This window comes from Lepidochelys kempii, chromosome 2, assembly GCF_965140285.1.
Source record: "Lepidochelys kempii isolate rLepKem1 chromosome 2, rLepKem1.hap1, whole genome shotgun sequence".
Classification (NCBI taxonomy): Eukaryota; Metazoa; Chordata; order Testudines; family Cheloniidae; genus Lepidochelys; species Lepidochelys kempii.
Genome location: NC_136381.1, coordinates 132723482 through 132795570, shown reverse-complemented (window position 1 = coordinate 132795570; position 72089 = coordinate 132723482).

Below are 72089 nucleotides of genomic sequence, written 5' to 3'. Positions count from 1 at the left end.
CCTATTTGCACTGCCTTAACCGGTCTCTGTTATCTTTTTAGGAAGTGTGATGTTTTACTTAAACAGGTCTAAAATGCACAGTATTAATATCATGTCTTTAGTGCTAATAGAGTGATTGGGTATTTTCGTTGTGCTTTTAGACATATTTTCCTCAGGAACCCTCAAATTCTAATTCTGAAAACGGATATGGATCTCTGAAAAGAATTCTTTCCTTAGCTAGACTTTAAATTTTGTTTTCATTCTCTGCTTAAAAAAACAATAGTTATACCTTGAGAGAATGGCATTATAAAGCAGCTAATCATGTCTGTGGCAAAAGGAATGCAAATCCTTTATAATTATCTGAAGACTGTCATCTAATTGAACATAAAGATTAAAAAGATTGAGCTACATAAAATATGCCATATACTTTTTATTACTACAGTCATTAGTGTTCCAAGCTTAATGTATGCTCTGTTACCTAGAAATTCATTTCATTTGCATGGTAACTGGGTTTTGGGCAGCAGATCCTCTCCCTTCTCTTCCTACGATACTGTGTGGAGGCACAATAGCAAAATGCCAAATGAAGAGACTTAACTCAAAGTCACCCACTTAAAGAAGAGTTAAAATTCATCACTTCCTGCTACATAAAAATATATATGCAGACAAATCAAGATCACCAAATGGCATGATCCTGACACAATTAATTGCTTTATCTACTCTAAAGTGAGTCCTAATAGGTGACAGGCAATTTTGTTCAGTTATTGTATTGACTTAAATTTGGTCTCCAAAGGTATCCACCAAAGAAAAGCAACATCTCATTTTCACTTGTATTCTAGTGCAGAGAGGATACAGTGATCATAAGTAGTCCACATTTTTTTTCAATAAAAAAACTCTTAAGGAAGTCATCAAATGCGCTCATTAATACATGCTTTGTAAAATACGGACATAAATTAATCTTATATTTTCCCAGAGTCAGCATGCACTTTGTTTCTGCTACAGGGGAAATCAGCTGAAAAAAATGAAAATTTCAAAAGCCTTTTATCTCCTGTACTCTGACTCATTACACAATCTCTTCTGTAGCTTTTAAATCCAATCAATACTTATTCCTATATAAAAAGAAAAGGAGTACTTGTGGCACCTTAAAAACTAACAAATTTATCTGAGCATAAGCTTTTGTGAGCTACAGCTCACTTCATCTCCTATATAGTGTCTCAATTTATGATAGGCACTCCTGATAACATTATTAATGTGAGATACACAAGTAATCTGTGAATTAGCATTTCATAGCTCTGAATATAAATCAATATGAAATCAATCATATAAATGTTATGAAAGGCAGCTTGCCCTGTATATAATTATTTCTATCTTTAATGAATTTGAAGAGAATGTACACTATTAAATAAAACAACACATTTGCTTATGAAAAGGAGTTTATATAACCCTAAAATTATCTCCTCAATTCCAAACAGGCAACTTGTCTAATATTACAAACCAGTCTTCATGATTGCATTGCTTTGCAATAGTACATATAATTGCACTGGTTAGATAGTTTATCAGTATTGGAATTTCCATACTAACCGTTTAAATGTAATGTTTGCTTTCTTATGTCTAAATCTTTTTTCATGATAGAGAGGCATTAAGGACTGCATTTTAGGTCAATTATTGAACTTCTTCGTTGGTTGAAATTACTGGGACTTCAACTCTGTGCCATATATAGTCATCCAAGATACTGCCCTATAGTTCTCTGCCTGTTACATCTTATTACTTAATATTTACCAAAACAGCTACTCATCCAACAGCATGCAACATGAAGAAATGTACAAAGCATGGTTTCACTTTTTTCTCCTTCCGCCCACATTGAACAAACACCAAAACAGTGTACTTATTTTTTCAAGTTTCCTTTTATCAAAGTTTTGATGGCTTTTTTCACTTTTCTTTTGTACTTTGTTGTCTTTCTGCACATTAACACACTAACTGGAAAGGTATCAAATGAAAATGTGTGTTTGGAGGAATAACTTGAAAGTGTCAGATATATCAGTCTCTCCCCTCCTCACAACAGTGGTATCATGCTGTGTGTTAATTCTGGCTGTAATTTTCCTTCTAGTTAATCTAGGTTACAGTAACACGTTTATTTTTTTTTATACATAACAGCAAATGGAAACAAGATTTTGTCTGTTCCCCCAGCCACACTGAAGATCATTTCATATATATTAATCATAAACACATTTTCAAAGCTTAAGATTTTAAAAAAATCCTGAATTTCAGGGGATGAGAATAGGAGGGGGATCATGTCTGACTTTTTTATTTTCTTATATATTTTGTAGACTGCTTTGTTCTATATGAAACCAGATCTTAAAAACAGTTTCTTTCTACCACAAGATAAAGACAGTTAAAACTACATCTTTTGCAAACACAACACACACACATCATGACTGGTTTGCCAGTTCACTGAGCATAGTTGTTACCATCTCCATAATTGGCTTGGGAGGGTGTCATACATAGCCTGTATTCTCTTATTTTAAGGGGAAAGAAAAGCTGAGCATGGACAGTCCCACTTTAAAACGGTACATGTGTAGTTCTGATGCCTCTGAAAAGTACTGAGAGGAAGGATAGTGTAGGGGTTAGGGAACTAATTGAGCTCTTGGAAGAACCACATTCAATTCCCCACTCTACCACAGATTTCCTGTGTGAACTTGGGCAAGTCACTTAATCTCTCTAGGACTCAGTGCCTCATCTGTAAAGTGTGGATAATAGAGTGAGGGGTGTTATGAGGCTAAATACATAAAAGACTGTGAGGCACTCAGATTTTATAAGGATCATCTGAAGAGGGAGTAACATCTTTCTCATCCCTGTCTTATTATTTGAAGTGAGGTGCCACCTAGAGTCTTCAGCCCCATCATGCTTATGTATAACCCAATGGATAATCCATTGCTCAAACTACTTACAGTCTCAGCAGAAGACAAGGTTGATTCCAGAGAGCGGCAGGAGACAGGAACAGCAAGATGATTCCAGTGAGAGTGACAACTCAACCAGCAGTCAGAGCATAGCAGATGCCCAACTACTGTTGAGTGTTTTCTAGATGCGTTTTAAGGATAGATTTAAAGAAAGATAATGTGGTGGCATTGTAGTCTTTATAGAGATCCCTTTCCACCCATAAAGATGGGAGAAAGCATGAAGGAGCTGGCTGGAAAATTTTAAATCTTTAGTGAAGGTTGGTGTCATTAGTGTAGAAGAGATAGGGTTGGATGTCTTGATACTATACAAGAATTTATATGAAACAGGGAGACAGTGCTGGGATGAAAAGAGAGTGTGACACAGTCCAAGCAATGAACCATACTGAACTGCAGCCAGGACAGATACAATATTTGAAGTAAGTTACTCGTCAAAAGTTTTAATTATTTTAAATAATTCTTATTACAAAAAATCAAATCAAGTTAATCCAAAAACAACAAGAAAACAAATGAAAAACACCTCAAACAATATCTTGACTAAATTAGACTCTTGACATTCTTACAACTGTGTGTTTTTTACTTTTTCTCCCCCTTCAGCAGATGGGGTTAAAGAACCTAGCCCGAGTTGTGATATAAAATGCCATTGGTCATTTCAGTTTTCAAACTCCTGGCTAGCTTCTACATCGATTTTTTAATCGGAAAAACAATTTAATTTTCGCAGCCCTGATGGGAAATTCCATCGATGAATTGCCCAGTTCCTAAGTGGTTTGAGTCAGTGTAGTGCCAGTGACATCAAAAGTTGAGACTGGGCTGGATCTTGAGCTGCCAATATTTGTCATCCTAAAACGAAAGACATGATGCACTGTAGTCAGGCTGTAGCCAGCGTCTTCACAGGTGATCTTCCCCTTCCTTGCTCTACCCCCATTCAAGAACTGAACACAGTTCAAGAGGCTTTCACATTCAGCATTACTTTATGTCTGCATAGACCGAGAACTCAAATGGCAATATGAACTATTAACTGTAGTAGACACATGTATAGTGTTTCACTATCTTAATTAACATTACAGTAGTAACTTGTTCAGGGTCAAATCTACTTTACGAGAAATTGATTGGAACTGGGTACAAAACAAAAATCTCTTCACATTCTTTGATACTCTTTAAACTTCTTTTAACAGTCCACAACACAGTAACACAAAGTCACTTAAACTACTGTTCTCCAGGAGGCCAGTAGCTGTATAAATCTTACATTCCTAGTCTCCTTATTTTAACAGTAGCGGCAAGGCCTCTGTACGTATGGATGAGCTGTGTTTGTGTTTTCTTGATCAAACCGTTGTTTATTTGACTGCTATCAAGTGTTCTCATAAGACTCTATTGGGTTTCAACTCCTTTTATTTACTGCCATTTCCAGTATAGGTGTATTTCATTGAATTGTAGTAATATAAGCATGGTTGATTGCAAATATCATCCTTCCTTTATAACTTTACCATTAATGTAAAATAAATCAATATGAATGCAACCCTTTTCACCCCTAACAGGATTGCCCTTAAAGTAAGCCCTGTCCTTAAAGTTTACAATATCCTGTCCAAAGCTGTATCAACTTTTTTCATCTTCCCTTTTAAACATAACTATTTCATCAAAATAGTTTCAGTCTAGTTCCCTATTTTTACCCCTAACTACTATATCTGGCAACATCATACAGTATCTTAATATTAGGTATCTATATTTCAATTAATTGTTTCAAAGTAGGGTAGAGAAAATGGAAAAGGGAAGTTTCCTTTCCGCTACGGCACCTAGGTGGTTAACAGGTTTCCTGACTTGCCTGTTCTGCGTTACATTACATACTCTTCTGAAAGGGAAAAGAAACTGAGTTTCTTCAGTGTTTGGAAAAGAATGAAGAAACTGGGCTGTTGGATTTTGAGACTCTACCCTTGCAGGTCTTTCTCTTTTCTGAAAAGTCTTGATACCTGGGCAATTCTTAATAATAATTCATAATTCAGGGCCTTTAGTCACTAGAACTGACAGCCACATGAAACTGAGGTGATCAGGCTGTACTTTCATTGCTATAGTTGGCAGCAGTGTGCATGATTACAGCAACATGCAGCCTATCACCACTGAGTTTCAGAAAACAGGTTCTCCTGAAAGCTCATACCATAAGCATCCATAGTTTGAGAAAACATGCTGAATATGGCTTAATGTTTCAAAAGCTATGTTCAGAAGCCTGTACTTCTTAACAAGACTTAAAAGTGAACAATATAGCGAGTTAAATGAATACAGCTTTCTGAAATCCAGAGAAAAAAGGACTCTGAAAAAAATCCTAAACATTTGTATCTTAAAAAAATAATCTGAATTTAAGTACTATACATCTCTAATTAGAACATTTGCTTCTGGAACAGAATTAAATAGGTCACAATATCCAGATAGCTTACTTTTAGCCTTATTATTGAAGAGATAATATGTGCAAATTGCTCATCACTATCAACTTTAAAATACAAACATGTTCCTCATATATTATGTCATTTTGCTAATTTATATTTAATATATGAAATATAGAATCCTCTGCATATATAGCTGTGGTTAATAATAATTCTGCTGACAATTGCTTATGGCCACATAATACTGTTTGAAACTTTACTAATAACTTTGCTTCTTATTGGAAATTCACTTTTTATATGTGTTTTTATTTATAGTATATCATTTTAAAGCATTAAATTCAAGTAATAAACAAACATTGACAGTAGAATAAGCTATATCTAAAGTCACTGTAAAGAACGATTTCCTAGTTTTAGATTAAATAATGGATGTGTCAGAAAACAGACACCATATTGTGAACCAATAGACAATTTCAATCATTTTAACAATGCAAGCTATAGGACAGGGGATTTAATACAATGGACTGGGACAGTCTACATTGCAACTGAAAGCAAGCCAAAGACCATGTTTACTCGCTAACATCATAAAATATATTAAGAAAAAAAGGCATCCCTTTTCTGGAATGAAATACCAGAACAGAATAGTTTTAAAATTATTACTATTGTTTGCTTTCCTGTTCTGAGGCCTCATTAAGTTTTATGGTTCCCTGGCTGCTCTTAGTTTCCTTCAACATGCCGACATTCAAAGTTCTACTCAATATATCAAGGAAATAATTCTGATGCATGTGTACACATATGTACATGTGCAAAGGAGCTAATCTGTGCATTTTGCACATAGTGACCCCTTACTGGGCCCTATGCACCATTTCAGCTCTGCATTAGTCCTCTTTAGGGGGTTGAGAGCATAATGGCTTCTGCAAACAATGCATGTTGTAGCCGGAACTCCATACCATTCCCAAACAGGCTGGTGTGGAAAGCACTGTAGGATCTATTTCTCTATTCTGGTTCTTATAATGGCATTATAGTATATGAGGCCCTGCCAAGAGATGATTATTGGAATTACAGTAGGCCAGCAGGCTAATTCTCCCACCTTATTTTCTCTGAGAAAATCAGAATTATATTTTAAAAGTAATGAAAGAGAGAGAGAGAGAGAAACTATTTCCTACTACTTACCCGTTTTTCCTCCTTCACCTCTTTAGTCTCTTTTTCCTTCTTTTGTCCTCTTATTTATCTTTTATTGCTTAAGTTGTTCATGCATAAGAGTGCCAAGTCAGAGAAACAGTTTCATGCTTTGCTCTGCAGAGAATGAGATCTATGTTCATTATTATTTTCTCTGGTAATGAATACCACAGATCTAGACTTTGTGCTGCAAAAGCACCGTCTCCCACACTTATGAGCATGACTCTTAATACTGACATGTTCATCATTCCTGAAGAAACTAAAGAACTTCAATTTTAGCTAGTACTTCATGGGAAGCTAATGTAGTGACCAGAAAAATGGGGCAATGCACTCTCAATAACTAGTGTTCCTGAGGATGCTGGCTGCTTCATTTGACAACTTTAGCTTTTTTAATGTAGGAGTGCTCATCCTCATCTGTAATGAAGGGCGGAGGAAAGACCACCATATTCACGATGATAATCGATTTTTTCAGGTTGTGTCTCCTGTGGTGGGTTCCTCCTGGGGTGCCACCTGGAACTGAGGTACAGCTGAGTCCTTTGTCTCACCAATATGGGTTCCCTCTTGCACTGTGTCATTGTGACAAGCTCATAGGTGCTGACTCCATGGGAGCTCCGGGGCTGGAGCACCCACGGGGGGAAATTAGCAGGTGCTTTGCACCCACGAGCAGCCAAGCTGCCCCCTCCTCACCTCCTTCTCCCCCCCCCCGAGGAGCGTGCCATGTCCCTGCTCCTCCCCCTCCCTCCCAGTGCTTCCTGCCCCCCCACTGCCTAACAGCTGTTTGGTGGCACTTAGGACTTTCGGGGAGGGAGGAGGAGGAGTGGGGACATGGCGTGCTCAGAAGAAGAGACAGAGAAGAGGCAGGACAGAGGCAGGGACTGGGGGAAGGGGGTGGAATGGGGGCTGGGGTGGGAAAAGACAGCGTGGGGCAGGGACTTTGGGGAAGGGGGTGGAATGGGGGTGGGGCGAGGGAGGTGCAGGGGTGGTAATAGGTGGGGCGGGGGCAGGACAGGGCCAGAGGCAGGAGGGCGTTGAGCACCCACCGGGCAGAGGGGAAGTCCGCGCCTATGGACAAGCTGCAAAGCTCTCCAAACTTGCATTCACACGAACCTCCACAGGCAGGGACCACACCCAGCTGTGTTCATGAACCCACAACAGAGAATCTACAGGTAAAATACTCCCAGCTCCCCAGCCTAAGACCCCAGGCCTGTCCCATCCTGCCCTGGTCAAAATCCAAGCAGGATGAATTTATTATCCAATCCACCACTTCTACAAAGGAAAGAGGATGTGCACCAACTCTTGTTCATGAGCTGAGATTTATCCCCTTTGCACTTCAAACAACACACAGTGTTTTAGGTAAAATACAAAATAGATTATTAACTACAGAAAGATAGTTTTTGGGTGATTATAAGTGATGGCAAACAGATCAAAATAGATTACCTAGTAAATAAAACTAAGCCAAAGATACTAGAAAGATTGGATATGAATTAGCAGTTCCTCACCCTGGCTGATGATACAAGCAGTCCACCAGGTTTCCATACACAGGCTAGAAATCCCGTTAGCCTGGGAGCAGGACTTCCCCCCCTCCCCAGTTCAGTCTTTTTTCCTCTGGTACTTTCAGGTATGTTGTTGTAGGGAGAGTGAGGTCCAGTCATGATGTCATTCCCCCCTTTTATATCTTCTTCCAAGTTTCTGGAAAGATCTTTTGCTGTGAGCTGGGTCAAACAGTTCCCATTGTGTAGTGCTATCTCTGAGAGGTTTCTATTGTACACAGTTCCTGGGGTACTCCTTGTGCTTGTGTGTATTTCCTCAATAAGCCATTAACATGGTTTGGCCTTTTTATTGTTGTACCTGAAAGGCTGCTTGTGGGTGTTCTCAACCTCACAACACATTTCAGTAGCACATACATAGCCAAACTTCATAACTTCACATACAATGATGGCACATACAATCCAATAAGATATTAATGTCTAGCAGATCAAGACTTTTAGAATGATACCTCACAAGGCATACCTTGTCCAAAATGTATCATAATTATATGACAATGGTGAATGGGGGCGGGGGTGTGCCAGGGTGTCACATATCCCTCCTGTGGCTGACCTAAGTATCTATAAGAGCTTATAATTTACTCATAGCTAAAGGATCCCTCTTTGGCAGGGACTCATGTTTAAATAACTAAGTTTGGTTGCTACTGAAGACCTTGATGCCTGTACACATGCAGCCATGATTCATAGACAACTGCATGGAAGTCCTACCGCCTGCCCTAGAATTCTTCCTCCCAAAGTGCTTAGGCTTAGATATCTTAGGTAGAGTTTAGTTTCTAATCGTATAATACCATTTCAGAATCATTAACATTGTCCATTAACCAAACTTCCTTCAGTTCCATCATGCTGATCTCAGATGCTTGAGAGACTCTTTCCACTCTTGCAAAAATTCAATCATTTTTTCTTACAGAAAATTTGTCTGTTAAGCATCAGTAATCTGTTGGGTTTAATGATCTCCAGGACATGGTGACAAATTGTATTTATATGATTTAATTTTGGTTTTGTTTGTTTATTTAAAAAAAGTTTTAAAGCACTTTCATCATGAATGTATTTCTGGCAGCAATGGTGGCAGTAGCTTATAAATTTCTCATTTGGTATCTTTGCACAATTTAAATGTTTTGGAACAACATCTAGCTGCTACAGTAATAGGTTCTGAATAAATAAATGCAAAAAATACATTAAATTAAACTACTGACAGACTGAAATCCTAAACACATTGATAATGTGCTTTAGCTAGTCTCCTTATAAGAGCTACTATTAAATATATTTATACCCTTTCATTTTCTGTAGGGGTAAAAATGTAAGTGCTAAGCCACACGTGTACATTTTAATAATAGATATAGATGTTTCCATAAAAATCATGGTAAAAAATCACTTATTGTAGTGTCAGTCTTTGGGGGGGAAATTCATTGGACAGATCCAAGAAATAAATCCCTTGCATATTTAATTCCATGATTTTTAAATAGATTTATGACTTGTGAGAGCAACTCAATAACTGGAAATTTTGCTGAATGCAGGGATGCCCTGATATAAGACAGGTAAGATGCTGCTAAAGAGGAAGCTTTGATTTTGCATTTAGATTACTTGGTTGTCTCATCAATCTTCCGCCACCATACTGGGAAATCTATAAATGTGGAGAAGAGTCTCAAGCCTTGGCCTTGAGGACCCTTGAAGGATCAGAAGTATGACTCTCCATATTTTTGCTTTCAAGACTTCAATATTATAGAGATAAGTAACCATAAATCAAATTGTACCACTCAAGCACCATAGCTTACACTCCTGAAAATGTTGCCAAGACCACCTCTTTCAGATGGCATCCTATAAAGTGCTTAAGTTTTTCAGTGAGATACCTTGTGCATTGTAGATCTGTCCATACTCTTTGGTCAAAATTAAGCCATTCAGATATCTCAGTCTGCACCTTTTGAAGACACCGCAACAGTGATGGATCATATTTTCATAGATACACATGCTGCACAGAGAGTAGGAAGTGGCCCTCAATACTTTCACAGAGTAGTATGGAATGACCAGATGTCTGTATGAGTTCATCAGCATATAAACACCCAGTATAAAATGGCACATAAAACAAATATCAGTGTCTGAGAAGGTAATTAGGAAAAATAAAAATTTTAAGATGATTAAAAAGTTATTTAATAGCCTTCAATATCGAAAGTGTCAGTTATCTATTTTGTGCTAAGATTCACAAATGCAGTATCTAAGTATTCAGTTTGTCTTAGGGCAAGTTTGACCCTACGAGCATGTAAGCAGGTATGTGAGCTCTACTTACACGAATAGTTCCATTGACTTAAATGGTACTCTTTGCATTCTTAAAGCTAAGCATGTGCATAAGTATTTGCAGAATGAGGGGTTAAATTGTATTTTACAAAATATCTTTGTCACTTCAAAGAAAATTGCGTGTGTGTACCGAATATGGTATCTTGAAAGAAAAAAACAAAACACCTAAGTCACTTAAGAGCACAAGTCCCATTGATTTCAAATTGCAAGCTTTCATGGAGTACAGTATAGCCAAGTTGAAACCTTTCTGCTTTCTTGACATGTGGAAGTTCAATATAATAGAAGGTAATGTTGGGTGCAAATACAACACAGGCAACTTTCTTATCAGTTTTGTGTCTGGGTTTGTGTTGCTGTCACAGTAGGCATTAATGAAGCCCTAGACTTGTGTTTTTCAGCATAGATGAGCATTTTAAGTGTGAAAATGCTTAGTAGAAAAAAATCTTTACGCAGAAATCTCAAATTCTACATTTAGGAAGCTAAAGATATGAGTACAAAAATCCACTTCAGCAATACAAAACAAGACAAGGGAAAGAAAGAACTAGCACTGTGTACATACAATTCTGATTACATTATAAAGAACTGACTTTTCTTTTAAAACCATGTTTTAAATATAAAAACCTGGTGCACTTTATTTTAAATAATAATTTCTATTGACCCTGCTTTTTCCAGCTTATTTTGTCCTTTCTAGTATTTGTAGTAGATGGTAGAAAACTTAATCTGAAACTTCAAACTTTCAGAGACTTGGGAGCAGATGCAAACTTCATGGCTGTGGCCTCTCTCTAATAAATATATGTGTTAGCATTGACTATAAAATACCAAGGAGTTTAAATGACATTTTTGTAGACTTTCCCTCTGCTCCATCAATGATTATTTTCCCTTATTTCCCATTAACCAAAATTTCTCACAAACATCTTCACACTCTCCTCTCTGTTGCTATTCTTTATACGCAAGGTATAATGCCTACAAAAATATAATGCCTACAAAACACTAGACAATTGCTAAGCATTTGTGTCCTGATTTAAAGTTCATTCCGTCAATTGATAGACTTCATTGGGCTCCAGGTCAGACCCTGAGATGTGAACACTGCTTGCTAACACTTATCTCACTACTACTATGTGCTTTCCCCATCTTTATGTGGCACTTACCTATAATTTCATCTCATACTTTGTAAGTTCCTTGAGGCAGAGGCTGTTCTTTTGTTATATATGCATACAGTGCCTATCATAATGTTGCCCTGGTCCCTGACTGGGGGCTTTAAATGCTACCACAATACTAAGGAAAATAATGTATTACTTCTGGACCACAGTTGTGATAAGCTATTTATACCAGCTGTACAATAATAACCCAGGTGGTGAAAAAACAGGGGATACTTACAGTTTATTTTCCAACCAGGTCTCCTTTCATGTATCAAAGTATAGGCTACCAAGTTAAACAACATTATATATAGATATATAGATATAAATATAGAAATATATAGACTAAGAGGTCAAAATGGTCAAGTGAATCTATTAGTAAGGTTCCGGTAACTGATATTTTCAGGGTTAAAGATGCCACCACCTATGATGCAAAAAGAAAAGGAGTACTTGTGGCACCTTAGAGACTAACCAATTTATTTGAGCATAAGCTTTCGTGAGCTACAGCTCACTTCATCGGATGCATACCGTGGAAACTGCACGAAAGCTCATGCTCAAATAAATTGGTTAGTCTCTAAGGTGCCACAAGTACTCCTTTTCTTTTTGCGAATACAGACTAACATGGCTGTTACTCTGAAACCTGTCATTATGCAAGGCACTGCATTTTGCTGTATGGAGTGGAAATCTATCAACTGCATGAAAAAGCTTGCTTCTGCAGTTTCCACGGTATGCATCCGATGAAGTGAGCTGTAGCTCACGAAAGCTCATGCTGAAATAAATTGGTTAGTCTCTAAGGTGCCACAAGTACTCCTTTTCTTTTTGCGAATACAGACTAACACGGCTGTTACTCTGAAACCATCTATGATGACGCAACTCAAAGAAAAACTACAAGAAAAATTGTGCTTTTCACAATATTTATTATTTAATATTGTGAAAAGCACAATTTTTCTTGTAGTTTTTCTTTGAGTTGTGTCATTATAGATGATGGCATCTTTAACCCTGAAAATATCAGTTACAGGAACCTTACTAATAGATTCACTTGACCATTTTGACCTCTCTGTCAATGCCCAAACTCCTCCTGAGGAAATACAAAGTACGTGATTCCAAAGATCAGTTTACACATTTATACCGATGTTCATTTCCAGCAGGACTGATAATGGACTTAACATTTAATTGCAGTTCCTTCCTTTGGATATATTAAAGTCATTGCCTTCAGATTATATCACAGAGAGAATATGTATGAGAGAGTACATGAATAAAATTTGAAAGCAGTACGAACTGTGGATATACTAGCACTAAGACAAAAAAAAATGTAACAAACAGAGAAAAGTAATTGAGGTGGCCATTTCTGCTCTTAATCCCAGACACTTCTATTGATACACAAGGATTTGACAGAGTTGCACTTATTTAATGAGAAGAGTTATCATACTTGATGAGAATTCTGGTTTGTCTGGTTTGTTATCCTTCCTATGGCAATGGCTAGTACTTGTGCTTTAGAGGAAAGCAAACCCTCCCCAATACAGTGTATTTAGCCAATCATATTGCAAAACTTTCTGTGGGCTCTGTGTGTGTATATTCATAAGGGAAAGTCTGGGTAAAAGTCCTTTCCAAATCCCTGAAGGCAATTTGGCTATGCTTTGAGGTATGACATTTGATTTTTCTTGATCTGACAAATCTTGAATCTTTTTTCTGACTGAGACACAGAAAGAAAATTTCAGTCTCACATGTGAGCTACCTGCAATGTTGTAGCCATGTTGGTCCGAGTATATTAGAGAGATCGGGAACAGTGGTTGGGGGTGAGGTAATATCTTTTGTTGGACCAAGAGACACAAGCTTTCAAACTTACACAGACCTCAAGAAGAGCTGTGTGTAAGCTCGAGAGCTTGTCTCTCTCTCACCAACAGAAGTGGTCCAATAAAAGATATTACCTCACGCACCCTGTATCTCTGGTTAGCTACAGTCATTCTCTGACACACTGAGATATAAAACTTCACTTACATTTATTTTGGACATGGGCCTGAACCAAAATAGTGGATCTAAACATTCCACAAAAGCTGGAATCTGGATCCAGCTCTCAATTTTTAAATTAATTTTTATTTCTGAAATAAGTGGAATTAAAAACCTTGATTTAATAAAAACATCAGATTTTGAGAAGTTTGGCTCCTAAACCCATTCTGACTTTGTGGCCCATCTTTAATTTATTTGTTGGCTACACAAAGATATTCCTTGCTGGCTATTTCATTTATTATGGGCTCAATTGTTAAGGGACTAAAGTAGTTATGTAGAGGAGGGAGCCCCTGTTGTGGCCAGTAAAGCCTGGTCTAGTCATGACTTTGAGCCTATTGCAGAAAGAGGCTAGTGGAGAGCAGGGACACTGTGCCCCATGTTAGCTACAGGAATAAGTGGACAGAATTATGGCTGACAAGGAACTAGCTGGGCAAGAGGAAGAAATACACTGTGCATATAAAGGTACTCCTCCTTTCCCCTGTGTGGCAGGGCAGCCTGCCTTCCAGCTTCATTGTTCTGACTCAGACTGCTGAGAGACCTTCCTTTTGCAGATACCACACAGTAGTTTATCTACAGTACTTCACCTCACCCCCTTTTACATACTCATGCAGCCATACTATTTACAGAGTCATTCAGCATAAATAACCCTTCTCTCAAGGGGTGGGGTTGGATGAGGCCTCTCCACAGAGACAGCTACCAAGTGCCAATTTGATCTGGTAATCAGAAACTCCTCTCCTTAATTAGGTCTTCCTGGGAGGCCTGACTGGTTAAACAGTGATCAGTGTGGGTTTGGTTGCTGAATCCCAGCACTCTGACACACTGTGGAACAAGAAAAGAGCAGGGTGGGAAGTGTGTGTTTTTAAACTACAATTCATTCCTGATGTGCTTCCAGGGGCAATGTAGATACCAGATGCCCCCTGCACAGGGGTGAGCCTAGCACTGAATACAGAGAATCATAGAACTGGAAAGGATCTCGAGAGATCATCTAGTCCAGTCCCCTGCACTTAAGGCAGGACTAAGTATTATCTAGACCATCCATGACAGCTATTTGTCCAAACTGCTCTTAAAAATCCCCAGTGATGGAGATTCCACAACCTCCCTAGGCAATTTATTCCAGTGCTTAACCACTCTGACAGTTAGGAAGTTTTTCCTAATGCCCAAACTAAACTGCCCTTGCTGCAGCTTAAGTCCATTTTTTCTTGTCCTAGCCTCACAGGTTAAGAGCAACATTTTTTCTCCCTCCTCCTTATAACAACCTTTTATGAATTTGAAAACTGTTACCATGCTCCCTCTCAGTCTTCTCTTCTCCAGACTAAACAAACCCAGTATTTTCAATCTTCCCTCATAGGTCATGTTTTCTAGACCTTTAATCATTTTTTTGCTCTTCTCTGGACTTTCTCCAGTTTGTCCACATCTTTCCTGAAATGTAGCACTCAGAACTGGACACAATACTCCAGTTCAGGCCTAATCAGCGCAGAATAAAGTGGAAGAATTACTTGTTGTGTCTTGCTTACAATATTCCTGCTAATATATTCCAGAATGATGTTTGCTTTTTTTGCAACAGTGTTACACTGTTGATTCATATTTAGCTGGTGATCAACTATAACCCCCAAGATCCCTTTCCGCAGTACTCCTTCCTAGGCAGTCATTTCCCATTTTGTATGTGTGCAACTGATTGTTGCTTCCTAAGTGGAGTACTTTGCATTTGTCCTTATTGAATTTCATCCTATTTACTTCAGACTATTTCTCCAGTTTGTCCAGATCATTTTGAATTTTAATCCTATTCTCCAAATCGCTTGAACCCCTCCCAGTTTGGTATCATCTGCAAACTGTAAGTGTACTCTCTATGCCATTATCTAAATCATTGATGAAGATATTGAACAAAACCAGGCCCAGACCGATCCCTGCAGAACCCCACTCATTATGCGCTTCCAGCATGACTGTGAATCACTGATAGCTGCTCCCCGAGAACGATTTTAAAAATCAGTTATGTGCCCACTGTTTAGTACCTCTATCTAGGTTGTATTTCCCTAATTTGTTCATGAGAAGGTCCTACAAGACAGTATCAAAAGCCTTACTAAAGTCAAGATATACCACATCTACTGCTTTCCCCCATCCACAAGGCTTGTTACCCTGTCAAAGAAAGCTATCAGGTTGGTTGGACACAATCTTCTCTTGACAAATCCATCCTGACTGTTATTTATCACCTTATTATCTTCAAGGTGTTTACAAATTGATTGCTTAATAATTTGCTCCATTATCTTTCTGGGTACAGAAAGCTTAAGCTGACTGATCTGTAATTCCCGAGTTGTCCTTATTTCCCTTTTTATAGATGGGCACTATATTTTCCCTTTTCCAGTCTTCTGGAATGTCTCCCATCTTCCATGACTTTTCAAAGATAATTGCTAATGGCTCAGATATCTCCTCAGTCAGCTCCTTGAACATTCTAGGATGCAGTTAATCAGGCCCTGGTGATTTGAAGACATCTAAACATGTCTGGAAAGGAACTGTGGAATACAGTAGTTGTCCTGACCAACACTTCTGTACTTGGGGCCATAAGATCACCATCACTTAAGTAGAATACCCCAGTGTTGTATACTAAAAACGGATGGCATGATTTGAGCCAGACTAGTGGTAGCAAAAGTGACCTATTGAGTTTTACTATCATAAACAGGAAGAAAAGGTACATGTAAATACTGCAAAGTTTGAGTATTTTAAATAGAAAACATTATCTTTAAAAAAAAAGCTTTCCTTTGTTAGATACGTTGATTTACACCTGCATTTTTCCTTTGAGTCACTTCAGCTGTCCATTTTCAGGGTTCTGCAGTGAGCTCTGGAAGAATTATACAGAGACAGAAGTAACCAGCTGCATTCCCAGGGGAAAAAAAATCATTTCAAGCAAATTAAAAGGAAGTCCTCTGACAGGTTCATTATAAACCTCTTTGTACTTTGGATTTATTAAACTGTCCTAATTTATACTGTGACAACCATGGAAAAAAGGAGGAAGAAAGACTAGAAGAGTTTTATCGCTGATCTAGAACAAGTGACTGATATTTTTGTAAATGGATATTGATATACATAGTTTGGCCTCTAGCAGTGGAGGTTACATTGGTATCTTGATAAGAATTATTACTAAATTATTTACAATAAAGAAATAAATAAAAAGGACATGTTGCCATTTCCTTACAGTACAGTGACATGTGATCAAAAAACCAATGGGGAAAAGTCAGGGGAAAGAGGGGATGCATATTAGGGACTGAGACCAGATGTAGCATAGTTGCAAAGCAAATATTTCATATGAATATTAAGGGCTAGGATTTGACTACATGCCCATACAAGGAAGTAAGAACTCCCTTGCTCTCCTTACAAATTTACCTGGGCTACCGAACCAAGATATTGCATTCACATGCATAGGGCTAGAACTGGTCAAAATGCAAAATTTCTGTTTTACAGGTAATTCCAATATATTTTTTAAAAATACATTAGTTACAAATTGGAACAAAGTCAACATTTTAAAGTTTCACGTGAAACAAAATTTCCCCCTGAAATGTGTTCCAGGTCAAATGTTTCATTTCAATTTTGACCTTTTCAAAAATATTTCTTTAATTTTATACTATTTTAATTTTAGTATATAAAATATATTAATATAATCACATGATATAATATATAATATACAATACTATACTATAATATAAAATATTAAATGTATACAATAACACACAAAATTAAAATACATTATAAAATAAAATATTTTAAAAAATTACCCGCAAACTTTCAAAAGAAAATCTTTCCAAAGCAAAACAAAAATTAAAAATGTTTTCTTCTGATTAGGTTTTCTTCATTATGGCCTCATTTAAAAGCTTCATATTGATTTTTTGACATTTCCCTTGAATGTTTTGATATTGATGAACTAGCATTTTCCAGTGGAAATATGTTCCATCAGAAAAATTTTGACCAGCTTTACATAGGTATAATTTGGGGATAATTGACAGCTTAATTCTCCCCTGATGTTAGTGGTTAGGGAAGAGAGTCTTGGCTCCAGTTATCCCCTTTACATACTAGGCAGGATGGATAGACCAGGGAAAAGAAGGAAGCAGGGGGGCAGTACTGTCTCAGAGAGATGCTTCTGAATCATGTCTTCCAGTGTTAATACTGAGATGGTGCACCACGGTTAGACGGTGCCTAGAATCATAATCCAGCCCTAAATATTTATTGGGGGGGGAGGTGACTGAATTCTAAAACTTTACAATGGTTCTTTCCTTTTTTTAAATGCAGAGGGTATAGATTAGTAGATTCACTAAGATCTACTAAGATTCACACATATTTGAGCCTCTCCTTCTCTCTGTCTGTTACTAGGGATGGAGATTATTAAGAAGAAAAATCCTTTAGATTGATAGTTCCTGCCAATAAATATTATAACATGGTGATATCCGTGAGCTAGATGAGGACTGTATGATAAATTGCATTTCGGATGCAAGTCACCTTCACTTTGCCCACTATCCCATCTCCAGCAGGACTTACTCTAGCATTCCAAACCCCTCAAGGAGTTTCACACACCTAACACTCTTTCTGAATATCTTTCCACAAACATATTTCTCTCCTTCATTTCAATTAGATTCATAGAGTTTAAGGTCAAATTAGTCTGTCCTCCTGTATATCGCAGACCATTAAATTTCACCCAGTTATCCCTATATTGAGACTAAAAACTCATATTTGACTAAAACATAACTTGTGTTTGGGCTAAAGCATACATGGATATATTACAAAATCATAAATATGAAACTTGCCACGCTCTGCACTGGTCTGAGGTGCTGAACCAGTGACAGATTTATGATTTAATATCTTCTGAACAAAAGTAGTTAAAATGAGTGTTTTACTATCACCTTCTTGTGGGGGCCTCTGAATTGGTATGTTACATCAACCTTTATCCTGAAAAAGTCTTTGCTGAGCACGTCAGCTGCATCATAATTCAGGCAACTGCTGTAGCTGTTGGTCGCTAAAGCCCTTGCACTTTGTGGGTCCCAACGTACATGCTACCAGCTGCTTCCAACTGCAACACTCTTACCATGGCCTCCAGACATCCTGCCTCCTTGAGCAAGTACTCAACTAACTCACTAACTGGTCATGGTATTGGGCCAGAACTTTCCCTTTCTCCTATCACCCTTCAATCAGGTGTGAGAAGGGTGACAGATTTACCCTTAGACTTACAATGCTGCCCTCTGCTGTCCTGTGTCTGCTCAACCAATTAATCACAGCATCACTAGAGAGTTGGGAATCTCCCATTTTCAAAAAACAAGGGTCAGGTTTTGCTCTGATGACACAAGAATACAAACAAAGACACAGTTGCTAGGTAGCTTCGGACTCTATCCTGGGAAAGAGACTGTTTTCTCTTTCTAATTCACTCTTGAAATGATGGCAGGAGGAAACATCCACCCCCCAGATGGAAGAAAAGTTATGGGTTAAAAAGAGTGGGCAAGAGAGTTATGAATTAAAGAGAGAGACTGGGCAGAACCAATGAGAGAGAGTTAGGTGTAGATGCCAGAGTTACTCCTGCTGGGCCTGACCTAAACATGGTCCTTCCCCACCAAGTTCTCCCTCACGGTACTTAAACATTTCCCTTCCCTCCCTCCTGCAAGTAAAATTCAAAATGGCTTAAAGGTTTATAAGTTTGGGCTTGTAAGCACCAAACTATTTAAAACATAAGAAATCTTTTAGTAGTATATAGAAGACATGGTTTCTAGTGCTGAGCCCTTTCTTCCACCTCACTGTTAACAAGGGACTTTCCACAGACATCAGCAACGATTCCAGGTCGCATGCCAATGCCATATCCCCATAGTCTGGGTATGTGCTGAAATTTCCAGCTGTTAAATTTCTTGGACAGGGTTATTATCTTTTTGTCACCAAAAAGATGAGCCAAATTTAACTCAGAGCACTAACAAAAGACCCTGGGTCTGTAGAACTCTATTGGAATCTATTGCTGGATATTGGTCCAGAAGAACTCCATCGACTGCAGTGGAATTCTACCTGCCTAATGTCTATTGTTAGTGCTAGACCAGGTCTAAGTAATGTACACAGGCTGCAATATGTGCTTGATAATATCCTCCAGTAAATACAATTTATGAGACTCTGCCATGTATGAGGCTGTAGGAGTCATGAAACATGTTGCTTGCCGGATTCTCGAAAACCAGGTTTTCGAGAATCCGGCAAGCATATAATTATATGCTTATATAATTATATATCTCTCCAGCATATAATTATAACACATCTGCCCTGAAGGAGTGAAATATTTCTAAAAGATACTTTCTGGCTGGCTTATTCATCTCTTTACCATAGCATCCAAGGGTTGTCAACCACTGATGCAAAACAACAAATCTGTCTGGACATTAATGTCTGAGCCTCTGGCAAGGTTATATCCTTTCTTTGCAGGGGCCTCAACAGATCACTCAGTTCAGACACAGCAACAAACATTATTCCTAAATTGTGAACAAACTCTGCTGAGGTCAAAGTGTGAACCCTAACACAGTCAGCTTTGAGAAAATGCGAGCATGGGATTATAGAGACTTTTCTCCAGCACACTTTTTGTGGATCTTTTATAAGAAGAAATCCAGATGAATACTCAGAATCTTGTGAATGATTGTTTCTAAGGCGCTTTCAGTATTTCAGTTCTTGCAGAGCTAAGATGGCCAGGTAGCTAATAAAAGTGCTGGGATCTGTATCCGTAGGACATTCTCTTAGTGTTTAGTCCTGTAATATTTGAACTGGAGTATAAGCCTCTGGGCTTGTAATTTAATCTAAATGGGAGAGTAAATGATCCCTTTTAAGAATTTATTATGAACAGATCTATTTTCTGTGGGAAACATAACTTGTCAAGGGGTAATATGGCTCACTCCACTACCACATCCACGTGCTATGTCTCTGAACCACGAGCTCTTATCTTTGACTGCAAAAATATCTGATAAAATGACCTGGATTCAGTACCGTAACCAAGCAGGTGGCTTGCCCCCTCTGAAATAAAATAAATCCAATTGCTCTGTAGCAACTCCTATAATTGTATCACATCTCAGACAATTCAAAAAACCTGCTGGCCTCCCTGCATCTGTGCTGTTATCCAGTTCAATGAAACAGCTCATCAGGAGACACCCTTGCCACAGCCTAATTGTACATTATTTGGAGTGGCTATTGCTTCATTCTACCATTACTGATGGTGTTGCTTTCATCTCATGACTATTTACTAAAACTGAACGGTTAAAAAAAACCTCATACTGATTCCTGGCTGTTGTGTATAAGTACAGTAGTGGGATTGAAAAGTTTGTCAGTTGCACTGTAAGAATATGTCTACAGTGCAGTCACAGGGTGCAATTGCAGTTTGTCTAGTTTTTATCTAGCTAGCTCCAGCATCAATAGCCAGTGAAACCACAGCAGCTGGTGCTTTAGCACAGCCTGGCTGTGAAAAATATTACCCAGGGTTCCAGTCGGACTTGTACAGCCAGCACAGAGGCCCGTGGTGCTGCGGCTTCACTGCTCTGGTACCTCAAGCTAGCTAGAATAAAACTAGCTCAGGGTATCTATATGTGCTGAAGTCCCAACTGTGACTGCAGTGACTAAGATAAATAGATCAGGGTACTTCAATAGCTGCATTATTCCTATGTATTTTCCTATGCTGTTGCTTACAGTAGGAACAGCTAAACTTACTATTTGCAGTATTCAATTTTTCAAATTAATTGCAAACCTGATTTAGTTATCTAAGGCATATGGAAAATTTTCAAGGGGCACCAGTGCGCATGTTATTTGGAAAACCCATGCTCCATTAAGTCGTTTCAGGTCCCCACGCATCACTCAGACACTGCAATTCTGTTAGAGGTCAGTGTTTTTGTTTTGTTCCTGCTGTTCTGCATTGCCCCAGAGTACAGTTAGTTATTTCATGTTCTATTTTAACCTGTTTTGAAAATTCAACGGATGTTTTTTTTCAGCTGCAAGATGGGATGTGGATGGTTTGCTGTCATGCATGTCCCCCTCCACATCCCATGACAGCTGCTCCACATTTTTATTATCTCCAAATGATAAATAGCTCCGTTCACCCACACAGGAGAAATGTCCATAATTTTTCAGGTCGTAAATTTGTCACCCTTCAACATGTGCAACAGGCAGCCAGATTGTTTACTACAATTAGCTAAGGGAACTCTGCAGGTTTTTGGAGGCGCTGGATGATGGTCCAGCAATCTGGGCCAATGCAGCAGGTTTCTGCATCCACATAAAAAGGAACATATATCTTTGACGTATCTTCCAGTAGATGGAAGAATCCATTTTTTCCCCATGGTACCATCTGGCTGTTCATATTTCCAGCCAGTAAAAGTGTTCATGGGTTCAGATTGATGGAACTGCATAACCAAAACAACAAAACTGTTACACTTTGTTCTCTTTAGTCACAGCTAAGTGAACCAATTCACCGAACAGGACTGCCACAACAATCTACAGATAGTAAAAAACATGCATTCTACTTTGCTGGATGTAGCATTTTACTATCTTTTCCTGGACATTTGATGAACAACTTGATTCAGTGATTCTGTCCGAATTCTAGATTTGGATTATTAATTATCCTTAACAAGTATTATTGCGTCACCTAGGAGCCTCAGTCCTGGACCAGGACCCCTTGCGCTAGGTACTGCACCAACAAAAGAAAGAGAGAGTTCCTGCTCCAAAAGGCTTACAATCTAAATATAAGACAAGAGATAAACAGATGGCTATAGACAGGCAGGTAGGGGAGTAGAAGGAGTCAACATAACAAGCCATGGTCTCAGAACACCATCAGCCTAACCATTGTCAAAGTTTTTTTTGTAGGGATCACAGCAAAGGAGACTTAGTTTTGAGGCAGGATTTGAGGGTAGATATTGTGATAGCTTTGCACTTGTTTAAGGGAAGCACCTCCCAAGCAGGAGGGGCAGCATGGGAGAAGTTAGGGCTATTACATTTCTTTCTAAACAGTGGATTACAGGTCATTTATATCGCGCTTGCCACTAAGTTCCTGCAGTTCCTACTGAGATCACTAGGAAAGAAGGTGATCTGTATATTGAAGGATGGGACCGTGAGACAAACACACATGGGTTAAAAGTACATGCAGCTTGTTTGTGCCAGTTCCTTGTCTATTAGGGGCCAAATCCTCAGACACGATTAAATTTAGCCTAGTGCAGAGGGCCTATCCATGCAAACATAGAAGTTGCATACAAACCCTCCTCAGAACCTGAGGAAGGGGATTTGGGATCCAGGACGAGCACCTTCCCCACCCCCTACCTCACACATACACTTCTCTGCTTCTCTTTAGCCCCCCCCGCTTCCCCCCGCCCAATTCTGTCTCATCCCCAGTTGCCTCCTCCCTCTTCCAGAACCTTTCACCTATTCTATTCCCCATGCTGCCATCCAACATGTCCCCAGATTATTTGTTTCTGCTTCTACCTATGCCTGTCCTCCAGCCTCTGCTCCTCTTACACATGAATGGATGGTAGCGCTGGGAGGAATATTTTGGGAAGTTTCCTCCATGTGGACAAGGGTTGAAATCCTGGCTTCACTGAAGTCAGTGGCAAAGCTTCCATTCATTTCAATAAAGCCAGGATTTTACCCCAAGTTTGCAAGTGCCTTCAGCACATATTGTTTTGATGAAAACTTTCTGAATATGGATTGATGCATTGCTGCCTTCCTGAGGCTGTAGATCCTGTATACTTAACTCTGAAAGGTGTTAATTACACCCATTCGTTTGCTGTTATTATTAGTTACTTTACTGTTGACCATCTTAGGAAACAGGCCCAGCTGACATATTCATATGAGATGTTTAAATATCACAGGAATTAGGGGGATATTTGTGCCTGTAGGTTTGAAGCAGAATTCCCACAATGAGATAAAAGAAAACCTCTTTAAAAAAAAATCATGGTGCAATGTGATTCTAGAGATGAGAATGATTTATCAGGAACATGATGTACAACCTGTGGACACCAGGCTGCTTATCATTTAAACTTTCAGAGGAGCTGGATACTGCCAAGTATAGCCATTAAAAATTGTTTGGGTATGTTTAGGGCCCTACCAAATCCATGGCCATGAAAAACGTGTCACAGACTGCGAAATCTGGTCTCCCTTGTGAAATCTGGTCTTTTGTGTGCTTTTACCCTCTACTAAACCGATTTCACAGGGGAGACCAGCATTTCTCAAACTGGGGGTCTTGACCCAAAAGAGGGTTGCCGGAGGGTTGCAAGGTTATTTTAGGGGGTCACGGTATTGCCAGCCTTACTTCTGTCCTGCCTTCAGAGCTGGAAGGCTGGAGGGAGGTGCCTGTTGGCTGGGCACCCAGCTCTAAAAGCAGCACCCTGACAGCAGCAGCACAGAAGTAAGGGTGGCATGGTATTTTATTGCCACGCTTCCTTCTGCACTGCTGTCTTCAGATCTGGACGGCTGGAGAATGGCAGCTGTTGACTGAGGGTCCACTCTGCAGGCAGCAGCAAAGAAGTAAGGGTGGCAACACCATACTATTCCATGCCATCCTTTCTTCTGTGCTGCTGCTGGCGGTGGCTCTGCCTTCAGAGCTGGGCTCCCAGCCAGCAGCTGCCACTCTCTGGCCGCCCAGCTTTGAAGGTAGCATCGCCATTACCAGCAGTGCAGAAATAAGGGTAGCAGTACCACAATCCCCCTATAATAACCTTTTGATCCCCCCACAATTCCTTTCTGGGTCAGTGCCCCTACAATTACAACACCCTTACATTTCAGATTTAAATAGCTGAAATCATGAACTTTACGATTTAAAAAATCCTATGACCGTGAAATTGATTAAAATGGACCTTGAATTTGGTAGGGCCCTAGGTATGTGTGTGATTTGGTGAGAAAAAAAAAGTGGTAAGAGAGAGACAAGGGCAACAGATAGCATGAAGAGAAGGAAGTGAGGGCCCTTGTCATTTTTATTGCAGTAGTGCCTGCGGACCAGAAATGCAGATTAGGGCCACATTGTACCAGGTGCTGTACAAATACCACTGATGTCTCCCTGCCTCAGTCTAGAATTTAGAGACTATACAATGGATGAATAAACAGATAATCAGGAAGAGAGAGGGGTGAGAGGCAAAGTAACAGACATCTATACAAGTTAGGAGTTACAGTGGTCTCAGTAGGTGCGCAGTGGTTGTGGTACTGTAGGCAGAAAAAGTGAGCATGGTTAATGGAATGGGCATGCTAGGAAAACAATCAACATCAGTATTGCCACAACTATGCCCTTCCCCTCCCCAGGCATATTTGGGCAAAAGAGATGGTTGAAGAAGAGCTTGAGAAGGGCCCTGAAAGGAGCTGTGTGAAGAAAAGAAAATATCCAAAAGAGGTACTGAGCTCTGGAAAAGAGCAAGTTGGTAATTTTTAGAAAAGTTTCTTCTTCTTCTTCTTTTTTTGGGGGAGGAGGGGAGGGGCAAAGAGCAAACATGGTAGGATTTTCTGGAACTAAAAATAGATATCAGAAAAGGAGGATCTAAAGTGTGACAAGGGGTGGAAGGAAACACATTGGATGGTCAAAAATACTCTAAAAATTAAAAAGACGGTGTGCATTAAGATTTCCAATTAAAAGTCTTTGAATCTATGCAATTATTTATGTAAGGTTAGGCACGGGTTCCTGGCAAGTTGCCAACAAAGACTTCGGTGCTGCAAATTTCTGCGTCATTGCTTTGAATGGGTAGTTTAATTGTGTTGATATCTGCTCACTTCTCTTGATGAATCCAGAAGTAAAAAGCTTAGCACTTCAAGTTATTATTTACAACTATTACTTCTAATTAGCTCATAGAAATGCATGGTCTCTTTCTGTAAAGCATTTTCCTTAGCCGGTTCAGTAACAAGATAATCATTTCGTTTATAAGATTCAGGGTGTAGCCACATATTCACAACAAACTTTAAGCTATAAATTGTGTTAAAAGCTGTAAAGGCTTTGATTTATCAGTTCCTCCTTAGTACCATCATTGATCACTTGGACTATTAAATCACTGAAGTCTCAAGAGGAAATCTCAAGAAAAGATATGCAGCCTCTAGCCTTACCTTTCACCTTTATGAAATGGCTTTTCTTTGAATATTCATACAACTGTTAAATTTGGTGTTTCTTGGTGACAACAAGGTGACATCTGATTTATAATAGATTGTATTTCAGTGAGGTAAACAAAAGTAAATCCTATCGTATCGTTTTGTCTTCATCTATCTCTTCTCTTCTTTAGCAATTCATATGCATGCCATAAAGGGTATGTATTTGCCATTACATGGAATAACCCCAAACAACTATCTGTATTTAATTAAAGTGCTGCATTTCTTTGGACTAATCCTGAATCACAGACGTTTTCCTTAAAGAAGTTTCTGCTGGACGTCTCAGAACAATCCATTGCAATTGATTCACCTTGTTAAAAAAGTAACTGGTTTTATATATATATATATATATATATATATATATATATATATATATATATATATATATATATATATATATATATATATGCGCCTCTTTTTGGTCACTAGAATGGGGACAAATAATGGGAAATATTTGTCAGATGCTTTATTTGAAAAAAAAATTGTGACATTTTCTAAATGAAAAATATTCAAATTAATGAACCAGCTTTATTGGAGATCCCTTACCTCATAAAAGTTATAGGTTGTGCTCATAGAGCTGCCTGTTGTTAAGGTTGCCCATCATAAGACTCTTTTTTCAGTTGCTTATAATTGTGTCAAACGTTAGGTGTCTGGGCTGAAGTTCTCCATGCCACATATCTGCCCCAGACCATTTTTTAACTTTAGCCAAACCAATTTGGCTATTTCAGAAAACAAAATGAGGGGGAAATATATTTTTCCATGTTAAAAATGTATGGTGACCTTTTCTTTGAAAACATTTGGACAGAGCTCTTAACTCTAGCATTTCCCAACTTTTGACCACTTGACTTTGCAATCTTAATTATGTATTTTTTTCCCCCACATAATACTTGGTGAGTAATATATGTTTACGTTAAATGCAATTTCTGTAAGATGTTTCAGTTATTAATAAAGGGTAGGTTTTACTATCTGAGTGGCAGGTTGAATTATGGACTGATTTCATAGACAGTTCTTGTTACTCATTCCAAAAGAAGCCTTAAAAAGATTAAAAGGCAAACACTGAGTTGCATTCTCCCTAACCGGAAACCTCTCAGTTAAGAGAGTGTAAATGCCATGAGTTTAAATTTTATTGTTTTTCCTGCAAATGTATTTATCTGGATGGGAAGTCTGTCCAGAGGGACCATTCAGAAACCTACATATATTTGGAGATCTTCCAGAGACATGGAACCATCTTGCAGAGCCCATAAGCTTCCACACTGCTGACCAGGTCTCCCCATGCTTCCAGTCATCCCCGCACAAATTGGTTCCAGCAGGAGCCAAGATTTCAAGCACTCTCCCAAATTTTGTCCACCCCAAGGTCAACCAGCTTTAGCAGGGCAATTCACTTCACAGTAGTTTATGTTGGCTTCCTTCTATCTTCACGGCCTGGCTTGGTGATGGGTGGAGAATTTGTCAGGAGTTGATGGCAGCTCAGTAAAGCTATCACAGGTATGCTTACATCTATCTAGCACACTAGCACCACAGGTTGCAAGAGCCCACCCAGGAACCCCAAGTATGTACTCATGTTGCTAGCTCATGCTGAAGCCTGTGCCACCACACATAAACCAGCAGACCCATTTTCTAGAGAAGGTCAGGGCTCAGAAGCAGTACTCTCACCGTCTGTGCAGCCCCAGACCACAACTGGGAGTGTAAGCTCCTGTCCAGATACAGAAGAAGAGGTAGGTTTAGTGGAGGGGCATCTTTCATCTAACAGAGCCAATAGTATTAATTGTGACAGGTTTCAGAGTAACAGCCGTGTTAGTCTGTATTCGCAAAAAGAAAAGGAGTACTTGTGGCACCTTAGAGACTAACCAATTTATTAGAGCATAAGTTTTCGTGAGCATAAGCTTTCGTGAGCCTGGTCCAGTCCACACAAGAGATCCACTTCCTGGACACTACAGTGCTAATAAACAATGGTCACATAAACACCACCCTATACCGGAAACCTACTGACCGCTATTCCTACCTGCATGCCTCCAGCTTTCACCCTGACCACACCACACGATCCATCGTCTACAGCCAAGCTCTGCGATACAACCGCATTTGCTCCAACCCCTCAGACAGAGACAAACACCTAAGGGATCTCTGTCAAGCTTTCTTACAACTACAGTACCCACCTGCAGAAGTAAAGAAACAGATTGATAGAGCCAGAAGAGTTCCCAGAAGTTACCTACTACAGGACAGGCCTAACAAAGAAAATAACAGAACGCCACTAGCCGTCACCTTCAGCCCCCAACTAAAACCCCTCCAACACATTATTAAGGATCTACAACCTATCCTAAAGGATGACCCAACACTCTCACAAATCTTGGGAGACAGGCCAGTCCTTGCCTACAGACAGCCCCGCAACCTGAAGCAAATACTCACCAACAACCACATACCACACAACAGAACCACTAACCCAGGAACTTATCCTTGCAACAAAGCCCGTTGCCAATTGTGCCCACATATCTACTCAGGGGACACCATCACAGGGCCTAATAACATCAGCCACACTATCAGAGGCTCGTTCACCTGCACATCCACCAATGTGATATATGCCATCATGTGCCAGCAATGCCCCTCTGCCATATACATTGGTCAAACTGGACAGTCTCTACGTAAAAGAATAAATGGACACAAATCAGATGTCAAGAATTATAACATTCATAAACCAGTCGGAGAACACTTCAATCTCTCTGGTCACGCAATCACAGACATGAAGGTCGCTATCTTAAAACAAAAAAACTTCAAATCCAGACTCCAGCGAGAAACTGCTGAATTGGAATTCATTTGCAAATTGGATACTATTAATTTAGGCTTAAATAGAGACTGGGAGTGGCTAAGTCATTATGCAAGGTAGCCTGTTTCCTCTTGTTTTTTCCTACCCCCTCCCCCAGATGTTCTGGTTTAACTTGGATTTAAACTTGAAGAGTGGTCAGTTTGGATGAGCTATTACCAGCAGGAGAGTGAGTTTGTGTGTGTATGGGGGTGGGGGGGATGTGAGAAAACCTGGATTTGTGCAGGAAATAGCCCAACTTGATTGTCATGCACATTGTGTAAAGAGTTGTCACTTTGGATGGGCTATCACCAGCAGGAGAGTGAATTTGTGTGGGGGGGTGGAGGGTGAGAAAACCTGGATTTGTGCTGGAAATGGCCCACCTGATGATCACTTTAGATAAGCTATTACCAGCAGGACAGTGGGGTGGGAGGAGGTATTGTTTCATATTCTCTGTGTATATATAAAGCCTGCTTCAGTTTCCACGATATGCATCTGAGGAAGTGAGCTGTAGCTCACGAAAGCTTATGCTCTAATAAATTGGTTAGTCTCTAAGGTGCCACAAGTACTCCTTTTCTTTTTAGTAATAATTGTGTGTGTGGAGGTGTGGAAGGTACAATTCTGTGGCTGAGCCCAAAACCTCCCCTTGCCCTGCTAACAGGAAGGCAGGAAAGGAGACAATTTAAAAGACAGGTCTTACAGGCATGAATATGCACTCTAACCAATGAATCAATGTGATTAAATATGGATGAGGATGAAAATAGATCAGAAATCTGAGGTTTCTATTAACTTCTGTTTATGGACCTGAGCCTGCCAAGTGCAATCCTTTAGCAGGAGTTGAGGACCCTTGGCAGCTCTCAACTAGGCCGGAATTAATTTAAATAAAATGTTTAGCATTATCATTTATGAGCTTGTGTACTAGATAATAAAGGGTCTGAGGGTGACTTTATTTATCCATCTGCCACCTCTCCAAATATATTAAAAATCACAGGAGGAACATATCTATTCTCTGACAAACTGATCTGAGTATTGGTTAAAAGTCTATTTCCTGCCACGGGACAGCAGAGTAACAAATTCAGCCAGCACCTTAGATTAAGTTATAATTTGCAAATGATTAGGAGGAGAAAAATCCTTAGAAAAAGACAATAAATAAAGCTGGGAACTATGCTCACAGTAAAACCCCAAACCATCCAGACTCTGTTTGGAATTCTCCCATAGATTTGATAGTCCAACCATAGGTGATAACGTTCACAAACCTTTCAAGTAAAATGGGGTACAGCAATTCTGGGTCCAGGTGAAACACAGGAACTTAGACTCTCTCCATAATTACTGGTATTTACTGGGCTGAATTCAAAGTGGAACCTGAGATTATGTGACCTGCTGTGCAGAGATGCCACTTCCTCAGGTGTAAGAGCTTGGGAAAACCAGGCAAAAAACATAGCAATAGCTAAAAATATTTACCAGAGAGATGGAAGAATGAATGGCATAGCCTTCTAGCACTCAGATGTAACATGGCCACTGTGGGTGGCAGCTGATTCTCCCCCCAGATTTAAAGGAGCAACTACCAGATTTTCATGGGAGGAAGAACCTAGAGCAGAGAGTTCAGTTGTAACTGAAACAGGAAAAAGTTCTTAGGGAAGTGGTTGCATTCCTGTCTTTCTGAGCACTAGGATTCAGGGTGAAAAACATCAAGCTTCATGAGATTGTCATTGCTGGAATATGTTTGAGAGTTATGATGTGTTTTTTTCTTTGATTAGTTTACTTTTAGACTATTTTATATTCACTTCTTTTCTCACACTCTCTGCCTGATACTTCTGCTCTGAATTCGGACCACTGAGTCTCAGAGCAGCTAATTTGCTATAACTCATGTCAAGCAGCCAGAAAAAAAGGAGTGTAGCAAGAAAAGTAACTCACAAAACTGTACCAGGGAATGCGTAAATGAAAATAAGTCATCCTACTTTTAATTGACATCTAGTTCTGATTCCTTGTTTTGAAAAGTGGGCCCTAAGCCTGCAGTGAGCACTATATGGCAAATACCTGCAGCTGTGCAGATCTCCACTGACTTCAAATAAATACATCTGTGTGCAGTTCACTGCAGTACTGGGAGTTTAGACAGCACTCTCAGTACTAACTTGCGTGTGTAAGTCTAAATACCCACTGATTCATGTGGCTAATACCGTTGCTCAGATCCACAATGGGATTTAGGTACCTAACCCCCCTATTTACATGTTACTGTGATCCACAAACACCATGTTCCGCTGCTGCCAAACCCTACAGGTGCCTAGATTTAGGTGGCATTTAATTTTTGCTGTAAAGGTTCCTTAGGCACCTAAGTTTCCACCTCTGGGAATGTGCCATTGTGCCTCAGCTAGGCACTTATATCACACCTATAACCTAACACAGTCCTCAAACCAGGTGACAATAGGTGTTGGGAAGGAGAAGTTAGCAGCTACCTTTTTAACTTTTAGTCCAGCAGTTAAGAAATTCACAATGCTCTCCTGAGAGGAAGGGATTTGAAGAGGGTTTTCCCACCTTTCAAGCAAGTGCTCTAACCACTGGACTATGAAACAATCTGATGTGGGTTTCTCTCATTTTGTCTTGTTGAAGCCATTCCACTTTGTATAAAATATTAATTGGGCCACAGAAAGAGTGAGAATAACTCTTTACATCAGAGATTGGACCACTCACCTGAGGAGACCCTTGCCCAAGTCTCTTTACCTCAACAGGCCTAAAAAGAAATTAAAGTGGATCTTTCTCATCCCCGATGAGTACCTTAATCACCGGGCTGCAGGTTGTAAAGGAGTGGGTACCTCCACCTTTCTTTCCCTTCCTCTCCCAGCTCCTGGCTGTTTTGTGCAGAATTAGGAAGGTGTCTTAACTACTCTTGCAAGAACAGTTTAGGTGCCTAACTCCAGGAGAGGGTTCTCAGGTATGGATCACAAGCAGCAGTGGATGACTCCCCCTAGCTCTGACTTAGGTGCCTGACCTCAGGAGAAGGGGGCAGCTTAGGATACACCCCTCTCATTGGCATCTTCAACTGGCTATCTTAGATAACTCCCCACCTCGCATGCTGGCTTTTTTGGATACCATTTTCAGGTGCCTGTCCTTTCCCATGCATTGTACAGGGAACCTAGGCACCTAATGCAAGATTTGTGGATTCCAGTGATTTTCAACATACCTAAAATTTAGGCATTGCAAGGCCAATATCCCTTTGTGGATCTGGGTCCACATTAGTGAAATGACCAGGAGTCTAATTCACTCAAGTTTATACCTCACCTCTGAATTTTGTCCATGGTATTAGCGACTGCAATTTCACTTTGATATTTGAGGTTGCTTTGTGCCTGAAGCTCAGCATGAAATTCATGGTGAAGGAGAAACCATGCAGACTGAACCCAAAGAAAATGTTGGCCTGAACACTGATTTCAACCAGCTATATAAAAGATTTACTGAGAGTAAAAGGAAACCTGGGCAAATAAAAGTGACACCAATGAAAACAACATGCCACATAATCCAATAAATACGTGACAGAACATCAGAAAAAAGGCTTACTGTGTGAAATTGAGAACAAACACATGAGCAGAAGGTCAACAAGGAAAGCTACAGTGAAGTGAAAAGCAAAATAAAAAAGAATCACCTGTAAGAAAAATAAGTTTACAAGACTGGCCATTAAATTGTAACAAAGATCAAGTGGAAGGAAAAAAAATCAAAACACAATAAATAAAATGGTACAGGATGCAGCTTTTTTTTTTTTTACAGCTGACAGTGTAATATATAGATATGTTGTCACCCAGCATTCACCGCAACTGATGCTGTTCTGTGATGTCTATCCATTACTTTGTGCTGTAAGAACCAGTTTCTACTTCCAGTGCACATCTTGAGCAATTGAGTTATGTACCGGGGGAACCCACAGGATCCAGTTGGGGAAGAGATCACAGACCTTCAAGACTGCAGTGACTTCACTGCACCTCCAGGAAGAATGCTCATGGTATCTGAATAGATATGGATCCACTGGCCCCACTCCTTTACTGGCCTTCCCACGATACCCCATGCACTCCAGGAAGTTGAATTGCAGGGATCCTCTAGATCACGCAGGTTCATAGACTCATAGAATATTAGGGTTGGAAGAGACCTCAAGAGGTCATCTAGTCCAACCCCCTGCTCAGAGCAGGACAAACCCCAAGTAAATCATCTCAGCCAGGGCTTTGTCAAGCTGGGCCCTAAAAACCTCTAAGGATAGAGATTCCACCACCTCCCTAGGTAACCCATTGCAGTGCTTCACCATCCTCCTAGTGAAATAGTGTTTCTTAATATCCAACTTAGACCTCCCCCACTGCATCTTGAGACCACTGCTTCTTGTTATGTCATCTGCCGCCACTGAGAACAGCCTAGATCCATCCTCTTTGGAACCCCCTTTCAAGTAGTTGATGAGTGCTATCAAATTCCCCCTCACTCTTCTCTTCTGCAGACTAAACAAGCCCAGTTCCCTCAGCCTCTCCTCATGTGCCCCAGCCTCCTAATAATTGTTGTCCTCTACTGGACTTTGTTCAATTTGTCCACATCCTTTATGTAGTGGGGGGCCCAACACTGGACACAATCCTCCAGATGTAACCTCAGCAGTGCTGAGTAGAGGGGATGATCATTTCCCTCGATCTCCTGGCAATGCTCATATTAATGCAGCCCAAAATGCCATTAGCCTTCTTGGCATCAAGGGCACATTGCTGACTCACTGTTGACCCATGTGGTTGGTGCCACGTAAGGGCTGCAAACCCCTCCATGGAATCATAGTATGTTCACCTCACCTGTCATGCTGTGGTCAAGGAGCACTCTTTTTCCCATTTTAGACAATAATTACTCTTTTCCCTACAATGTAATGATAAAGTGATTCATCTTCTTTCCTTCATTTATATTGCTTTGCCATAAAACTAATCCCCAAGACTGTCTTTTCCATTTGTTACACACCAAACTCTTTAAGTCTCTCCTTATATATCTTATCCTCCCATCGCTGTGTCATTAATGTTGCCCTTCTTAGTATTCTCCTTCATTTTGGCAATATCCTTCTTGGACTATTGGGATTAAAATAGTGTATAACATTACGGATATGCTCATATCAGGGCTATGGAGAGTGACATTATCACCTCCCTTATTCTAAATGAGATGCCTTTGTACATCCATCCAGGAATAGCTCTGGGTTTGTTTTTTTTTTCCTCAACAGACTCATTGAGCAAGCTCATATTTAGCCTCTGATCTATTGTCACTTCAGATCTCCCTTTCACTCACTGCTTTCTAGACCATTTCCCCGCCAGTTTGTATTTACATTGTTTATTTCCTCTTTCCACACTTATGGCTTTACATTTTTTTAGTGTCTACTCACCTCTTATAACATTCTTCCCAATCTAATTCCTTTTCTAGATCACTTTGCATTCTGGACCTGTCCTCCAGTATGTATGCTTCTCTCTAATTCTGTCAATATCAGAAAATTTGATCAATGTAGCACTTAAGCCTTTTCTTGTAGCTTATTAATTCATAAGAACATAAGAAGGGCTGTACAGGGTCAGATCAAAGGCCCATCCAGCCCAATATCCTGTCTACCAACAGTGGCCAATGCCAGGTGCCCCAGAGGGAGTAAACCTAACAGGTAATGATCTAGTGATCTATCTCCTGCCATCCATCTCCACCCTCTGACAAACAGAGGCTAGGGACACCATTCCTTACCCAATTTAATAGTGCAGTTACGTGTATATACCTTTCATCCAGAAGAATGTAAAAAAATGCCTCACTAGCTGTCTGTACAAGGATTATTCCACTTCCACAGAAAGGCAACCCCCGCAGTTGTTGAATGTGAATGTGATGCATCATCTTTCTTGTGCAAGATGGCTAACAGTTTCATGAAAGTGAGTGGAGAATAACTTCTCCATTTGACACTGCAGAGGGAATTTTAGGAAGACAGAAGTAGCTGGCTAAGGGTCAAATACTGTCTGCTTTATGTTGAATAGTACCTTACTCAACCAACTGTTCACTGTGTGTGCTTCTCACCCCTATCAAGCCCCTTTTTTGCTATATAAAATGGCCAGTGCTGCATAAAGGGGCTCTAAAAACTCCCAGATCCTGCTGAGGGAGAATTCTCCAAGTGCAGGAACTGAAGAACACAGATACTGGTTGCTTCCAATGGCCATCTCACAATTCCTGGCATAGGGGGAATACTAGGGGTGAAACTGAAAGTGAGAGGGGCATGTCATAGGCTGTGCCATAGTTTGTAGGACTACAGAGATTCTGGGAAGAGCTGCTACCCATAGACAAGGAATGAAGGATGTTGTAACTTATGCATTATGTACATTAGCATTATCTAAACTTTTAGTCCCCGCACCAAGCAGCTCAGAATCCGGTGGTGACAAGTGTATCTGCTTAATGCCACTTTATCTTCCCTCCACTGGGGCTGAGAGTTGTGTTGTCGGTGGGGCTTCTCGCTAATAATGTTCTATTCAACACGAATAAGAGTGGCAGAATCTGGCTCTAAGTTAGCCGCAGGCCAGCACACCAGCACTAAGACATCTATTAGTCTTTGAGTCGAGATGAGGATGGATGTGCATGACTAATAGTCATAAGCCGTTTGCAGCTTTCCATTGTTTGTTAATGTCTTAATATTAACGTATATTTGTACTGCCCAAGGATACTATTCTGTATCTGAAGTAAGTCAGATCTGGCATTCTGGTATTTCAGTATTTGGATGGTGAAAATACAAGGAGACAGTTTCACATTGTTTTGGGCCCCCAAAATTGGTCTCTGTGGCATTACAAAATATGAGCACAAATGCACAGACCATATATGGCTTTAGTTGAATTTTCCTGAAAATTGCCACAAATGCAGATGTCTGACTTCAATCCACAGCTATTGCTAGTGCACTTTTCAGTAATATGATTTCTGTATTAATGCCAACATCAAGATCACTATACCGAGCACTGAAGGCAAATACAAAGTTTTAACCTTTTAAGAGCACTTTAAATTCCATATAACAAAGACTTTAGTTGACATGTTAATTACCAAGCTGTATGAAAACTGGGTTATCTTCTGGCCTCTGGCATTTTTTAAGTTCATTAATCTTTTTACCTTATCTTCCTCTTTTGCCTTCCTTTTGCTGAGAATCTCTAAGTATAGTGAGATTATAAAAACTCAGCCAGACAGTGAGATTGTTGTGGTGGTAAATAAGGAGAAGCATTTGTTGAAATGGAACAAGCATTTTGTGTTTCTTGCGTATAATACTAAAAGTAACAGCATCAATGGAAAATTCAGATAACTGACCTTTGTGCAGGTTATTGATAGCTGCCTGTACTGTGAATGAGAGATGACAGAAGCTAATATTCCTTGATACCAATGTCATTTGCAACTACTAGAGTGTTTGGATTATTAAATTTCTTTTTAAATAAAAAAAGTATTTAATTTTCATAGAAAATAGAAAACCTTTATTTAATTTTGACAGATAGGTAAATTAGATAATTTAATGAAATTATTTTCCATGTATTTTTTTCAAGCAATAAAATTCTGTAATAATGATTCACTATAACGCTGCCCTTTGTGCTGTCATTTACACGTGTGCAAAGTGGGTGTAAATTATAATCAGTCAGGCTTAGTAGCATTTTACACCTCCTTTACACTGGTCTGAATGATAAATTAAGGTGAGGGGCAGCATCCAGTCCAAACTGTTCTGTAATACTCTAGAATCCTTTGAATCAGGCTACTCTGGTAAACACCTTTTGTTTACCCCGCTAACAAGAATTGCCCTTTCCCAGAAGAATTGCCAGCAGAATATTAGCAGCAATACTGATCTCTAGAGAGCTGCAGAGATTCCAGCATACTACTGAACAGACCTACAGAGCTCAGAGGAGGCACTGATATGCCTGGCATAGAGATGGAGCCTGCTGTCTGTGCCTTGAAATTAAGAGGGGCAGATGCAAGATAAATGTTTTATGACACGGGATACGTGTGGTAGTTGGCATGGAAGGAGCAAACCAAAGCCTTGTCTACAGTAGGAAAATACTTGCTATTGATAAGGGATGTCAGCAGCAGGTGCAGTAAATGACTGTTCTACAAGGTTTGACCATAAGAGTAGACGCCTGGTCAACGCTATTTCAGAAGCAGTGTTTTACTTTTCATAAAATTTGTATTGATTTTGGCTTTTCAATACAAACATCACAATAGAAAAAGAAAACAAAAGTGGACATTATGAATTTATAATCACCATCAGTAACAAACCTACTTATGCAAAAACCACTCTAACAACTTTAATATTAAACTACAAAATCAAATAAATCAGTACTTTACAATTCATAGGGGCCCAGCACCCGAATGGCAGAGAGGGGAAATATGAAAGCCAAGGGGGCGGGGAAGATGGGCAGGGGGACAGAGGTGGACAAGTAAATCAATACATAGAATAGAATTGTGACCTCTCTGACTCAGTTACCCAAGGAAAATGTCACTTTCCACCACAGGGATCAATTTGAATTTCAAGGGAACTGGTCTTCACTGGTAGAAACATTTGACTGAAAGAGCTGTGTTTAAAACAATGGTTAAAAATAGAGCTGCTTGAAAAACCCAACAGGTTTTCTTCAGAAAATGTTGTTTCATCAAAAGCTAAATGTTTTGTGGGAAGCAGGGGCGCTGGAACAATGTTTTAATGTTTGATATGTATACATTATTGGTAGTATTTTCTATGGTATAATCATGTTTTGATATATAAAAAAAAGAAACTTCTCCAAACAAAAATATTTCAGAATTTCTGTTCCATGAAATATTTTGAAATTTCACTTTTTGTCCCCATTCAGAATGAAAAGACATTTCAAAATGTAAGAGATCACTGTGGAATTGTTTGTTTTGTTTTTTTTGACCCACTCTAGTTAAAACCTGCTAGGTTTAACCACAGGTTTTGAAACAATGCTCAATGTGCTTTACACTTATGGTTTGACTGTGTTCAACAGTGGTTGATCTGCACTTATTGTCAGCAGTGGTAATTTTCCTAAAATAGACAAGATTTGTTATTCAGGAGCTGGCACTGGGAGTCCATGCACTTTTTGTGAGCATTCCAGGTAAGGTATTAGTGATTCAAAGTTATTAGAGGGACAAACAACTGAGAACCATCATTAGACAAAGATGCACAAAAAGCCTAAACAGCACCCAGTGCCATTAAATCACTGAGCAGAATTGCATCCCCATTCAACTGATATGATTAATATTTATTATCACTTAATTCTGGTCTCTGGGAGATTTATCTGTTAAATGGATTCATCCCTTATATGTGTCCTGATTAAATGGAGTGCATCTGTCTGTTTCTCAAGATACTGTTATGGATCCCATCACCATAATAGATAAGTACCTCCAAAGTATTTAAAAATAGGGCAAACAATAGGAACCTGTCTCTTTCTTCCTTCCAAAGGAATAAGAGAACAAATCTGGCTAGTTTGCAGGGTTTTATTATTTGTTAATTTTTGTTTATGCATGTGATTGGGTGTATGAAGAACTTATTGAGGAAACAGAAATTGATCTAGCAGTTAAAAGTATAAAGTAATGTGTGATAAAATCATATCAGCGAAATCTACAGTCAAACCCAAGCTTCTTTGTTACAAATGTTCATGTCATTTGGAATATTAACAGAAAAGTAATAGTAACTGCAAAGCACTGAGGCATGAAGATAAAGAATTAGCTTAATGAAACAGTTACAATAGGAGGTCAAACATTTCCTTAATTGTGCCCTGCAATCCTAGAGCTGGATTTGACCCATGATCTTTACTTCAAACATTTTTCTTTCTTCTTCATTCATTAGTTAAAGGAAATTAGCCATATAAAGGTTTCTTTGCTCAGTCCCAACATTAGTTATTAGTAGAGTTGTGAGAAATGTTTGCAGTAAACTTAACCTTGGGTACAAGATTCGCTACCTACTGTTCCTAGGCAGAATTACATTTCTAAAGCCATTAACAGTGGTCATCAATAAAGAGACACGTTGGTAAAACTGGCTATTATGATTATCATTTACTGTTTGTGTGGTTCCAAACATGTGCTAAATTGATTTACAGGCAAGTATACAGAACCCAACTCATAAGTTTCTGTACCTTCTCTAGTCATTTATACCAGTATAAACTGAGCATAAAATGCTTCCATTAGCACAAATGGCTGCACAAGGTGAAGGACAATGGTGAACCAGGTCATCAGTTCCTTCCCCGGGAAATTTAAACTCTAAAGAGACAACATAAAAGTTCAGTCTATACTATGTAATTGTTCTATATATTTTCCACCCGTGCTAATACTGGTTCAGTTCCACCACCATTAGCAACATCAGAAGGCCTTGTGTACACTAGCAGCAACCACCGTTTTAAATACTAATGGTGAAATTCTGGCACCATTGAATTCAATGGCAAAAAACTTCCATTGACTTCTGTGAGGCCAGCATTTCACCCTAAGTGTACTTCAGTTGCTCAAAGCAGGTTTAATCTAATCAACAAAGATTCTCAGTGTTGGTAATACAATACTGGCTGAGCCAGTAGCTGGCAACAACGCATATCTAGCTAGATTACTTACTAAATTCTAAGACTCCTTCCTGTTCTATCCCTGGCAAAAGCATCACACAGACAGACACAGACCCTTTGTTTTTCTCTCTCCTCCCAGCTTTTGAAAGTATCTTGTCTCCTCATTGGTCATTTTGGTCAGGTGCCAGCGAGGTTATCCTAGCTTCTTAACCCTTTACAGGTGAAAGGATTTTTCCTCTGGCCAGGAGGGATTTTAAAGGTGTTTACCCTTCCCTTTATATTTATGAGACAGGCAGAAAGGCTTGCCATGTAAGAGGCTACTCTCCCATTGGAGGTGGTGAGCCTTGGAACAAAGTTTTTTGTATTTTGAAATTTAAAGGCTCCTTCTTAACACATGACCAGGATTCTGGTGCTTCAAGGAAGCTGCCTTAACTGCATGTAGATGCAGACTCTTATAGGAAAGGCTTTTTCAGTTCAGTCAACTCAGTCCAGCTTTAAACACACATTGCTGTGGGGAATGGGGCCCGTGAAGAATCAAGCTTAATCACAGAATCATAGAATCTCAGGGTTGGAAGGGACCTCAGGAGGTCATCTAGTCCAACCCCCTGCTCAAAGCAGGACCAATCCCCAATTTTTGCCCCAGATCCCTCAATGGCCCCCTCAAGGATTGAACTCACAACCCTGAGTTTAGCAGGCCAATGCTCAAACCACTGAGCTATCCCTCCCCCCATGAGGAACAGTCTAAATAACTAAAAATCTTACTGGCTGTGCCAGCTGAAAATGAAATCATAGTCAGCCTCAAAGGATGCTTCCAAATGAGGCTGACAGAATCAGGAGTTACTTTATCAACTTCTCCTGGGCGTGATTATATTGAGCATTAGGAACAAAGGAAACTTGACAGCACCAGAGCCTTGGGATGTTAAGGAAGGTGCTTTTAAAATGAGATTATATTTATATTGTATAAGAAATGCTTGAGGGAAAGTATAGGAGGAACAAAGTAAATGAAAATAGGGGAACAGGAGAAAGCTATGGAAAAACCTGCTCTGATATGAAAGAAATACGCCAACTAGAAATGCCCATATATTAACATGACTTAAAAAGAAAAAAACACTACCTTGTTGAGAACTATTGGTACCTGATATTTATACATTGTAGGACAGAAAGAGAATGAAATGGAGAAAAGGCATATTACTTCACTAGCATAAATCTGATAGTATGAAGAACTATCGAAACTAGGAGACTCATTAGGAGAAGCCATAAGAGAACAATGAGTTGTACAGTGTGCGGCTTATCAATCAGAATGAAGTATTTAGCTAAAATGAAACAGTGCAAGCAATTCCCATTTTCTAGCAATGATAAAGTATTTTTCTGTTTTCCCTAGGGATGTTGAGCCAATTTACCCCACTGTAGATTGAAACACACACCTTATGGACTCTCAGACCTTTAAGGGCAAAATCATTTTGGCTTTTTTTTTCAATATGTTTTTTCACCTCTTTTATATAGTTCATATTATTTATACCTATCACATAGCAAATAGAGAATACTGGCTGTTTTATTAGGGAAATAAATCATGGCAGAAAAGTAGTGGCTGCACAGAATAATCAGCTGACTTTATAGCAGTAGTCTAGTTTTATAGTGTTAGCTTGAACCAAGTGAAGACAGATTAGTTGAAGTTTCTCTCTATTGTAACCTCTATAGCACAAGAAATAACACTGAATGCTAATATTTAAGACACAGTAGGGTTCCACTTCAGGATACAAAATAAAGATCATTTACTTCTCAGGTTTTCTTTCACCACTTGGACTTCCACATCCTTAGGTTTTAGAAAACCCTGCTTTAATCCTGCAATACATTTGTCTTGGAGTCATAAGCCTGTGGGGGGAAAAATATTTTAGTTTCTCTCATTTGAGGTTCAGTATTCTAAATGTTAGTTTTCTTCTCAATGGTAGTAATGAAACCAATATACTTATTGCAGATTGTAAATGAAAAAAAGCCTTCAGTGCTGAATCCTTTGAATAAGAATGCAGTAATATGCTGTGATTTGCTATATGTTATCAATCTAGCATTAGTCTGTAGACTAGGCCTGGGTGAACCTCTAAGGGCTTGGAGTTTAGGTTCAGTTTAGATAAGCATCCACAGAATTATCCAATGCTTACAATTTCTAGAAGCTGCAAAACAGGGCTGGAAATTTCACAGTCAATAGATGCTCTCACATATCTGTCTTGCTTTTTATTCTCAGCCCAAGCCAGAACTTGGAAATGAAAAGGCATGCAAAATGAATTAAAAAATAATATAAACATTTCAGAACCTCAGCAATGGTTCAATATACATTCATTGCTAAAAGTGGGAAAAGGTTTGGATCCGTTAATATTTTATATGGACCAGTTTACTCATCCCTAGAGTGAACCCTTTACATAGCGTGCATATATGTTTGTAGTAACTGAACCCAGGCTAGACTTTGGTGATGGTGGTCAGAGGGGAAAACATTTTGAAGATCTGGTCAGGATTCTGTCCTCCATTGAGGCAGTTGCTCCGCCACTTGCTTCATCAAAATGGCGCAAAGCTAAAAGGACCTTTTCAGTTCTCCCCTAACCTTTAAATTAATTAATTAGGTAGAGTCAGTGGCTAAAAAGACTTCTTTCACACGTAGCTTTTTAGGAAATTGTTTCCCACCGGAAGACAATTTGGCCACAGCAATCTGTGCACTTGTCACCTCCAGTGCTGCCAACTGAATAATGTGCTTTCTGGCCTCTGAGCTGGGCAGGCTCATGATGACATACATTTCCAATGTTTATATAATTTTGGGAAAGCAAACTAGATATGGGTGTGTCTTGGTCACCACTCTCCACCCCTTCTGCTTAATACCCTGTCACCTAGTGAAAGTTCCACTAAATTATAAGCCCAAAGACCAAGATTTCTGGCCCACATGGAGTGTAACAACAAACTTTCTCCTATCACTTACACTATAATTGATGTGGACAAGACTGTCCTATTGATTTAAAGGCTCTGGGTTCAAACCCTGCTCAAGTCTCATGTATAAGAGTTAGTATAAGGACACTGAAGTAATTATTAGAATGAATTCATATTGCACCTAACAAAATGGGTGCCCGATCCTGATTGGACCCTCTAGTGAGAGCTATTGCCTTGTAACCAAAATTTCTTTATTCACTACAGATTTGTGAGAGCTAGTGACATTGTAATTGTCACAGGCACATTGTGCTGTGTGTAGAGGGAGTTTAAAAATCAAAAGACAATTACAAAGGTATGATTTAATCTTTTTTTAAAAAATAAACCTCATGATTTTGGGACCAGCCTCATAATTGTTGGGGATTTGACTCATGATTTTGAACCTGGGGTTGGCAGTACTGTTTACCATATTTGGCACTGAGTATGTATGCAATCCAGAGGCTCCAGAATGTGACTTTCTGACACCTGAATGGCCCACGCTGCCCATGCTGTGCTTCCCAACCACTTCACTGACATTTCAAAGCCTTGAGTCTGATCTCCAAAGCAATCGATGGGTCAAAACAAAGCTCCATCAGCAAATGCTTTCCCTGCCATAACCTGCATAAGAACATAAGAACGACCATACTGGGTCAGACCAAAGGTCCATCTACCCCCGTATCCTGTCTTCCAACAGTGGACAATGCCATGTGCCAGAGGGAATGAACAGAACAGGTAATCATCAAGTGAACCTTTCCCTGTAGCTCATTCCCAGCTTCTGTCACACAGAGGCTAGGGACACCATCCCTGCCCATCTTGGCTAATAGTCATTCATGGACCTGTCCTCCATTAATTTATCTAATTTTTTAATCCTGTTATAGTTTTGACCTTCACAACCTCCTCTGGCAAAGAGTTCCACAGGTTGATTGTGCGTTGTGTAAAAAAAATACTTCCTTTTGTTTGTTTTAAACCTGCTGCCTATTAATTTCATTTGGTGACCCCTAGTTCTTGTGTTATGAGAAGAAGTAAATAACGCTTCTTTATTTACCTTCTCCACACCAGTCATGATTTTATAGACCTCTATCATATCCCCCTTAGTCATCTCTTTTACAAGCTAAAAGGTCCCAGTCTTATTAATCTCTCCTCATACAGAAGCCATTCCATACCCCTAATCATTTTTGTTGTCCTTTTCTAAACCTTTTCCAATTCTAATATGTCTGTTTTGAGATGGGGTGACCACATCTGCACACAGTATTCAAGATGTGGACATACCGTGGATTTATATAGAGGTAATATGGTATGTTCTGTCTTTTTACCTTTCTTAATGATGTCCAACATTTTGTTTCCTTTTTTTGACTGCCGCTGCAAATTGAGTGGATATTTTCAGAGAACTATACACAATGACTCCAAGAGCTCTTTTTCACTAAAAACAGCTAATTTAGACCCCATCATTTTATATGTATAGCTGGGATTATGTTTTCCAATATGCATTACTTTGCATTTATCAACATTGAATTTCATCTGCCATTTTGTTTCCCAGTCACCCAGTTTTGAGAGATCCTTTTGTAGCTTTTTGCAATCTGCCTTAAGTATCTGAGTTGTTTTGTATCATCTGCAAATTTTGCCACCTCACTGTTTACCCCTTTTTCCAGATCATTTAAGAACATGTTGAATAGGCCTGGGCCCAGTACAGAACCCTGAGAGACACCACTATTCACCTCTCTCCATTCTGAAAACTGACGATTTTTCCTACCCTTTGTTTGCTATCTTTTAACCAGTTACCAATCCATGAGAGGACCTTCCCTCTTATCCCATGATAGCTTACTTTGCTTAAGAGCCTTTGGTGAGGGACTCTTTCACAGGCTTTCTGAAAATATAAATACACTATATCCACTGGATCCCCCTTGTCCACATATTGACCCCCTCAAAGAGTTCCAGTTGATCGGTGAGGCATGATTTCCCTTTACAAAAACCATGTTGACTCTTCCCCAACAAATTATGTTCATCTGTGTGTCTGACAACTCTGTTCTTTACTATAGTTTCAACCAGTTTGCCTGGTACTATAATGGACTCTGTAATGGACAATTGTGCTTCTCTGGGACTATATGAGAGCCAGGGATAAAGTGCTCTCAGTTGAGGGAATTCAGATGTGGAAAGAGCTTCCTGAGGAGTGGAATAATCCAGTCTGAACGCATTCAGCATATGCTACAAAAAACTCTTCTTTGTATCATGGAAGAACTGCATTGAGCAGGAATTAGTATGATCATGATAAAAAAAAACATGTATAGCACTTAAAAAACTACATTAAAAGTTATTAAAGTTGCATACTCAAGCTTTTCAAATGGAAATGAGAACTGAAAGTAGCCAGAGGGTCACAGAATGGACTGAAAGGACAGGAGTCTAGAGGCATTGACTTTATGCAGGAGTTTAAAAGTGCTTCTTTTCTCCATCATAAGAGAGGTGTGGAATCACCTAGCCACCTTCATCTTTGGAGAATCTATTAGAGCAGTTAATTTATTCTTAGTCTCAAATGAGATGATGTGGGGATCAAGATGTTACAGATGAGCTAAACATGGCCATGTTTTCATGAAAAAGCATGGACTGGCCAATTACAATTCATCTTAGAACCATTAAGGGACAAAACCATAGTATAATGACTGGCAAACAATAAATCGCATAGCATGAATAAATCTTCTGAATGCTTTAAGGAGTTAGATAGATAGATAGATTAGATTAGATTAGATTAGATTAGATTATGTTTATTCCAAGGGAATTAATTCAAACGATTTATGAAGTCTCTTTGTACATTGAGGTAATCAGCCTCTCCCACAATCTGTGTAGTTGTCTTGGATCAATACAACTCTCTGGAGAATAGGGTGACTCAATTGCTTTTGAACTCTATTAAGACCACCTTAAATTGGTGTAACGTTATTAATATGAACTGGGACCGTATAGATCATTGTTGCCACCATTGTTATATATTTAGAGCAAATATTATGCAAAGGTTGTCGTGTGAGATGTCTATGAAGAGATTATGATTTGCTGGTTATAATTATGCTAGCTGTATGTGTATAACATTTTTGTATTTGAAGTTATGAATAGGGGCTATGTACTTGTATCTCAAATGTATTTGATTCCAAGTAGCCTCAGCGAAGCATTTGGTCAGCTTCTTGAGAAAGGACTATTCTCAGTAAGTGCTCAATCAAGAAACACTTAACTGACAACAGACTTTGGGAGACGCCAATCCACATCTGAGCTTTCCTGGGAACATTCAAACTAACATGTAAACAATGGTGTCAACCTGCAAACTGAGTCATGCATAGACATTTGACTTGCCCATGTGACTCCAGACTCCATTTTGCTGCTGTGATTTTCCATAGTAAGAACAAAGGGGGGTCCTTCCATGGGCAGAGAGGATATAAAAGGCCTTGGAAACCCCTCTATTTTGTCTTCAATCCTGCTTCTGATCACTGGAGGAACCTTGCTACAAACTGAAGCTCTGAACGAAGGGCTGAGTGACCCATCCCAGCTGTGGATTGTGATGGGGAAAGGCCAGATGGCCATAGGAAAGTAATGAGAAACAGGTATGTTAGCCCCAGGCTAAACAAATCCCTGTTACCGTGGTAACCAAATGGCAGTTGATCCAGGTTAATCAAGACACCTGGGGCCAATTAAAATCCTTCCAGAAAGAAGTGGAGACTGCTAGGTTGATTGGGACATCTGAAGCCAATCAGGGGCTGGCTGAAACTAGTTAAAAGCCTCCCAGTTAGTCAGGTGCAGGGCGTGTGTCAGGAGCTGTAGGAGAAAGTCATGCTGCTGGAGAAACAGAGCAGTACAAACCCTATCAGGTACAAGAAAGGAGGCCCTGAGGTGAGGGTGACATAGATATTGAGGAAGTGGGGGCTGCTGTGGGGAAGTGGCCCAGGGAATCGTACTCGTCTTGTTTCCAAAAAGTCAGCTACCAAGAGCTGCTACTATCAGGGTCCCTGGGCTGAAGCCTAGAGTAGAGGGCGGCCCAGGCTCCCCCCTCCTCTCCCCAACTAATCACTGAGACTGGGAGACAACAGAGACTGTGCGAGGGAGGACAGCTTCTCCTCACCTCCCTTGCTGGCTTATGATGAAAATGGCTCAGTAGGCTGTGACCCTTGCCTACTGGTTTTATCAGGTGGGGGGTGGAGGGTGAGAAAACCTGGATTTGTGCTGGAAATGGCCCACCTGATGATCACTTTAGATAAGCTATTACCAGCTGGACAGTGGGGTGGGAGGAGGTATTTTTTCATATTCTCTGTGTATATATAAAGTCTGCTACAGTTTCCACGGCATGCATCCGATGAAGTGAGCTGTAGCTCACGAAAGCTCATGCTCAAATAAATTGGTTAGTCTCTAAGGTGCCACAAGTACTCCTTTTCTTTTTACCTACTTATGGTATTTAAAGGGGTCTCATCTCCTCCAACCACCTTTAATATATCTATCTTCATCATTCTCTTGTGAGTGAGGATAGGATTATTATCACCCCTTTACAGAGACACTGAGGGTATGGCGAAATTGGAGCTTGGAGGTGTGATTCCCTGTGCAGACAGATGGACTTGTACTAGTTCAGCTGAAGCTATCATGCTAAAAACAGACATTGCAGCACAGCCTAGCCACCTGAATCCCAACCTACCTAATCTCCTGGGTCCATGCTCAGGTAGTTAGCCTGAGTCACTGCCAGTGCCACAACATCCACACTTCTATTTTTAACATGCTAGCTTCACCTGAACTAGTGTGTCTCTCAGCCCATTCTGGGAATTACACCACCCAGCTGCAGTGTTGACATACCACATGTAACTTGTTCAAGAGAACAAAGAAAGTCTGTGGCAGAGCAGGGAATTAAAGCTCCCAAGTTAAGAGCCTAAACACTAGACAATCCTTCATGGTTTTTTTGCACTGGGGATGTTATTCAAAACGACTCTGTGAGATAACAGAAGATGCTGATGGACATGATGTATTTCTTGAGTCAGATTGCCTAGGTTACATCAAAGTTTTTGGCAGCATGCTGAATCTAGATTCAAATACAGACAATCCTTGGAACTCATGGTATCATGGAAGCACTGAGTGCAGCCGAATCAAATCCCCCACGTTGTATGACTCAACTCCTCTGATGTACTGAGCACAGATCCCAATACTTATACAATTCCATTGACACATCCTATGCAAGTCCCCCCAGCAAAACCTGTGGTTAGGCAAGATCTAGTAGTTTCATTACTCATTCTTATAACAGTGTAACACATTTATGCCTGAGTGAGGTGAAAGAGAAAGTTGGAGTCAGATAATAAGGAGCAGTACTTTGACACAAAAGGTCCCTTTTGATGTAAAATATTTTTTCAACAGGGGAAGAGAATAAACATAATGACCCTTAGCATCATCATGTTATCCCAACTGTGCAAAAGACGGTGGGTAGAAAGAACCAGCTATTCCTCCCATCCATTCTACTTAAGCATGTCTACAGAGATTGCTATAGTATCCAGACTCATGGCACTTCTTGACTGAGATTCAAGATGCTGGGATGTAGTCAGAAGAAAGATTGCTTACAAGCCCGCAGAGCACTGTTCTTCTTGGGCAAATACCAGTTCAAGTTGTGGAAGAAGCATATTTATATGTTGATTCTCTCCCCACAGAGGAGCAAGATGAATTCAAAAAGCTGATCTACTCGGGCATGGAAACAACCCCACACAGAGGATTGTGGGAACTGATGTAAATAATCTCCTAGAGAAAGTAGCTGCTTCTGTTGTGACTAGAGAGAGAATCATAGAATCATAGAATCATAGAATATCAGGGTTGGAAGGGACCCCAGAAGGTCATCTAGTCCAACCCCCTGCTCGAAGCAGGACCAATTCCCAGTTAAATCATCCCAACCAGGGCTTTGTCAAGCCTGACCTTAAAAACCTCTAAGGAAGGAGATTCTACCACCTCCCTAGGTAACGCATTCCAGTGTTTCACCACCCTCTTAGTGAAAAAGTTTTTCCTAATATCCAATCTAAACCTCCCCCACTGCAACTTGAGACCATTACTCCTCGTTCTGTCATCTGCTACCATTGAGAACAGTCTAGAGCCATCCTCTTTGGAACCCCCTTTCAGGTAGTTGAAAGCAGCTATCAAATCCCCCCTCATTCTTCTCTTCTGCAGGCTAAACAATCCCAGCTCCCTCAGCCTCTCCTCATAACTCATGTGTTCCAGACCCCTAATCATTTTTGTTGCCCTTCGCTGGACTCTCTCCAATTTATCCACATCCTTCTTGAAGTGTGGGGCCCAAAACTGCACACAGTACTCCAGATGAGGCCTCACCAATGTTGAATAGAGGGGAACGATCACGTCCCTCGATCTGCTCGCTATGCCCCTACTTATACATCCCAAAATGCCATTGGCCTTCTTGGCAACAAGGGCACACTGCTGACTCATATCCAGCTTCTCGTCCACTGTCACCCCTAGGTCCTTTTCTGCAGAACTGCTGCCTAGCCATTCGGTCCCTAGTCTGTAGCTGTGCATTGGGTTCTTCCGTCCTAAGTGCAGGACCCTGCACTTATCCTTATTGAACCTCATCAGATTCCTTTTGGCCCAATCTTCCAATTGGTCTAGGTCCTTCTGTATCCTATCCCTCCCCTCCAGCGTATCTACCACTCCTCCCAGTTTAGTATCATCCGCAAATTTGCTGAGAGTGCAATCCACACCATCCTCCAGATCATTTATGAAGATATTGAATAAAACCGGCCCCAGGACCGACCCTTGGGGCACTCCACTTGATACCGGCTGCCAACTAGACATGGAGCCATTGATCACTACCCGTTGAGCCCGACAATTTAGCCAGCTTTCTACCCACCTTATAGTGCATTCATCCAGCCCATACTTCCTTAACTTGCTGACAAGAATACTATGGGAGACCGTGTCAAAAGCTTTGCTAAAGTCAAGAAACAATACATCCACTGCTTTCCCTTCATCCACAGAACCAGTAATCTCATCATAAAAGGCGATTAGATTAGTCAGGCATGACCTTCCCTTGGTGAATCCATGCTGGCTGTTCCTGATCACTTTCCTCTCATGCAAGTGCTTCAGGATTGATTCTTTGAGGACCTGCTCCATGATTTTTCCAGGGACTGAGGTGAGGCTGACTGGCCTGTAGTTCCCAGGATCTTCCTTCTTCCCTTTTTTAAAGATTGAGAGAAAAGTCATCCTTCATTTCCCTATTTTCATCCAAACTACTATTCATCTTCTCCTACTACTAAAGACCATAAAAAGAATAGTCACCAAGAAAAGAAGCCTATTTATACTCTAGGTATAGATTTAGGTTAGTTCAGGGTGAAGTGATGGTTGATCTATTAATAGTCTGGATTAATATCTATGTAAAACAAATTCTTTCAAATCTCAGAAATGTTTGGAGAAGACTGCTGTAGATGGCTCAGGGTATTAATTAATGGGCTGTGAAATTTTATTCTTTCTAGTTCACAGTCCAGTGCAGCCCAGGTCAGAAGTGACTATAAGTCATTCAGTAGCTTATTTTAAATGGATTTTTCAGGCTAGCTCCTAATAGACAATTGGCACCTTTGTGGGACAGTAATGCATGCAAGAGAGCGAGATGTCAGGAACTTAATGAGCATACACTCTTTTTCTTTGCCCCTTAGAAGCAGCCTCTCCAGATCAGGACTGAGGTAAACCAGTGTGCTGGGTGGTGTGGGGTAGCTTACATTGACACTGCTCATTTCTACTTGTCTGCAACGCAGCAGACTACTTCTCTGGCACTGTCAATTCGGCATATTTCACATGCGAAAACAAAACCAAAAAACCCATTATCACTTAATGAAAAAAGTTGTGTTTTGCAGTGTGGGTGACTGTTTCAGTAGAACTGCTTAATTATACAAATGTTTATGTCCACCACTGGCAAAGAAACCTGCAGTATTTAGAACTCTTTGGGGCCCCAAGATCGGTGAAAAATCAACAACAAATACAGCTACTTAAGAGAATTATACTTTCACCATATCATGCCCTTATGACCTGCTCACCAAACGTCTCACATTGGATTTACAGTAGCTGAAAAATCACCCATTAAAGATAAATTAGAATTTAAATCTACAAACTGTCTAGCATTTATTTTAAATTATTATAAATGTATTTACATAGCTACTGGGAATGACTAAGCAGTGTAAGGAATTGGGAATGTTAAGTAATGTAACAAGCAATCTTCACTGGCTTAATTTAGCTGTGTTAGTAGATATAAATCCTTAATGATTCTTTTTGTATATTAAGCTTTTTGTATATTAATTTTGTATATTATTTGGCCAAAAATCCCAAGATCCTTGCTGTATTGGCCAACATGTCTAAACTCCAGTGCCTTAACAATACTATATTTTAGACTGAGTTAGTGTGTGACTAATGTCTATAACCTATAGTAGGGCTGTTCTTAATTATCCACTCTGGTAACCTATATTCAGACAGGGACCCCAGTCGACTAACAAAGGATGCCTGTTACTACAGAAGTGTGTTGTAATGAATAAGGCAGTGTGATTGATAAGGGGTACTTATGATCCAGATCAGTGGACCACTGAACAGTTCTGTGACTGATATTTCTTATTGTAGCTGTTTTTGGTGACTTATGAAATAATGGCCTTTTGAAAGATGTTTTTAACTCATTCGGAAGTATGTGTTTCCACAGTGGTTTTCAGTAATAATGGGGTTGAAATTCCTTTAGCTTTCAATCATGTAAACAGAGATACCATGCAAGAACTTCCATAATTAATTAAGTAAATTTTAATAGAACAATTTCTGCTATCACTTGAATTTGACTTAAGAATCTAGCCTTTCCTATCAAATATTTTCCTCCTATCAATCTTATCTTACACATTCTCTCATTCTTTAGGGTTTCAATCTTCCATATTCTAAATTCAGGGAAAATTCTCATTGATTTCAATAAGAGTTTTACTAGCAGATGTCAAAAAATTAAAACATTTGAAAAAAGGTAATTTAAAGATTACAGATTTGTTACAATAGTTGTTTCCAGATTTATTTACTGTATTAAAATAGATAATTGAAAAAGAAATACATGCAAGCTGCTTTCGTTTCTAAGAAATAAAATAATTTTAATTTTGTTTTTTTCTCTTACAAATGTGTGCAAATTTTCCTTGATCCTTAAAATACCCCTTTTAAGTCTACAAGGCCTCAACACAGTAAAACATTTAAGCACATGCTTAACCTCAAGTATATGAGTAATGCGCAAGTCTAGCTGACCTTAGTCATTCAAGTAGTCTTACTTTTTGTTCTGCCTGGGTAATTTCTGTTGAACTCAATAGCTCGTGGATGGCAATGTGAGTAGTGTGCACGACTAGAAGTACCAGTTTCCAAATGAAACAGGCTGCTACGAAAAGAAATGGGATTTGTGTTTGTTAGATATCTTTGTTGCAAAATAGCATTATTCTGACAAGCCCACCTGCCCATGTTTTGCTAGAAATTTGAAATGTTTCAATGAAGGGTTGCAGGATCTCCCTTAAAAGCACAGACCTGGATTTTACCGCACCAAAAAATCAAGACAAAACTCCACTTCTGACAGTCCTTTTGTTATAGATAATATGACCTCTTAATTTTTTAAAAAATTTTATTGGTAAAAGAGCTGGCAGGTGTGAGTTTCATGCTGAGCTGCCTTGTAGTCAATGTAGAGCTATGGTTGTAAAACATTATAATTTAGATATGCTCCTCATTATGGACAGTATTATGAATATAGGTATTTGGAGATGTGCCCTGGAGGCAGGGGTATGGAACATTGCATGGCCACGTGCAGTAGTTCACCAGACACACCCTCAAGCTGGTCTTATTGAAGTTTTATTCCTTTCTCATTCACTGGTTTGTTATTTAATGAAGCCCAGAATTGTTGCATGATATCAGAAGTGCTGAATGAGAAGGAAAGTGCAGTCATTTTGAAGTTAACTCCTATGTTTTCAACAGAAAGCAGAGACAAAGGGAGGCACCAGAGAGCCAGGTGGAGCACAAGGCACAGAGGGTTTTGCATGTATTTGGTGAGCACAATAGAAGCTTGACTAGCTTAAGAAAGGAGGGAAAGCCTCAAATGGGTGTTTTGCAACCTCCATCCAGTCTGCAATTTTCAGGCAATGTTGCAGAGAACTGGAAAAAATGCAGACAGAGATTTGAATTGTATTTAGCAGCCGTAGGAGCAGAGGAGAAAAATGATAAAGTGAAAGCCATCAGTCTTTTTGCATGTTGTTGGGGCTGAAGCATTGAGTACTTATAACAATTCAAAGTTTGAAGAAGGTGAAATCATGAAGTTAAGTAAAATACTGACTATTTTATTCATTTGAGAAACACTGCATTCCGAAAAAGAATGACACCTTTGAGAGAGAGAGAGAGAGAGAGAGAGAGAGAGAGTTTTTCACATGTATGCAAAAAACTGATGACACCATAGAGCAGTATGTCACAGAATTCATAGAATCATAGAATATCAGGGTTGGAAGGGACCTCAGGAGGTCATTTAGTCCAACCCCCTGCTCAAAGCAGGACCAATCCCCAACTAAATCATCCCAGCCAGGGCTTTGTCAAGCCTGACCTTAAAAACTTCAAAGGAAGGAGATTCCACCACATCCATAGGTAATGCATTCCAGTGCTTCACCACCCTCCTAATGAAAAAGTTTTTCCTAATATCCAACCTAAACCTCCCCCACTGCAACTTGAGACCATTACTCCTTGTCCTGTCATCTGCTACCACTGAGAGCAGTCTAGATCCATCCTCTTTGGAACCCCCTTTCAGGTAGTTGAAAGCAGCTATCAAATCCCCCCTCATTCTTCTCTTCCGTAGACTAAACATCCCCAGTTCCCTGAGCCTCTCCTCATAAGTCATGTGTTCCAGTCCCCTAATCATTTTGTTGCCCTCCGCTGGATGTTTTCCAATTTTTTCACACCCTTCTTGTAGTGTGGGGCCCAAAACTGGACAGAGTACTTCAGATGAGGCCTCACCAGTGTCGAATAGAGGGGAACGATCACGTCCCTCAATCTGCTGGCAATGCCCCTACTTATACACCCCAAAATGCCATTGGTCTTCTTGGCAACAAGGGCACACTGTTGACTCATATCCAGCTTCTCGTCCACTGTAACCCACAGGTCCTTTTCCGCAGAACTGCTGCCTAGCCATTCGGTCCCTAGTCTGTAGCAGTGCATGGGATTCTTCCGAACTAAGTGCAGGACTCTGCACTTGTCCTTGTTGAACCTCATCAGATTTCTTTTGGCCCAATCTTCTAATTTATCTAGGTCCCTCAGTATCCTATTCCTACCCTCCAGCATATCTACCTCTCCTTCCAGTTTAGTGTCATCTGCAAACTTGCTGAGGGTGCAATCCACACCATCTTCCAGATCATTAATGAAGATACTGAACAAAAACGGCCCCAGGACCGACCCTTGGGGCACTCCACTTGATACCGGCTGCCAACTAGACATGGAGTCATTGATCACTACCTGTTGAGCCCGACAATCTAGCCAACTTTCTATCCACCTTATAGTCCATTCAGCCAGCCCATAGTTCTTTAACTTGCTGGCAAGAATACTGTGGGAGACAGTGTCAAAAGCTTTGCTAAAGTCAAGGAACAACACGTCCATTGCTTTCCCTTCATCCACAGAGCCAGTTATCTCGTCACAGAAGGCAATTAGATTAGTCAGGCATGACTTGCCCTTGGTGAATCCATGCTGACTGTTCCTGATCACTTTCCTCTCATGTAAGTGCTTCAGGATTGATTCTTTGAGGACCTGATTTTTCCGGGGACTGAGGTGAGGCTGACTGGCCTGTAGTTCCCAGGATCCTCCTTCTTCCCTTTTTTAAAGATGGGCACTACATTAGCCTTTTTCCAGTCGTCCGGGACTTCCCCCGATTGCCATGAGTTTTCAAAGATAATGGCCAATGGCTCTGCAATCACATCCGCCAACTCCTTTAGCACTCTGGGATGCATTCTTATTCATGAAGACAGAGGCAAAAAAAGCATTGAGTACATTAGCTTTTTCCACATTCTCTGTCACTAGGATGCCTCCCTCATTCAGTAAGGGGCCCACGCTTTTCTTGACTTTCTTCTTGTTGCCAACATACCTGAAGAAATCCTTCTTGTTACTCTTAACAACCCTCACTAGCTGCAACTCCAGGTGTGATTTAGCCTTCCTGATTTCATTCCTACATGCCCGAACAATATTTATACACTCATCCCTAGTCATTTGTCCAATCTTCCACTTCTTGTAAGCTTCTTTTTTGTGTTTAAGATCAGCAAGGATTTCACTGTTAAGCCAAGCTGGTTGCCTACCATATTTACTATTCTTTCTACACATCGGGATGGTTTGTCCCTGTAACCTCAATAAGGATTCTTTAAAATACAGCCAGCTCTCCTAGACTCCTTTCCCCCTCATGTTATTCTCCCAGGGGATCCTGCCCATCAGTTCCCTGAGGGAGTCAAAGTCTGCTTTTCTGAAGTCCAGGGTCCGTATTCTGCTGCTCTCCTTTCTTCCTTCTATCAGGATCCTGAACTCGACCATCTCATGGTCACTGCCTCCCAGATTCCCATCCACTTTTGCTGAAACTCAGTAAAACATGTGATTTTGGTGAGCTGACAGAGTCTCTGGTCAGAGATAGTATCATTTGTGGCATTAAAGACAATGTGTTAAGAGAAAGACTTCTCCTTGAAGGAGACTTAACTTTAGAAAAAGCTCTCCAAATATGCAAGGCAGTAGAAACTGTAAAAGCACAAGCCAACAAGCTTAATTCACCAGAAGGAGTTAAGTATGTAAGTAAGTATAAAAGCATGCAGTAAGTATAAAAGAATATAACCAGAACAGGTCAAATCAAAGAGTGGAACCACTTGCTATGAAAATCGCTGCTAGGATGAAGACTGGGTACAGATGGTCATGTGGAAAGGTGTGGATCATAGCATTGCCCCAAACAGTGTGTTGCCTTTGGGAAACTCTGTCATAAATTGGGACAAAATACATCATTTTGCTGATTCAGAAAAGTCAAGTGCATTCAGTTAAAGACAATCTGGTTGAGGATTTTTCCTTAGATATACTGGGATCTAGCAAGCCTGACGAGAGGGAATGGATACAGCCTATGACAGTGAATGGAACAGTTATTCCACTGAAACTTGACACAGGAGCTCAGGTTAATATTCTGTGTGAACAAGATTATGAGAAATAAGACCAAAACTGAGACCAAGGAACAAATATACCAGTGAAGAGGAGATACATTGCTAGCATCAACCATAAAAACACCATGTACAGGGGTGGGCAAACTTTTTGGCCTGAGGGCCACATCTGGGTGGGGAAATTTTATGCAGGGCCATGAATGTAGGGCTGGGGCAAAGGGTTGGGGTGCGGGAGGGAGTGTGGGATGTGGGAGTGAGTGCGGTGTGCAGGAAGGGGTTCAGGGTAGGTGGTTGGAGCAGAGGAGGGATGCGGAGTGTACGAGGGGGATCAGGGAAGGGGTTTGGAGTGCAGGGGGGGTGCACAGTGGTGCAGGGAGGAGTGCAGGTTGCGGGACAGGGTTGAGGGCAGGAGGTTGGGGTGCAAAGTGCGGGAGGGGGCTTAGGGCAGTGGTGCAGGGAGGAGTGCGGGAGAGGGCTCAGGGCAGGGGTTTGGGGTGCAGGAGGGGTGCAAAGTGTGAGAGGGGACTCAGGGCAGTGGTGCAGGGAGGGGTGCAGAGTGTGGGAGGGTCTCAGGGCAGGGGGTTGGGTGCAGGAGAGGTGTGGGGTGAAGCAGGGGGCTCAGGACAGGGGTTTGGGGTGCAGAATGAGTGCAGGGTGTGGCAGGGGGTTGGGGTGCAGGCAGAAGACTCAGGGCACGAAGTTGGGGTGCAGGGTGCAGGAGGGGTTTGGGGTGTGGGCTCCGGCCCAGCGCTGCTTACCTGGAGAGGCTCCAGGGTGGCAGCAGGGCACACCACTGTCAGGGCCGGCTCCCTGCCTGCCCTGGCCCTGGCCCCACGCCGCTCCAGGAAGCGGCTGACACCATGTCCCTGCGGCCCCGTGGGGCGGGGGGAAGGGGAGAGGCTCCGTGCACTGCTCTTGCCTGTGGGTACCTTCCCAGAAGCTCCTGTTGGCCGTGGTTCCCTGTTCCTGTCCAATGGGAGCTTCAGGGGAGGTACCCACAGGCAAGAGCAGTGCACGGAGCCTCTCCCCTTCCCCCCATCCCCTGGGGCCACAGGGACATGGTGCCGGCTGCTTCTGGGAGTGGTGCCCGCGGTGCACGGGGGTGGCAATCCCGCAGGCTAGATCCAAAGCCCTGAAGAGCTGGATCCGGAACACGGGCCGTAATTTGCCCACCCCTGTTGTACAGGCTCCCGTTCATTGAAGTGCCAAAAGAGGTGACACCAACTTTAGGCCTGGGTGCATGTGAAAAATTCAGTCTGGTAAAATGGGTGCTCTCACTACAAGATCATACTGAACCTGGCTAGGAGGCACTCTTTGGGGAATATCATGACCTTTTGCAAAGGTCTATGAACATACTGATGGTGTTGACACCTCAGTGGATAAGATCATCATCTGGGGCTCAATGAAAGAGGAGCATGATCATAGACTTTGGTAAGTTCTGGATGCAACTATAGCTGCAAACCTCAAACTAAATAAGGAGAAATGTCTTTATGGGTTACATAACTGACTTTTCTTGAGGTCATTATTTCAAACGAAGCTGTAAAACCTGATAAGAGGAAGATTTCAGCCAATGAAATGATGTCACATGCCCAGTCAAACAAAGATATCCAGCAGTTCCTGGGAATGGTTAATTATCTTGGAAAATTCATACCTAATCTATCTACCAAAGCAGTAGCTTTGAGAAAACTCTTAGAGAATAAAAATGAATGGTATTGGGGTACAGAATAGGAGGAATCATGGCAAGGTTTTAAACAACTGATACAAGAAACCAGCATTAAATTTCTATGCACTAAGAATGCCTATTAAACTCCCAGCAGATGCTTCACAGTCTGGGTTAGGTGCAGTGATTTTACAGAAGAATGAGGATTGTTGGCAACCAGTGGCATATGTATCCAAATAACTGACTGCGGCAGAAACCAGATACACATAGATCAAGAAGGAGCTTTTAGGAATAGTGTTTTCCTGTGAGAGATTCATCAGTATATTAATGGACAGATTGTGGAGCTTGAAATGTATGACAAGCCCCTGATAGCATTATTTAACAAACAACTAAATGACTGTACCTTAAGGATTCAAAGAATGATGATAAAGCTGCAAAAGTCTGATTTGGTTATGACCTATGCTCCCAGTAAATTCATGTTCACTGCAGATGCACTTTCTAGAGCAGTGGCTCCCACAAAACCAGAGAAGACTTTTGAGACAGAGAAGCAAGTAGATTTCATTGTAAAGTCAATTCCCATAGCTAACAGGAAACTGCAACAAATAAGAGAGGAAACAGAGGATGAATTGTTGGGAATCCTTAAAGAAGTGGTAATTAAAGGGTGGCCTGAAGAAATAAGCAGTTGCTGTCCTAATATAAGCGACTATTGGAACTGCAGACATGAACTTACTGTGATAGACTGAGTGATTTTAAAGGGCAGTAAGGTTGTATTTCCAACGACCCCCCAAAAAGCAATGCTACAGAAGATCCACAAGGATCATTTAGGAATTGAGAAGTGCAAACAAGGAGCAGAAAAGGTGCTGCATTGGCTGTGGATCAATCACAACATTGCTGATGGGGTAGGAACCTGCATTTCATGTGAAATAGAATCCATGACAATAGGCAAAACCACTGAGACCTCATCCAGCTCTACAAAGGCCTTATGAGGAGGTTGACACCGATTTATTTACCTGGCAACCAAAGGATTATTTAATAGTCACAGATTATTATACTCTGTATCCTGAAATTTGCACACACACTGCACAGTACTAGTAGTAAGTCAGTAATAGCTGGCATGAAGGAAATCTTCTCCAGATATGGAATTCCAAATGAAGTCTTTAGAGGTCATTGGCCACAATTTTCCAGTGCAGATTTTAGGCAATAAACCAGAGATTGGGATTTGCATCAGAAAACATCAAATCCAAATTACCGTCAATCAAATGGACTTGTGGAAATGTCTGTATGAAAAAGACTTTTGACAGTGGGAGCGATTTCTACAAAGCTGTACTGGTTTACCAAAGTACACCTTTGGAGAATGGCTTTTCTTCAGCTCAGCTGTTAATGGGAAGAAGGATCAGATCTAATTTACCAAATACTGATAATATGCTGAAATCTCATAACAATGAAACCATATGGAAGATGAAAGAAAACCAGAAGTCTACACAGAAATATTATTTTGACAAAAGGGTCCATGATCTCCCATCTCTTAACTCAGGTGGATAGAGTGTGCCTGAGGAATCATACATCTAATACTTGGGGACAAGGGGGTACCATTAAGAGCTGCATTCAAGGTCTTATGTAGTCCAGACAGACCCGGGGGATGCATTTCAACATAATCAAAGGGATCCATGAGTAATCCCAGAAAGTTCCGAAACACTGACAGTAGATGTGGACTCTGGCATTTCCCATATGACTGATCCTTTATCATCAATGCACAAAGGAGAAACTGTCAAGGAACAAGAGAACAACTCAGACTCTAATGAAGGATTGATGCTGAGAAGATCAGAACAGGAGATTAAATGTCCTGAAAGACGCATAGGGACTTGCTAACCTTCCTGGAGATGGGGTATTAGAGGAAAGTGACTGGTAAATAGAGTGATGTGCTGGTAACCTCTCCTCTCTAGGTAGCTGATATACTGGGTTTATGGAAATGTATTACATGGGTTGAAAATGTAATGCATGTGTTATTAGATAGTTTTTAGCTGTCTATATATATGTATATGAGTTAAGTTGTTTTTCTTTAAAAGGGAAGATATAAAGATATGGTTGCAGAAGAATATAATTTAGAGATGTTCCCTCATTATGGACAGTATTAAGAACATAGGACTTCAGAGATGTGTCCTGGAGGCAGGGGTTGGGAACACTGCATGGCCATGTGCAGCAATTCGCCAGAGACACTCCAGTTTGCTTTATTAAAGTTTTATTCTTTTTTCATTCATTGGATTGTTATTTGATGAACCCCAAAATCATTACAGTTAATATAATGGGAACTACAAAGAGGTCCCTCTTAGACCTGCACAGCTAGACTGATAAGGTGACCAAAGTAAAAACCTATAGCTGTACTTTTAGGGCAGACTCTGCAGTTACTCTAACAAGTTGTTCCAATAGTTAGCCCACAGAATGACGACAGGAATGGGTTCTTCCTGCAGCTCTGACACACTGTTACAGCTCAAATATGCATACAATTGGTAAGACACAATTGCATCTGAACACCAAAAGAAGTGAAGAGAATTAAGTGTCCTAAGAGGGACACCATCAGGATATCAGACTGGTTGGGAATTGGGTGCAACCTGTGCACCTTGTCAGCAGGGCAAAGGAGAGTGTGCACTTGTGGAAGTCACATCACAAACAAGGGGCTGTCTCCTAAACCTTAGGAGACATGTCATTCTGTAGGCATAAATACTGTAGCTCTTACACCTTTTTTACTGATTATGGAATAATGGCCCAGCCAGCGCAGAATTTAATTCATTGAGTCAGCAGAGCTGAGTGGGTTCAGGGAGTGGCATTAAGAAACTTTTCCCAGGGAATGCATCTAAATACCCTGTGCAGGAATGGAAGGAATTTGGACAAAAAGAACAGAGTGCGCCTGTAATGGGGCATGCTCTGTCCTCAGATGACCCTCAGTATCTGTCTGTTGAGTGGCAACTGTGTGTGTTTTATTTACACACTCCCCTCACCAACATCATACTCCTGGGGGAATTCTGCACCACTGGACACATGCAACATTCATGCCCCCAGCAGATTTCTTTGCTTCCCCACAGAAATATGATTTCTGACAGGGAAGCTGGAAGAGCTGTTGTACACAGCTCCCCAGCAGCCTGGGTGCATTTTTTTGGGTGCCTGGAGTAGCCAGCAGAGTGTTAAATTACTGGGGAGGGAGGCTTGGGACACTCCAGCCAGTGGCTCCTAGCATGTGCCAGGCTCAGCTACGAGTCCTGGCTGGGAAGGATGGGACTTCCTCTTCCCCTGCAAGGAGCGTCCAGGGCTGTGTCAGACTCACCCCCAGAAGCCTCTTCACCTGCAGGAAGCACCACACCCCCACCTTACTTCCTCCCCCCCCCATCGCATCTCAGCCATGAGGGGAAGGGGTCACTGAATGGGAGACTGTTCCCCCATCTGCCCAACCCCTGTGCATCTGGACCCACCTCATACCCAGATTTTCCCAGCAAGTCTCACCCCCTGCACTCAGAATCCCCCTCCCACACTGACTCATCTGAATCTGAACCCGAACCCACACCCCTACCCCTAAAAGCCTGGTCCTTGCACTGTGTCAGGGTCAGGTGTAACTTTACTGCAAAGTCCATGTCCCAGCACAGGGGGAGCAGTGCAGGGTGATCTCCTACTTCTTTGCAGTTAGTGGTCTGTGCTTCCCACTGCCATGATAGAGCCTTCATATTTATTTATTGACAAAAAATTTGAAGAATTTTGCAGAATTTTAAAATATTGTGTGCAGAATTTTAAATTGTTTGGCACAGAATACCCTAAGGAGTAATACCAGCACAATGTCATGCAACAATTGTATATACAGTACTTCTCTACCTTTAACCCTTTCCTGCAGGACCGGAGGGCTCCCTTCCTTGAGATCTCTACACACACTGGGCCCTGTTACTCCATCTTTTCCCTGTTACGCCTTCCTGTGTCATCCTTATAACCCTCAGCAGCTGGACCAATTGGCTCATCCTCCCAGGCTGATCAGCCAATTATGTTCCACATCCTCATTCAGTTTTCTCCAGGGAAGCTGACTGATGCCTAATTGATGAGAATGCTGGTTCACCTGCTAACTTCCAGCACTCTGTCACAGAGACCTATTGAAAGAAAGAGCTGGTTGAGTGCAGAAAGCAGGGCTGGGACTTAGATTGTGAGATCGGTCAAAATATAGCAACCTGATTGGCCATCAACAGTTAAGTGAGGCTGGAGTCATCAATGGAGTGTCACAATGCTGAAGACCTCACGTCCCCAGTATGTTCTGTCAGAATCCATCTATGCCTCATAGTGTCACAGGGAGGCAGGGAGAGGGGCAGCCTCACCAGTGCTGCCAGGGCCTGGATCTGCCTTCTCCCAAAGATCAGGGATGCTAACATCTGGGGTTTTGGTTCACACCCATTTCTGATAGATAATATGGTGATAATGTTACAGCACATGAAAGGAGACCTTCACCCACCTACCAGATCTCCATACCCAGAGGTGTGTCCAATAAGTACTACATACATATTCAGAAACGGATAGTGCATATGGTTGTCCACTCTCTAGCTGTCCTGAACTAAAAGATCCCTATGGTGTTTTAACCTACACCAGTTTCAAAGGAAGGTTGAGCAAAGTGCAGAGGGGAACTTTCAGTGCATGGCAGCAGGCATGGCAGCAGTGCCAACACAGACACAGTGAGCAGCAGGTTAGCATAGGGTAGATTCACAACCTAGCATGCTGCAAAATAAGAGCTCATTTGGCCAAACATCCTGTGTCCGTGTGTGTGTGTAAGTGAGCGAGTGAGTGTGTGTATGTGAGAGAGAAAGAGGGAGAGGAAAAAATGTTTCAAGGTCTTCCTCAGTTCACACAGAACAATGTGTTATTGTCACAGACTGGGGACAAGGTGCCATTTTAAGATCCAAATTTCAAACACCCCAGAGTCTGAGGGCTAGTCTACACTTGAAATGCTACAGTGTAGACACTACATACACTGACGGGAAGGGTTGTTCCATCAGCATAGGTAAATGACCTCCCCAAGAGGCAGTAGTTAGGTTGATGGAAGAATTCTTCTGTCAACCTAGCGCTATCTACACTGTGGGATAGGTCAGCTTAACTACGTCGCTCAGGGTGTGGATTTTTCACTCCCCTCAGAGATGTATCTAAGCCAATTTAATATTCTAGTATAGACCAGGCCTAAGTGTGACTAGATCCAGGGTTTGGGTGTGACTGAGATTTGTATCTCCTTGTCACAATGTTTCTTTCCAATCTGTTTCTTTCCTTTTTTCTTCTCTCTTGTGCAATGTTCCTTCTCTAACCTTTTCACGATGATTCTTTTGTGTCCTTTTCAGAGTTGCCACGTGGCTCAGATAAGGATATTTGAAAATTATTTTATAAATAAAGAAATAATCGTCTAAGTAGTCTTTTCTCACCCTGCTGAGTAAATTTCTGTGTAATTAATTCACCGTCAACTGAAGTCCCTAGAAATAAAAGAACTCAACTGATACTCAGCATTGAGCACTGGACTGTCAATCAGGAGACTTAAGCAGTATTCCAGCCTCTGCCACTGATCTGTTGTACCACCTTGGACAATTGACACTTTGCCTCTGTTTCTTCTCCTTTCTTTTTTATGTCCATCTTGACTCTTTAGATTCCAAGCTCTTTGGCACAAGGACACGTATGTGTTTTTACCTTGCCTAACAGAATGGGATCTCAGATGGGATTGGGCTCTCTACACAATCCCTTAATACCAATAATAAATAAAACTAATACTGAGGATGATGTTTGTGGTGGAGAATAGCACCAAATAAAATATTGGACAGACAGAGGTCCAAGAAAATACATCAGATGAATGTCTCAGCTGCAGTTCAGTGGGAAGGTATCAGCTGGGTGTCTCGCTGCGGATGATGGCATCTTTTTATTAATGGTGTTTCATACCACTGAGCCTGGTGATCAAGCTGGGAGAGGGAGAGGCTCTGGCACAATCAGCACAAAGGTACGGTAGAATGTATTAGTTCTAATAATAACATTTCTTTCCACTGGTTCCACAGCCCATAATCCACAATCCATACACAGAGTGAAACAGAGAGATAGAGTGAAATAAAGAAAGAGAAAGAAAAAAGAATGACAGTCAAACACTGCTGACTATCAGAGAAGCCCAATAGAACCCATCAGGCAGTTCAGAGTCTGCCTCTCATCCACAACTCTTTAGAAGAGTCTTTTCTGATTTAGGTCTTATTTGTGAACTTCTTACTCCCCTGCTGAGCATTTATTCACCCAAGGAGAACCACTGACTCCAGCAGTAGTATGAGAAAGAGCTCTCCATGCAAATAACTTCTCCATGGTCTGATCTTTTGTCCATTTGGTGAGGGCCATGTATTGTGCATGTGTTTGCACACATTTGCTGTGCTTTATAAAGACCAGCGTGTACCATCTTAACTCAGGCTGAGTAGTGCCTTGCTCCTCCAAGTGCTATTGAAATAAACGTTGCTACTTGTGGAGTAAAATGCTGCTCAAGGTGAGTAAAAGTGGCACAATCTGGCCCTAAAATACTTTATTTACTGCCCCAAGTACCTTCGGTCTCTAATATTCTCATGAAAATCAACAGATCATTTGTGGACTAAAGTATGAGACATAATGGCCAAACCTAACCCCTATCCTTCGTAATATGCTCCTCCTGCCCATATCTTCCACAGTACAGAAAAAAAAGAAATGAACCTCTGCTTTTCTCCCACAACGTGAATACTTATCTTTCTTTTGGTAAAATAAGAACAATCTATCTCAGGCTTCAGCTCTTCAGCTGGTCACCTGCACAGGGGCCAGGACGGTTGTTATTCTCCCCTAGTTCAGAACTGGCCAAATGATTTAGGGGTTGTTGTTGTTGTTTTTAAGTCTTCCACTGAAACATCAGATAGCCACTACTGGACACAAGGCTAAATGCAACCAATGGTTTGATGCAGTTTGGCAAATTCTATGCCCCTAGATGTTTGTGCCACTCTTGATTTCATGCTCATGGTTAAACTAATCATCCAGTTAGGGGTCACTAAAGACCTTGCAGATTTTTCACCTTCATTGACAGCATCAACCAGGGCTGTCTTCTAGAATCATCTTGACCCATCAACATAACTCTAATTTCCTTTTCCTATTTAATAAATCTTTATATAGTTTATTATAGAATTGGCTACAAGTGTTGTCTTTGGTGTGAGATCTAAGGGGCACCTAACTCAAAGTGAGTGACTGCTCCATTCAGATTGGTAGCAACCTGAATATTGCTGTGATACTTGGTCTAAGGGATCATCTATCACAGAGTTATGCTCATCTGGGTGAAGAGAGAGATTTGAGTACCTAATGGGGCTTCCTTTAACAATTCAGGCTGTTATAGTGCCTGAGGAGTTTACACTTGATGATTAGTTGGTGAAATCTGAGTATAGAATTCACAGCCAATTCGAGGGTTGTGTCCTGCTTCCGAACAATCTGCCCTGAGGTTGGGACTCATGCTCTTGAGACCCTGCAGGAAGCATAACAGCAGGAAATTCAGAGAACTGGGAATTCAATACCAAGACTCTGGTAAAGTATGTGGAGATACCCATAACTGGCTCTAAAATTAATGGTGCCCGGAGCTCAAAGATCATTGATCAGGAAATGAGGGTAAAAGGAAAAAGATGTGGGTTTATTGGGAGACCAGCTGATATCTGCTGTGCATGGCAACCTGCTCTGAGTGAGGTGCCTGCCTAAAGTCAATTCAGTTAGTGAGCAGTCATGTTTCATCCCAAATGGAGAGAAGAAACTACATTGTCCTAAGATTGGTAGTCCCAAATCCACTGACATCCATCTCTCATGAATTGGAGTTGAGTGGTATTCCTTTACATAGTTTGTGAGTCCTCTAGAGATGATAGTACCTGTGTTCTATAGTTAGAAACCTGCCAGAGCAGCAGTTTGTATATTACTCCTGGGAGTATTCTGTGGCAAAAAAAAAAATCTGCACACAATAATTTAAAATTCTGCAAATTTTATTTGTCAATAAATAAATGTGGAGGCTCCAGCTTGGCAGGGGGAGCACAGGCCACTGCCTGCACAGAGGGAGATCACCCTGCACCCTCCTCCCACAGACATGAATTCGGAGGTAAAGATGCACCCGACCCTGACACCACGCAAGGACCAGGGCTGTCCCAGAAACACCTTGGGGCCCTGCCTCTCTGTGCCAAGCAAACTAGGTGTAGGCAGGCAGGCTCAGCCCAGCAGGATCCAAGTATGGAGGGGCTTAGTATAGGTAGATCCAAGTGTGGGGTGATAGGGTTCTGTGTGGGGCAATCTGGATGCGGGTGGCTTGGTGGGAGTCTGGGTGAGAGGGAGATCTGGATGAAGAGGAGCTCTTGGGGGCAGGGGTGGGTTCTGGGTACAGACACAATAGGACTCTGCAAGAGGGTCCAGGTGAAGGTGATTAAGACTCAGCGGAGGCGGAGGGGTCCGTGTGTGGAGGGATCAGCAGGGAGGGTCCAGGTGCTGGCCTGATAGGGTGAGGGTGCAGGGGTGGCTTGGTGGGGTTCAGTGGGGTGGGTGTCTGGGTGCAGGGGGCTAGTCAGGGTGGTCAAGATGCAGATGAGCTGGGGCTTGTTGGGGTGGGGATTCAAGTGCGGAGAGTGGTCTAAGTTCAGAGGTGGGATCCAGATGCAAGGAGATGGGGCTCAGCAAGGGGGTCTGGATGAAGGGGGGCTCTGGATGCAGAGGGTGAGGCTTGTCGAGGTGTGGGTTCAGGTTTGGGGGGGTCAGTGGGGTTGTTCTGGGTGCAGGGGGTGAGGCTTGGTGGGGAAATTTGGGTATAAGGTGGGTCTGGATGTATGGGGGTTGGGTGGATGGGGGAGCGGCTCCTTGTATAGTGACCCCTCTCCCTCGCAGCTGAGGAGCAAAGGGGACAGGAAGCTGGGGGATGGGGTGGGGGGTGCTTCCTGCAGCCAGAGAGGTTTCTGGGGGTGAGTCTGACCCAGCCCTGGCTGCTTCTTCCTCTTCCCCTGCAAGTCCCATCCTTCCCAGACCAGCCAGGACTAGTAGCTGAGCCTGGCACAGGGTAGGAGCCACTGGTCCAGTCGTCCCCAGCCACACCCCCTGCCCTCAGTGATTTACCACTCTGCTGGCTGCTGCAGGTGCCCAAAACAACACACCTGTGCTACTGGGGAGTGGCACGTGACTGCTCTTGCGGATTCCCTTTGCTTCCCTATCAAAAAGTCATTTTTCTGCAGGGAAGCAAAGAAATCTGCAGGGAACATGACTATTGCACCCAAACAGTGGGTGCAGAATTCTCCCAGAAATAGTATATGCAGCCAGGCCTTGCATGTTTATTGTTAGTAACCACAATCATTTGGACTCCACAGTGTCCCTATGGTGCCATCATAGTTTGTTGAGTAAAGATTAAAAAAAACATAAAAGTGTCCAAATATATGAGGACTGTAAGTTCACAATAGTAGATCTAATTTTGCCCAGTGGGGAAGGCTTATTTTCCAATGCAGCACAATTTTAGGAAACTGGCTTTGTCCAACACTTCCCAGCTAAAGCCAGAGGTTGCCCTATTCTCTCTCTCTCTCAGCTGTGTCTGCTTTAATTCACTTTGTGAGAGCCTAAGTCTTGCCATGACTTGATCCTGTACATAAAGGATATGGGGTCTGTATGTTATGATAAAGAACATGCCACCAGTGGCGTTACATCTCTGTAACTGGCTGCCTCAAGAATAGCAGGGCAGTCGCATAGGTAGTGCTGTTGGAGAAGAAAAACCATCCCTCCTTGTAACAGTTCTTATTCAAAGCGTCTGTACTAAAAACTGCAAACACAATGGGTATCCCAGCCTCGGTTATCTATCTAGTCAGTGATACAGACCAACCCCTGGGGCAATACAAAAACATAAAGGGAGACTAAGAAAGCCCCAGCTATTCATTCTTTGTCTGTTAGAATGTTATTTATTTTGTGTGAAAGGACTGCAACCCCCAAATATAGGGAATATAAAAGAGACATACTTTACACAAGGTGTTTGCCAAGCCCAAATGGCCACTTACAGTAAGCAGCCCCCAAAACCAGGATCATGAAATCCCCCTGAAGTTCAAATATGAATGAAAAACTGATAGAGGATAAAACTTTCTCCCAGGGTGGAGTGATTGTATTGGCTTTGGCATCTACTATTCAATGTATTATACTTTCAGGATGTCACACAGTGATGGAGGTATAGCACTGAAAATTACTTTGAGTGACAGAACCTGAGGTAGAGCAGAGGTTAAAAATTCCACTCAGAAAAGATCAGGCTGATGCAAATAGCATAGCAAAGGACCAGTCTGTAGTGACATTAGGTTTCCTACGCCATGGGCTCAGGTAAATGCTGCCACCAGCAAGCTTTGAACTTGACAATTTTACCATGACTCCCCTCATTTTGCTCCCTTATTCTGAGGACCTTGTCCCCAGGAGAATGGTGATCCCTGATAAATATGTTAGGGGCTCTTCAAAGACCACTGGAGGAAAAACTAGTCACCACAGCTCCACTGCAGACATATCTAACAAACGCTTTACTTCATTACTTACAAGTAAATACATGAATGAACTACTTTACTGTTCATCAAGTGATGACCTCTCTCAAGAACAGGAAAGTCTTATTACACTTCCCAGTTTAGTCTTCCTTCACAGAAGCTGCTGGGTCCTACATCCTCTGAACATCACCTTTCCACTACCCTGGACTCCTAAGTCACCGAAGAACTAGTCTCTAGTGTCTTGAAAGTCCAATCCTCACACTTTCAGCTAGGTCCTGCAAAAACTTACTCTAGCCAGCAAGCCTCACCTCTCCCTTCCCCACATCCTTGCCTACCACTTGCATTTGAGTGAACTTTCATGGTGGATCTTAGCAACCAAATGGGCCTTTACCGAGTCCTTAGATGTCCAATTACACTCTTATGTCCAACCATGTGTTTAATTTCCACAACCCCATACATAGAATAACTCACCACATTGCCTAACTTTCTCCACACACACCCAGGCCATGGAACTGGCCTCCCTTATGGTGGGGAGAAAGCTGGGGAGATGTATGTGAGGGGAAAGGATTTTCTAGTATATGCTCCCCAAAACATTGTTTTGTCCCTAATGCTTATAGTGCGTCCAGGGATTGAGATGTGGGTTAGGAGGGAGGCAGATCTGGTTCTCTTTGTGGGCCCTAAAATAAGGGATAAAAGAGGAGAGGGGGAGAGAGAGGTAGAACTCCAAGTATTGTGTAATGAGTTCAGGGGGTACTCGTAATATTCTGTATAACTAATACACTCCCTTCTGTCCTGCACCTCAGCCCACCTCTCTGCTGAAGCTCAGGTCAGAGCTTAGTCTGCTCATGACTTAAAAGGGGGAAAAAAGAAAAATATTACACAAGTGCCACTGCCAAGAGAGATTGGCATACCACTTCTTTAAGAATAATATCATTCTGCAACCTGCATTTGGAATACTTGTGAAAAAAAATTTAAACAATTCTCATGCAGTGTTTTCCCCACATAGTTTTCCCCACTCTCCTGCTGTTGCCTAAATTGGAAGGCACTCATCAGAACTCCCACACATACACCCAGACAGATGACTTCACAATATCTGCAGCATGGCATCAAAAGTGCCTGTGTGTCAGCTGGACTCCTCAGAGCCAGAGAGGAATGGCAGCCCCACAATTCTCCAAGCTCCTCAGAGTCCCCTCACCAAATCAGTGCAAAGCTCTTTCATGGTCAGCAGTAATTCCAGTCCCAAAGTCAATAGTTGACTGTCTCCACAGCTTCCAGGAAGATAGGAATTCTGCAGTGTCACAGATTGTAGGACACAGCTCACATAACATATGCATCTTAGTCCTGCTTTGATCAATTGCCAGGTCCACAAAGCCTTCTCCAACTCCCCCTATTTATAACCTGTACCCCACTGAGCTCCAATAGGCTCAGCTCGCAGATAACAGATGTGCTGAACCAGCTAGACAGCTTGCCCTTAATCAAAACCCTTGACATAACATCAGACAGCTACTGAGCATATCCACAAATTACCACCACCACCACCTCCACTCCCTCCTTTAGATGCCTCTGAGCCCTTCTCATTGAGCATCCTGCCCTGCTCTCTACATGTGTGCGGAGACAGAGAGATATAAACAAAAATCCATGTCTTTTCCCCATTGCTTCTTTCTCATCTTTAGACTAAAGAACTTCAATTGCTGCAGTACAACCATGTGAGTTACAATTGCCTTCAAGAAACAGCCATGACACTCTCACAGAGATGCTAAGCTTCTGAGAAACATCTTCATGTGCCAACCCCACTACCATACAATTGTTAGGCAGACACCAATAACAATAAGCATTTTACATTAGTTATTACAAGGGGAGAGCCACAAATGGAGTTTTCTCCTGATTGTTTGGTTCTGTGGCTGAGCTGCAACATAGTTATTATAATGGATACTTCAGAGGGGTCCTTAATAGATCTGGACAGCTAAATTGGCAAGATGGGTGAGTGACAGGGGGAAAATCCAAACCTATGCATTTAGGGCAGATCCTGCAATCTCTACTTTTGTGAGAAGTCCCAGTGATATCTCACAGAAGAGGTTCAGGAACTCATCCTTCATCCAGTTTTGACATATTGTCATATCTCGAATACAGTTAGGCCTGGTGTACACTACACAGTTAGGCTGATGTAAGGTAGCTTATGTTGACCTAAATATGTCAGTGTACACACTACAGCCTTGTTCCACCAATGTAAATGTCCTACTACACCGACATAGTAACTCCACCTCCACAAGAGATGTAGGATTTATGTTGGTGTAGTTAGGGCAGTGCAGTGTCTGTGTATACACTGCATTACTTACATTGGCTGTTAGCTGTCTTGTCAATTTCATGGCTCCATGCTGGAGAAGCCAGGCCAGCTGGCCCCACCTCCTGGTGGGGCTCCCCACAGGGAGCTGCGTGGAGCTGAGAGCCCTGGCTCTCAGTCCCTTACACTGCCCCTCTTCAGTCAGTGGAAGCACTCCTAGTGAGGATGCACTCCACTGACAGAAGGAGGGTAGTGTGGAAATCAGTAATTGCTGTGGTGGCTGTAAGTCAACCTAACAAAGGTCAGCTTATGTCTGTAGTATAGACATGCCCTTAGATACATGCCTTAACCCCAAAAGTAAGAGGGAAATAAGAATTTATACTGCAGCATTTGATATTCTTAATTGGACTCTGCCAGGGCAGCGGACTCGTCTGTGATTAACATCATAAACACCTTATGAGTAGAGTAGAGAAGACAGTGTGCTCTTGGGAGTTTCATATCATAGACAAAGGACTGTCTCCTCAACATGAGGGGAAAATATCATTGTACAGTGACAGATCCTTTAAATCAAGCAGTATCAATTATCGAACAACAGTCCAGCCAACTATGAGTTAATTTTTTTCTCAGATAGTGGCTCTGGGAAGGATCAGGGAGGGGAAGGAAAAATTCTTTAATCCAAGTAAAGCATCTGAATTCCTGTAAAAAACAGAAGAACTGGGACAAAAGCAGCAGAAAAAGCACAACTGAGAAATGAGCTGATTGGGTGCAGGGAGCAGGGCTGGGACTTGGATTATGAGATCATTCAAAATATGGCAACCTGATTGGCCAGCAGCAGCCCAGAGAAGGTGGAGTCATCAATGGGGTGTCATACAACTGATTTAGCTAAAGATGTTTGTAGATTATTTTATAAATAATGTAATAATGCCCCAAATCGTCATTTCTCAATCTGCTGAGTACAATTCTGTGTAATGAATTTTTTTAACTGAAAACAGCTGTTCCTAGGTGTGTATGGAGTCAGCTGAGGAACAGCAGTGGCCAGTGAATTGGACACTGAACTGTCAATCAGGAGAACAGGGTAATATTCCTGTCTCTGCCACTGATTGGCTATTCCATCTTGGGCAACTGATATTTTGCCTCTGTTTCTTCCCCCTCTTGACTTCCAGTTCTTCAAGGTGGGGACAGTCTATTACTATGTGGTTTTACCATGCTTAGCTCAATGGGATCCCAGGTGAGACTGGATTTCTAGGTGCTCCTTTAATACCAACAATAAATACAACTAATTATTCGGATAGTGACTGGGTGAGGAATAGCTACAAATAGTGCATATGAGAGAGAGAGTTCAAAGAAAATACATCAACTTAACCACTCATCTGCAGCTAAAGACAAGGGAATAGTGCCATCTTTTCTGTAATTGTGTTTCAGTACCCCTGTCCCTGGGTTGAGCTGAAAGAGGATCTGGCACAATCAGCACCAAGAGACAGTTGAATGCTTTAGCTCTGAACTGACATTTCTTTCCACAGATCCCACAGGGCATAAACCATCCACAATCTATACACAGAGTAAAATGGAAAGAGAGAGAGAGAGAGAGAGGGAGAGAGAGTTTAATAAAGAGGATGAGAAAGAGTGAGTGTGAATGACAGTCAGACACTGCAGACCCTCGGGGGAGCATAGGAGACATTAGGATATAACCCGATATTGACCATAGATGGAAGAAAGACACCAGGCCAGGTAAGACCAGCAGTTCAGCAAATCCTCCTATGGCCCGAGCTGCTTAGCTGTGCCACTCTTGCTCTCATGCTCATAGTTAAATTTTGCACTAGATTTGGGGTCAGGAAGTAATTTTCCTTCAGGTCAGATTGGCCAAGACCTTGGAGGTTTTTTGCCTTCCTCTGCATCACTGAGCAGGGGCTGTCTGCTTGGGTCATCTGGACCTATCTCAGGGGCTTCAGACATTAGGCTCACTTCCTGTTTTCACTGTACTTCCTATTTTCCATCTGTGGCTGACAACACTTCAGTCTCCTGAAGACTACAAATTTTAATATGTAATTCTCTCCTAACTGACTTGCCAGTGTGGAGTTGGTTCAATACAATTTATTTGGAAAGATTATAAAGTGAGTTATGCTTTGTCTACAGTTGGGCTCTGCTTGTGATAAAAACATTTTCAGATCTACAGCCTCTGACTTTACAGTGAGAGCTGAGATCCCATTTATCCTTTCTAGGGCTGTCTGCAAGTGGAGCGGGTAGTGATCATGAGTCCTTCAAAGGGTTTAGACTAGAAACCATTAATGCAATGGACATCAGAGTCTCAGATTTCTATATACTCCCTGGGTAACACACACATAAAGGGAGATTTTAAAATAATGCACACTGAAAAACATAATCCCTGTGTGATGGGACATCTGCCCCCAGTAGCCCATAAAGGGTTAAGAAAACCCTAGGGAGGCTGCGCAACAGGAAGCCAGTTCAGGAGATAGCCAATTGGAGAGTGCTACGAGGAGCAGCCAATCAGGGCTGCACAGGCCTTTTTCAGAAGAGCGGCAGGGCAGAGCAAGTCAGTTACTCCCTGGAGCTTGAGGAGGGAGAAGAACTGCTCACATCTTGGAAAGAGCAGTGCTGGGCAGGTTCAGGGGAGTGAGAGTGAGCTCCCAACTGGGATGCTGGGGCCCTGAGACAAGGGCAGAGAAGGTGCTGGGGGCTGCGGGGAAGTGGCCC